Source organism: Meriones unguiculatus, chromosome 9, assembly GCF_030254825.1.
Source record: "Meriones unguiculatus strain TT.TT164.6M chromosome 9, Bangor_MerUng_6.1, whole genome shotgun sequence".
Classification (NCBI taxonomy): domain Eukaryota; kingdom Metazoa; phylum Chordata; class Mammalia; order Rodentia; family Muridae; genus Meriones; species Meriones unguiculatus.
This window is the reverse complement of record NC_083357.1, coordinates 38,415,479-38,487,399: the sequence shown is the minus strand read 5'-3', so window position 1 is coordinate 38,487,399 and position 71,921 is coordinate 38,415,479. Positions and strand designations below refer to the sequence as shown.

General features: G+C 42.3%; 1 protein-coding gene across 3 annotated transcripts; it reads left to right on the top strand.

Annotated features, from left to right (window-relative positions):
• Positions 1-36,246: 36,246 nt before the first annotated feature.
• Positions 36,247-71,506, top strand: LOC110561669 (SMU1 DNA replication regulator and spliceosomal factor). 3 transcript variants are annotated; one of them, XM_060391043.1, is made up of 12 exons: positions 36,247-36,384; positions 37,950-38,160; positions 40,497-40,649; positions 41,527-41,637; positions 43,140-43,268; positions 45,677-45,796; positions 50,464-50,580; positions 51,674-51,801; positions 52,448-52,574; positions 54,486-54,653; positions 55,658-55,810; positions 68,771-71,506. In XM_060391043.1, the coding sequence occupies exons 1-12, from the start codon at positions 36,359-36,361 to the stop codon at positions 68,795-68,797; spliced, it is 1,470 nt and encodes a 489-aa protein (XP_060247026.1). In that variant the 5' UTR covers positions 36,247-36,358; the 3' UTR covers positions 68,798-71,506. The 3 variants fall into 3 exon arrangements, with proteins under 3 accessions (XP_060247026.1, XP_060247025.1, XP_060247024.1); XM_060391042.1 differs by having other exon boundaries at positions 68,504-71,506; XM_060391041.1 differs by having other exon boundaries at positions 56,545-69,277.
• Positions 71,507-71,921: the final 415 nt, after the last annotated feature.

Sequence of the window (71,921 nt, the reverse complement as noted above, 5' to 3'; positions counted from 1 at the left end):
CCTGCCTCCTGACTGCTGGGCTTAAAGGTGTGTGCCACCATGCCTGGCTTAGTCTTTTATGGTCATTAAGGCCAGGCAGGGGGTGGACACCTTTGCTTGTAGGTTTCAGGCAGTGACAGCTTTCAAGCCATAGCTTCCAGTCCTTGTTTATGATACCATTAAATTATTTTGAAAAGACAAGAATATTCTGGACATAGAACCAGAAATAATTGTTTCTATTATCTCACAATTCCCCCAATCAGGCCTCAAATTTTAACCAAAATGTTGTTTCTATTTCCATTCCTTTACACCCTAATCTTTCCACCCCCAAATAATATACCAGCAAAGCCCAAACTTACACATATTCTACACTGTTAACACAGAGGCAGACACTATTCACACCAGCTCTCTGGAGCAAAGGCACTCGCATCTGCATGAATTCAGTGTCAGCGCCGGCCTGTTCTAACTAGTGGATTTAAGGCCAACCAAGGCTTATATAGTAAACCTTAACTAAAATAAATAAATAAATAATAGAGGTAACACAGTTAGGAAGAAAATCGGGACTCCCTGGACGTGTTCTTTGAAGAGCTATGTTTTGTTTGTTTGTTTGTTTGTTTTTCTTTTTACAGTCCCACATACCAAGTTTAGTCCTTCACAGAAGGCCCTTTGCTTTTCCCTGCAAAGTACAGCATGGATTGCTTTGGAAGCTTGTTTCCTTTTGTTTATAAACTACACAGTTTGAACATCTTGAGGGCGTTTGGGCTGTGTGCAGAAATGATTCTGGCTTCTCTTCTCCTCTATGCTCTCCTCTCCTCTTCTGCTCTTTGCTTTTCCTCAGTACTGGATATCAAACCTAGGGCTTTGTTCACCCGAAGCACACTAGCCAATACTCTCATTTTCCCACTTTATTTTGAGAAGCTCTCTCTCAGTTCCCAGGCTAGCCTTGAACTCACTCTGTAGCATACACAGACCTTAACTGTTTGTTTGGGTTTTTTTTGTTTGTTTGTTTTAATTTTTTGAGACAGGGTTTCTCTGCATGGCCTTGGCTATCCTGGACTCACTTTTGTAGAGCAGGCTGGCATCAAACACACAGAGAGCTGGCTGCCTCTGCCTCCCAGAGTGCTGGGGATCACAGGCATATGCCACCTCGCCCTGCTATATGCAGTCCTTAAACTTATGATATCTTTGCCTCATCCTCCCAAGTAACTGGTGTTACCAGCCTGCCTGTGCTACCAGGCCTGCCTATGCTGGCTTTTCAAAGAACATATCCTTAAGCTACATTTATGGGGTCAAGACAAATAGAACTTCTTTCCCCAGTTGGAATCCACAGTCAGAGGGCAGGGTATTCTGAAGGGGTGGGAATACCACATCAGCTTTCTTTTCTTTTCTTTTTGTTTTGGTTTTTCGAGACAGGGTTTCTTCATATAGCCTTGGCTATCCTGGACTTGCTTTGTAGACCAGGCTGGCCGTGAATTCACAGCAATCTGCCTGCCTCTGCCTCCCAGAGTGCTGGGCTCACAGGCGTGCACCTCCATGCCTGGCCACATCAGCTTTTCTGTATAAAGGAATGATAATCTGTGGACCCTTGATGTTGGCCTCCTTAGACGCGCCCAGGTGGACCTTCCAGGGCCTTGCCTGTTGTGATAGGAGCATGAGCTCTCCTCTGGAATCTGCACATTCAATAACTAGCTCTGGCTGCAATCTCAAGGGAGAGCCTGGCTTCTGGGTCCTTTCTCCTTGCCTTTGTTCTCCTCTTCCTCGTCTTCAGAATAAGGATCGGCATGGCACTTGCCTCCCCTAATCTCTGTCTCATGAGCTGCTGCCTGTGGCATGAAGGCACACCTGTGATATCAGGTAATCTCAGTTCTTTTCTGGCTTTCTCATGTATTGTCCTTACATGAGAAATGCTACTTTAGGAGGTACCCCTGCCCTTCCACTAATGACTCAAGGAAGACTTTGTCCATCACAAATTCTTCCTCCTCTCCAACTGTAGCATATTTTTACATAGTGCCAAGTGGCTTTTTAGTGTAAAGAGTGATGCTGCTCAGAGCAATACCCACAAGTCCTGGAGGTATTCTAGGTACTGTGTGGTACTGTGTGCTACATTGTTCAGACTGGCAAAGTCAGAGACCTCAGGTCTGGGAGCAGAGAAAGCCTGAGTGAATGCATGTGTTGACATGAGCCTGCCATGACAGGGACCTCAGAGCCTCAGTCAGACCCATGGAGAAACAGCAAATCCTTCCCTGGGAGAGAGGCTCAGAGGGAAACGGCAAAGCCCTCCCTTCTGGTCCATGTGTAAATGTTGACTGTGTGTGTGGTGTGTGTGGTAAAAGTGCACTGCAATGTTCTTCTCTCCAGATGTTTATAGCCTGAAGATTGCACCTACCTAAACTGGCTAAGCCTGCCCCCTTGATGCAGCTGCACATTGTGACCCTGGCTGCTTTTCATCTGTGCGTACTGGCCCTGCCCCCTTGCTCAGCTCTACACCCTGACCTTGCCTCTCTGGTTGACTCCATATAATAAACGTACTGAGCTTTTAAGGTGCTGTGGTTTCTCCAGACCATCCAACCCCAGCTTTCTGTCTGTGTGTCAGTCTGTGTTTGTTGTTTCTTTATTCCCTTGACACCCAGTATGTCGATCCCGCAGCTGTACTGGAGAAGGTGTCCAATAGAGCCCCTTAAAATCCTTTGGAGTTCCTCCTTCAGTCTATGGCTTGATGTCTGTGTGGTCATTTAGCCCTTCAGATATTCTTTCCCCCTCCCTTCCTCCCTTTTTCTCTCTTCCCCTCCCTCCATCTCTCTCTCCCTCTCATCTGCCTTAGTGGGGCTTGACCCACATGTGTGTAAGAACTAACCTCCACACCCTTTAGGAATCATCTCCTTTTTTTTATATTGCTCTCATTTTTGTCTTTCTGCACCAACTCTGGTTATTTTTAAAGTTATTTAATAATTCAGAAAGTCTCTCAAGCTTATCAAGTCAACTGTAAAACTACCAATGACTCACTATTAACTTGTATTTTTTTTAATTCTAGAATTTCTATTTCGACTGTTTTCTCTTGTACCCAAATCTTCACTGAAATGCTCAGTCTTTCTTTAACACAGTAAACACAGACTTCAAAGTCTGCTCACTGTAATTCCAACACACCGGATTTAGTTCTACTGCTGAGAGTTTTTGCTGGGTGTTGCTTATGTTGTTCACCTGAAGAGTTTAAGTTACCCTGGGTATAGTTAGCCTGAGTATAACTCCATTTTGAAATAAAGAGCCATCTTGACTGGAGGTGAATTCAGGTACCAGGAAATATCACAGAATGTGCACTTGGCAGAAAACAAAGTTAACTCTTCTAGCAACAGCCTCCAGGAAATATAACAGAATAAATGCTTCATAGAAAATAGAGACAAACTCCCTGGCAATAATCAATGAGAATCAGTTGGGAATTGGGTGGGAAAATCCTCCCCAATGTTTCAGATATAGTTTAGAAAAATAGACATTGTGATTATATGCTTTACCCATTGTGATTATATGCCTTAGCCATTGTGATTGTGTGTCTCAGAAAAGGTCACCACACTCCTTTAAACTCCTTTACCCAACCCTGTAACACCAAGGCTTGTGCCCCCTGCTTGCTGCCATGGAAACCCCTGCTCACAGATTTTCCCTTTAAAAATCCTGTTCGCTCAGAGCTCGGGGTCCCACTTCTCTACTCCTGCGTCGGTGAGACTTGGGTCCCAAGTTCGATAGCTCTCGTAATAAAGCTCTCTTGCTAATTCATCAAGTCGTCTCCTGGTGGTCTCTGAGGGTCCTGTGAACCTGGCATTACACATTTTCAGGGGTGTGACACTGCATTTACAAAACACCATCATTTCCATGGGGGTGGGGAGCAAAGGTTGTAGCAATAATTTGAGACCACTGATGTCTTCCTCCAGAAAGCTTCCAGACACTTTGAAATTGCTGCGTAACCAGAAATTTTACTCCAGGTTTAGGGGTTGAGCAGGGAGATGTGGCCCATAGCTGTGATCCCAAGACTTCAGGCAGCTAAGGCGAGCGGATCTTGGAGAGTAGAGTGAGCTTAGGCTACATTCCATGGTGCTGTCCCAAAGCAAAGAAAGTCACCTCAGAGACTGAGCTAAGCCTTGTCAGGGCTGTTGGCCTTTCATTCACTGCTGCCCCTCTCCTTTAATTTCTTTTTATTTTTGGAAACAATAATAAAGAGTCTTGAGGTGGATTAAAAGTCAGATAAAAGTGAGGAAACATGGGAAATTGAAGAGTCTCCCACTCTGAGAGTCTGGTTGCTATGTCAGCACCAAGAACCAGGAACTGCAGCCCAAATGTGCCATAACAAACTTTGCCATGAGGTGGCCTCCACAGAGAGTATTAGTTGATCTTGTGTCTAATAGATTGGTTGTTTGCCCACCTGCACGTCTGTTCACTACATGCATGGACAGCTGTGAGTTGCTATGTGGGTGCTGGGAATCAAGCTCAGGTTCTCTGGAAGAGCAGCCAGGGCTCTTAAACACTGAGCTACCTCTCCAGCTCAGTGATATTCTTTTTATATGGAGACATTCCAAATTAGAATGCCTAAAATCACCTGGAGTGGTGGTGCACTCCTTTGATCCTAGCACTTGGGAGGCAGAGGCAGGCAGATCTCTGAGTTTGAGGCCACCCAGGTCCACAGCCAGGGCTACACTGAGAAAGCCTGTTCAAATAAATAAATAAATAAATAAATAAATAAATAAATAAATAAAATTAAGAATCAGTGGCCCACACTTAAGGCCTTCAGTATGTGGCCAAGTTTGGCCTTTCTCCTGGAGGTGAGGGGGTGGGGAGATGACAGGGGGCTGCCTGGGGTTGTCCCTCAGCAACCTTTTAAACGGTGCAACTTCAGAAACTCCCAAAATTGTTTATATGGCTACTGCTAAGACATTCAACTTAAAGGTAACTTTCTAAAAATCCATCCGGTACTAAAAGATCTATAACCCCAAACAGAGTTCTAAGAAGCCATTTGAGAGGCATCAGGAGACATGGGGTGGGGTGGGGGAGGTGCAGGTACAAAATGAATGGTAAAGAAATCTCACAAAGCTATCAGTGCAGGCAAAACTAACCTCAGCACCACTGAAGCTGAGTGTGGTGGTTTGGATAGAAGTGGCCCCCACAGGCACGTATTGTTTGAGAAGATTAGGAGGTTGTGGCTTTACTGCCATAGGGGTGGCCTTGTTAGAGGACATGTTACTAGAAGTGGTCTTTGCAGTTTCCAAAGCCCATACCTAGCCCAGTGTCTCTCTCTGCCTGCTGATCGGGAGGTAAGTTCTTAGGTATTGCTCCAGCACTATGCCTGCCTGCCTGCCTGCCTGCCTGCTGCCATGCTCCCTGCCATGATGGTCATGGACTAATCCTCTGAAACTGTAAGCAAAGCTCCAAGTAAATGCTTTCTTTTGGCCTTGGTATCTCTTCACAGCAATAAACAGTAATTAATGTTGTAGTCCAAGATTAGCGGCACAAACCACTCAGACACCAATTGAAGTAAGATATTGATGGTGTATTGAATGCCTCTTCCAGGCTTCAATAAACACAGACCTTTCTGGGAGCTTAACTCTGACCCTGGTCTGCACCTAAGGCAGGCTTTTTGTTAAACAAACAAACAAACAAACAAACAAAACTGTAGCCAAATAATAACCAGGCAACAAGACTGGGGTAGGAAATAATCCACAATTAGGTAACAACCAGAGCGCAAGCGGAGGGCAACATTATATCAGTTTGACTAGCTAGACAAAGGTTTCTAACTGACCTTTAATTTTATTGGTTCTGCAGTTGGGGGACTTTACAGAGTGTCCTGGTAGCAAAGTATACAAAGTTTGAGAAATGAAACCACAGAGACATAATCATTGGAAGGCAGAGCCTGAAAACTTGAACTTAATTTCACCTAGATTTTTTTTTTTATATACTTATAGAATCTTTTTAAGGTTACAAAAGGAGACAAATTAGTTTGGGAAATAATTTAAAACTAATTAATGTTAAAGCTTTGAACAGTCTTAATACAATAGTGTCAGTTGTTACCACTGAACTTTTTATATTTTTTAACCTTTATAACTTGCATTTACCAATGTTAAAAAACCTTATTAGACCCCCAAACACACACACACACACACATATATACCCTTATACATACATTTTATTATTTACCATGAGACACAGGTGGTTGATTACCAGGAGCAATAAAGTGAGTTTCTTGTCAGATAAAGGAACAACAAATAGTTACTTCTTATATTAGTATAGTCCTCAAACTCATCAGAGACCTGAGAAGGAAAAATTATAGCAAGAAATAAAATTCAAATATCCTATGTATCAATTAAAATGACAGAGGCTTACCCATAACCCAGACAGCCATCCCATTAGGCCCCTGTGGTGTGATGACTTAGTTGGAGCACAAGTCCCAAGGCAAAATTAGTCTTCAGCTGCCAGGCCTGGCAAATCTAAAAGCTCTTTCTGTGTAGAAGGAACATGGTTGAAACCTGACCTCACCTTGTTTTAGGCAACATGGGAGAAATAACTCTCCAGGTGTCCTCTTTGTCCACAGTTCAGGCTGGGCCCTAGCAGCAGCAAGGCATTGGGGCAGTCTTGTCCAGTGTGTAGCATACCACAATCCAGGTGGAGTTGTCTGTGCTCCATCAAACTTCTTGGAGACCTTAGGGTCACTGCTAGGATCTGGGTCTCTGTCATAGCAAGGTTTTCCTAGGTCTCAACACTAACTGAGATAGCTTGGGCACTGTCATATTCAGGGTATCCGTAGGAGGGATGTGAAGACCATCATCTAGAATCTTCAGGTTATTTTTATATCTGATTTTAAATATTATTTCACATTAAACAAACTTTAAGTTTATTTCAAACTTGTGTTTAGTTACTTGCTTTAAGCCAGGTGTGGGGGTGCACATCTTTAATCCCAGCACTCAGGGAGACAGAGGCAGGTAGATCTCTGTGAGTTCAAGGCCAGCCTGGTCTACAAATTGAGTCCAAGACAGCCAAAGCTACACAGAGAAACCCTGTCTCAAACAAAACAATTAGTTACTTGCTTTAGGCTAACCTTGATAACAGATACAGAAGACTATATACTGAGAAGTATAAATTGATCTCTTCCTCCAAGCTTGTCCATGTAAATGAATTGCATTTGTACTTATCATGACTAGAAGCATAGTTCTGAGCACATTAAAGAATTTGACCATTTATAAAAGACTGACCCTTAATTTGCATGTCTTAATTATCTTTAATAATTTACAACAAGTTAGGGTTTTATAAATTTTTTGTTTTTTGAGACAGGGTTTCTCTGTGTAGCCGTGGCTATTCTGAACTCCCTAGACCAGGATGGTCTTGAATTCACAGAGATCTGCCTGCCGCTGTTTCCCAGAGTGCTGGGATTACAGGTGTGCACCACCAGGCCTGGCTGGATTTCATAATTTTATCCCTGTTAAGTTTGATCCTTAAAGTCTATAATTTTGAATTGAAAACCCTTTAGTATCGAAATAAACTTTAAACCAATAATACAGTCCACGGAGAGACTAGGAACCTTATTTTCCTAATCCTTTTATGGTGTACTTTAACAAAATATCAGTTTCTCTTTTATGGCTCAGTTTCTCCAAATAACCAAAGCTTAACAGAGTTACCAAATAAGTGGTTAGACATATGTCTTTAAGTTTCTCTTACCTTGAATAGACCATTATATTCTTAGGAACTCAAAATCTAATCAAACATATGTTGTTAGTGAGTTCTATTTTCCACAAACCTTGTAATGGTTTTTGTTCTCATGTTATTTTTCTGGTAGGACAAAAATCATCATACAAAATCTTTCCTCATTCAGACTATCTTAGAACCATGGTGCTGCCTTGTTAGTCTTCGGAAAATAAAGCAGTCTTAAAATACTTCTATTTGTCTAAATAAGAGTTGAATCCAAGTCACATATATGGAATGGTGTGGCAAATTAAGGTTATCTAGACATAGATTTTTAACTATTGACCCTTTTTTTTAAAAAAAGTATTAAGCTAATTTTTATGGCTAGGCAATTTACAGATTTTTTTTAAACCACACCCTAATGATTTTACAAATTGTGAAGTAAAGGAAGTTTACATTTAGCAAAAGCTTTAAAGATAGTTATCAATAGCTGGTCTTGGTGGGACACACCTTTAATCCCAGTACTCTGGAGGCAGAGGCAGGTGGATCTGAGTTTGAGGTCAGCCTGGTCTACAAAGCAAGTCCAGGTTTCTCTGTTACGCAGAGAACCCCTCTATTGAAAATAGTTTTTCTCTTAGCTGTTTTCAAGTATGTATATTCCCCCCCCCTTGGCTGTCTGTTTTATTCTCCTTTCTGTCACAGTCAGGTGGCCAGCCTGACCCAGGACAGAGGCTTTGGAATAAAGCTTTAAATAAATATGTGTGGGTCTAGAGCAGGCCAAATCTCATCTCCAGAGCCAGCTTTCTAGTAGAGTGAGAAAATGTAACAATTTCCCAATTTTATCTAATTCCAAAAGACCTTTGAATCTCAGTAAGATTTAACTCAGTGAGCAGAGGAAGGGGCTGAATGGGGAGAACAAAGAAGGCTTAGAGATAAAAGATTTTCGAGAGTAGAGAGTAGGGAAGACTTAGAGTTAAGAGGGCTTTCAAATCATTTGCTTCTATGGTGGTAGAATTTGTCATAATCTGTGAGAATTTGGGAAACTGAGTGCAATGTTCTTGTCTTTGAGACTAATTATCTGATTTATACTGAGGCTAAGCTGTTTGCCGTCAGACATCATGACTTAGTGGAACCTCTGAGTCTGAAGAGGAAAAGAGATTAGAGAAGGCAGGTGAGGAATTGACTAGTCTAATAGGAGCCCATGGGTTAGTTCAGGTTTCCAGTGAGACAGAGCGAACAAGAAGGAAGATGTCCAGGAGCAAGATAAGGAGTGTGTGGGAGAGACCTAGAAAAGGTTTGTAAATAGGAACCCTGCCAGAAGTAGGATTCCAATAGCACAGGAACATAGGCACAGGAAAGGTGACATGTGTAGGGATAAATCTCACGGGACAGTCTCTCTCTCTCTCCCTCTCTCTAGCTCTTTCATTTTTTGAGACAGGGTTTCTTTGTATAATCTTAACTGTCCTGGAACTTGCTCTGTGGACCAGGCTGGTCTTGTAGAGATCTGCCTGCCTTTCAAGTGCTGAGATCAAAGGCATTCACTACCAATGCCGGACTGGGACAGTCTCCATCCAAGGGTATTCCCAAATAAACTGAGACCTGTCAAAATGATTCCCAGATCAGTGGAAGGGGATCCCACCTCCACATGATGGGGCACGCAGAAGGATATAGAGAAGCAGCTTGATACACTTGGAAGAGTTCTAAAGCAGGCTCCAGTGAAAGACAGACAAACAGAGCAAGGCCACAGCAAGCCAACAACAGAGACAGAGACAGAGACAGAGCAGAGAGCGCAGAGAGGGCACTTACCTGAGTAGGGGAGGAGAGATGAGTGGATAGAGTAGACGGAGGAGAGAAACAAATGATCCATACCCATGAGGGCCAATTTCGGCAACTTGGTTCTGGTAGGAAGGACAAGGTGGGGTTTTTTTTTGGGGGGGGGGGGCGGGGGTAATATCTATTCTGGGTTTTGACACCAAATGTCAAATGTAATCAGGAACAGAGTGAAACTACAGAAGTGGACTGTTCCATAGATAGAAAGAAAGGTATATTGAGGATCAAACTGCCAAGGCTATTTCTCAGGGGGCCAAAGTAAAAAGAAAAGCAAATGGATTTATATGATGGTCAACAGGGTGGGGTCTTGGAGCTGATGCAAGCTGTTTGCATTGACTGGGAACTAGATGATTTTGCCCAAAATAGTCAACCTTTAGGGGCAGACTGAAAAAGGTTCCTGGTAAACAGAAACCCTTCTTACGAGAGATCTGCTTTTCTGTTAAACATAAATCCACCTTCAGATTTGTTTACACTGCCAGTGTCCTTCTGCTTAGGACATTGTCTCCAGCACTGCTGTTTTGAGGTGCTCTAAACAACCACCTTTCCTGTCTTCTTTTGCCTTTTGAAATTCAGACTTTTAAAGGGAGGTTCATCAGCATTTATTCTGGCAAGTCAAAACTTCAATCCGTGTTTTGTTTATTATAAAAACAAAAACATAAAACAAAAAATTTTATAGCTGTCTATTTTAGCTGGCATAGTTGGCAAATATCCATCATGAAAAAAGGAATCATAATATCCACTCCTTTATTTTTCTATGCCTTTGGGTAGATATTTTTATATTCTCCAATTGTCTTCATTGAGCCAAGCTGTAAGAAAGTAAACTCTCCTTAATCTTCTGAGGCTCACCTTTCTGTGGTTGAGGATTTACATGTGCTGATTGGTTTTGCTAGCATAGAAGTCATCAATGGCCTTGACATGACAAGGCTCTGGAAATATGGGGATGAAAGCCCTATATGGGTAGAGTGATTAGAGGGTAAAGAAAAAGAAAATAGTACTTAAGGACTCCAAAAGTTTGAGGATGAAAGAAAGCAGAGATGGGGTTGGAAATGTGAAATGGGGTGGTGAGATCCAGGGAGAGTTCCAAGAGGGAAAGGTTCCAGTTCATTTCTGTACATTGTTGGGCATTTTCCATCTCCGTAATAGCTGCATTTTTCCTCAGCTTTCTATGTCTGCCTCACAGTAGGTCCTTTAATTAGCATCAGTGAGAGTCCATGAACTCACACTAGCCAGCTTTTCTTATCACATTCTTAATACTTCCCTGCTTTCTCTTTTCATTCCTATAGCATGTTGATCCTAGAGCAAGCCCCTAACTCTTACCTTATCAGATGCTCCTGCTTGAATTTCCTACCCCGAGGGCCACTAGGGTCCAGCCCCTTCCACATTAAGCTTCCATATTTATTGGGTGTCAGGTACTACTCTCTGAGTTAGGAGCTTTAAAATGAGAATTTAAGCATGCTCTCTTGCCTCTTAGCAACACCATTGCCCATCACCAACTTCCACTGGCTGAAAGTTATTATTTTTATCTTTGGGTACGAGTGTTTTGTCTGCATATATGTGTGTGCATTTTGAGCCTCTGAGAACTGGAGTTACAGACATTTATGGGCCATGTAGATGCTAGGAACCGGATCCCTGGTCTTCTGCATGATCAGTAAGTGCTCTTATCCGTGGAGTCATCTCTCCAGCTCCTAAGAAGCTTTATTAGCCTTTACTTCCACTCTTACCCTTGTTCCCCTGTCCTGGCAGACTGCTTTGTGAGGTAAGGGTGCCTTGTTGAGCTAAAATATGATTGGGTAGAGGAAGGTGGAGGCTCTGGTTGTCCAAGATTGCTCTGTCCAGGCCACTAGCTGTCTTGCTGTGCTTGGGCTAAGGGAAGGCTGTTTCCTATGACTGGGAGCCCTAAGGTAGCATTGGAGCTGAAAGACGAATTCTGAAAAGACAAAAGCGGTATAATAGGTAAGTTCTACTGTGTACTTCATCCTGTCTGTGGATTTATGAATGTCATCCTGTGCTGTGGGCCTGTGCACATCTGCCTGTCTCTGTTCTGTCTGGGAGTAGCCCACATGTTGGTTTCTGTGCTTCCATGCTTGTGTGTAATTGCCCTTTATGTCCATAATTTCCTCCAGCCTAGAGCTTCCCCTTCACTTTAATCTCTCTTCAATCTCAACTACTGGTTAAGAATGGCTCCACCTTAATTTCAGAATCCAATGTTTTAGGTTAAAACACACATCAGTTCTCTCATACTCTGAGTCTCATCAAACCCATCTTCCACCTCACTGAGACCTCCAATCCCTTATAGCTGACAGGGCCTACTGGGTTCCCTTAATGTCCCAACCTGTTCCTTCTAAATACAGGTATGCCTAATGGATCACCTGTAGCCATTGCTGGGCAATTCCTTGACTTAATGCAAGCTGCTTCTCCTCCCTTGTTTACAGCAATTCCTTTTTCCAGCCACAGCATCTTTCCTCATCCCCAAATCTTGCTTTGAACTGCCTCACAGATAAAGCCATGAGGCTAAAGTGTGGGAACTTTCTCCATTCCCTGCCCCATCCCCCTCCAAATCTGTCTGTAGCCACTGCACACCTGATGTTCAGTGTGATCTTTCCTTACATCCAAGGCTAGATACAGGAGGAGGAGATGAGCTGTGGGGAACAGGGATACAGCTCAATGGCAGAACACTTACCTAGCACACAAGTAAGCCTTGAGTTCAGTACCCAGCATGTAGCCATACACACACACACAATCAACCTCAGACAGCACCCCCATCCCTGCACTGTTTTTAGAGATAGGGTTCCTCTGTGTAGCCCTGGCCGACCTGGAACTATCTCTGTAGACCAGGCTGGCCTCAAACTCAGAATTATACCTGTCTCTGCCTCCCAAGTGCTGTGATTAAAGGCATGTGCCACCAGCTAGTCAGCCCTTTCTTAATTAAAAAACAAACAAACAAACAACAAACCAAATTCATTCTTATAATTAGTTATAATAGAGAGGAAGCATGTGGATTGAACCCAGGCTTTGAGCAAACCTGACTAGTAGTGTTATATCTACCACTATGCTACATCCTCAGACCTCCAAAACTAGCTTATACAACTAGGGTACCCAAAGTTGTACCATTTCTAAGATTAGCTAGATCATCTGATGCCATTTAGGCAAACTGTCTCTTCTGTCTCACTTTCCACATCTGTAAAATAGGATATTAATATTTCCTCCTACCACGTCTTACTGAGGAAGAAGAGCAACCAGAAGTCCAGAAAGTGTTTTGGTAGCTCTGAGGTCCCTTGCTCTATAGAGTGAGTCTTATCTTGCTGCAGCTTCACTCTACTTCCCAGTCATGTTACAGAATGTGAAGCCTCAGGGCTGGAGAGATGGCTCAGAGGTTAAGAGCACTGGCTGCTCTTTCAAAGGTCCTGACTTCAATTCCCAGCACACTCATGTGGCTCATAACATCTAAGATGAGATCTGGTGCCCTCTTCTGGCCTACAGGTGTACAGGCAGGCAGAATACTTTATACATAATAAGTAAATCTTTAAAAACAAAATAAAAGCAAAATCTCACATCTCCTTTCAAGCGGGCTAGAAACAATACTTTGCTATTCCTTTTTAATAAAAAATTATTCTATTTTATGTTTATGAATGTGCACCACCTACCTGTATGCCTGGTATCTTCAGAGGTCCGAAGAGGGTTCAGATCCTCTGGAACCGGAGTTAGGGTGGTTGTGAGCCCCACATGGGTGCTGGGAACTGAACCCCAGTCTTGAGCAAGAACAACAGTCTGCTAGACTGCTGAGCCATTTCTCCAGCCTCTGTTGTCACATGAAAATCCAGTCAGGTTACCTTGAGCCAGTGTCTGCCCCTGGGCCATTTAAATACCTGGGATAAGAAATACCCGGTGAAAGGTGGTTTCCATGAACCATTTCCTGGGTATGGTTGGATGGGCACAGGAATAAAGTGTAATTGTGATGAGGCAGGATTTAAAAAGTAGGGACATTTAAGGAGGACCTTAGCTAGGGAAAGGAGTCCTTTACTCTATGACCTTGTTTGCACTTCAATGTGGGGAGTCAAGAACTTCCGTAAAGGTCAGGAACAGTTGCCTTTATGGAGACAATGCTCATTTTCCTTATGTATCTGAAAGTCTGAGAACAACAAATGAACTGTTTGCTTAGACGGCATTCCTCTCTTATCCCTATGCCAGAACAATGAAGAGGCCACCTTACAATTCCACCCAGGGAATTCTCCAGGATAAGAAACACAATCAAAAGAGCTCTTCCTTTTCTTTTTTTTAATTTTTGTTTGTTTGTTTTAATATTTGTTTATGCTAGACATAATGGTGCATGCCTTTAATTCCAGCACTTGGGAGGCAGAGGCAGGCAGATTTCTTTGTGTTAGAGGCTAGCCTGGTCTGCACAATGAGTTCCACAACTACATAGTGAGACCCTGTCTCAAAACAAAACCCAAATAAACAAACAAAAGATGTATTTGTTTTCTATGTATGAGTGTTCTGACTGCATGCATGTCTGTGCATTGTGTGTGTTGGTGACTGGTGCCTATGGAGGCTGGAAGAGGATCCCTGGGGACTATATTTAGAGCCACTGTGAGGATGGTAGGAATCAAACTCCTGAAACAGCAGTCAGTGCTTTTTCTTTTAACAGCTGAGCCATCTCTCCACTCTCCAGCTCTGTTTGTTTGGTGTTGTTTGGAGACAGGGGATCAAAGTGTAGCAAGGGCTAACCTTAGGCTTGCTGTAATCAATCCTTCTATCAACTTCCCAAATTTTGGCATTATAATCGAGAGCTACCATGCTCCATTTTATCCCGTGCTTATTTTTATGTACTTTTGGAATAAAAAAGCTTTTGGAATCATGGAAAAGCTGGATGCCATACTGATATCACATTCTACTGTTCTATCCAGTTCACGAACCCCAAAAGATCAGGAATAACTAGATTCTGCTGTAAGTACATGAGGTTCTTTTTATTGTAAATTACAAGCTGCAGCTTGGGCCCACACCCCCCACCGCCTAAGCAGTGAGAGCCAAGCGCCCCATGCTCAGGTTAGTTGGGTGGGTGATTTAAAGATTCTGGGCCCTCCCAGCATGCCCAAGGAAGGGGCGATTCCTGCCTGGCAAGCATCTATTGATCAAAATGCTACATTTTGAATTGATTGGCTATAGGAAGGTCCCCAGACCATTAATGACCTGGTGTCCCTCCCTGGGGGGGGGGGGAATGGTCCAGTTTCCTAGCAACTGTATCTCTAGTGAGTGGGGAAAGAATTCAGTAAGGTGGTTCTTCCCCTCAGGGCATTCCTGGACTTCTCTACCTAGCTTAAATAATAGCTGCTAATTTTTAATCTTTTGGTCTCTCATTACAAATTATTCAAAGAATATGCCAGATTCCTCTATTAATGTCTTTGTCTATGAGTGGCTCATTGGACCCAGCAGGAGCTCATCTGGACAAATTCTGTAATAGATGATAGTTCTTAGTGCACAGTAGGCAATAATGTCTGTGTCTAGTTTGTCTTATAGGTAGGAGGTCTGAATGGGCTGCATATGCCACATCTAAATGCCTGAATGGGTAAGAGCCACGGGGCACTTGGCTCTCACTGCTTAGGTGGTGGGGGGTGGGGGCCCAAGCTGCAGCTTGTAATTTACAATAAAAAGAACCTCATATATTTACAGCAGAGTCTGTTTATTCCTGGTCTTTTGGGGTTTGTGAACTGGGCAGAACATGTGCATGCACTCTCAGAGGCCAGAGGCCAACTCTCCAGAGCCTCTTCTCTCATTGAGTCAAAAGGATGAAACTCATGTTGTCAGGGTTATTGGCACTCATCTTTACCAGCTATGCCATCTGTTTGGTTCTTTGGCACTTAATTTAATTTTTAAGCTCTCCCTAATCTTTGAACCTCTGAGAAATGTAACTTCAAAAGCCATAAAATTGGACTGGGGATGTAGCTCAGTTGATAGACTGCTTGCCTGGGTTCAATCCCACTCACTACATAAACTAGGTGTGGTGGTGCATATCTGTAATTCTTAGGAGGTGAAGGCAGAAAAATGAGGAGTTAGTTTAAGGTCATCTGTGGTTACATAGCAATTTTGAGGCCAGCCTGAGATGCATAAGACCCTGTGTCAAATAAAGAAAAAAAGCCACATGACACTGATATAGCTCTTATTTGAGATACTTAAGTGCCCCCATCTCTTTTTCTGCCTGCACTTCAGATTTAAGGATACACTTTCTTAATTTTTTATCTCTTTTTAATAATCCCAACTTTGCATCATACTGACTCATTCTGAAAATCTCTATAGCAAGAAACCAAATCAACTAACTGTTGATATAATATTCTTGTGGAATGTATCCTTGTTCATTCAAATGCTGAATTCTCTACCCCACTATCTGGTTTCAATCCAGACGTTGAATTGTGATGCTTATTCTAAGCATTACCTGTCTCAAGTTTGTGTAGACATGTTACCATTTGTTCTCTACATTGTCAATTAAACATCCAGAAAGTTCTATTTTATACCCAGTTCGCGAGCCCCCAAAAGATCTACAGGAATCGACTCCGTTGCAAAACACATGAGGGTCTTTTTATTGAAAAATTACAAGCTGCAGCTTGGGCTACACAGCACCACCGCCAAAGCGGTGGGAACTGAGCACGTGGCCCCCAGGTTAGTTGGGTGATATATAGATTCTGGTCCCTCCCAGCATGCCCAAGGAAGGGGCAATTCCTGCCTGGCAAGCATCTATTGGTCAAAATGCTACATTTTGAATTGTTTGGCTATAGGAAGGTTCCCAGACCATTAATGACCTGGTGCCCCTCCCTAGGGGGGATGGTCCAGTTTCCTAGCAACTGTATCTCTAGTGGGTGGGGAAAGAATGCAGTGAGGTGGCCCTTCCCCTCAGGGCATTACTGTACTTCTTTACCTACCTAGTTCAGGCCTTAATAATAGCTGCTTAATTTATCTTTTGGCCACTCACTAGTACTTTTCAAGAAGGAAAAGGAGAAGTGGGTGAGTTGAGACAAGACCCACCCTGTTGCAAAGGAATGCCAAAGGTCTCCAATCAACTGCGGGAGGGGGGGGGAGGAATGTCCAGGTCTGCAGTATGAGATAAGGTTGCCTGGCAAGGGGTGGGGGGAGGAGACACGACTCACTGACTTGGCACCTAAAATAGACCAATCATTTTAAAAGTCAACTACCCTACCCAATCCAGTGTTGCCAAGCTTGCAACCCCCACCCTTCCCTCGATTTTTCTTTTAAAAATCCCAGGCTTCTGTCTCTTGGTGCTGTTCCTCGCTGGCTTGGGGGGCAGCCAGATCGTGATGGCTTGAATAAGCTTCTTGCATTTGCATCTATAAGGTCTCCGAGAGAGTTCCCTTCATCTTTCTCCATAGAAATTAAGCTCCTGCTGGGCCTAACAGAAACAACAGAGTAGAAGCAGAATTGGCAGGAGGATCTTTGAACCACCTGGAGAGATAAACCGGACCTAAGATATGACTAAAAGCAAGTATAATGGGTGAAATCTGAATGGTAGGAAACTATGTGGCTTGGAGGTTTAGGATGTAATTATGAAAGGTTAGAGTTAATTCCTGGGGCTGGGACAGAATCACAAGATCACATTCCTTTCAGATAATGGGCCAGCAGCAGTCCCCACCCAGATAAACCTCAGGGTATGACTGGAGTTACATGGTCCCTAAGAACTAGAGGTCAGATGTCTCCCAGGTAGCTAGGCCTGACCTTGAGAAGTCTTGGTGCCTAAAAATAGACCAATCATTTTAAAGATCAGCTTCCCTAGAGACCTTCCAGCTTGCGTTTTGTTCCTCTTACCCAATCCTGTAATGCCAAGGCTTGTACTACCCCACTGGTGTTTTTGTTCCTTTAAAAACCTTGATCTCCTGGAGCCGGGGTCACTTGCCCATATGTTTTGTAAAGGGCAGCCACCCTGCTTAAGCTTGTAATAAAAAGACCCTCGTGTGTTTTGCAACGGAGTCAATTTCTGTAGGTCTTTTGGGGGCTCACGAACTGGGTGTAACAATAACTATTGCCCAACATTGTGCTCTAGGTTAATTAAATAAATCCCAGTCTCTGTGTGGTGATTTGGTTATACAGCTGGTTTAAGAATAACTGCTATTAACTAAAAGATAAATAAATAGTAAATATTAATAACCCACAACAACTATCCAACAAAATAAAACAAAATCCAAACAAAACAACCCAGATTCATCTGTGTGAAGACCACGAACGAACTCCACAGGCTTGGGCTATGTGCACCCCGCTGCTTTTGACAGTGAGCTTGCTAGACAACCCCCCAAAACTTACCATTGCAACTGGAGAAACAGACTTGGTGTTGTTCTAGGGGCAGGATAATATGAGGAATAAGGGTAGACTCTCCCCTTCATCTAGCCAAAGGAAAGGGAGGAATTTTGGGTATGTAAGTTGAGAACTAATTTTGTGCCCTAGAGTTCCTTGAGGTTGTAAGAAAATAATTTGGGGAAGAAGGGCCGAAGATGCCATGTAAGAAACAACTCTGGGAAATCCCTGTAGCAAAAGTACTGGAAGCTGCTGGGGCTCCGTGTGACCTGGCCCTGTGGACTCCATTTGCTCTGATCCCAGATCAAAGGAGTGCAGAGCAAAACCAGAAACCAGAAGTGCCAGCAAGTCCTGGTAGGGTAACTGGCCTCGGATTCCTGTCCCAGCCTGTGGCAATTACCTTTTCTGGAGAAATAAAGATCCTGGCCACTTCCTTCTTGTGGCTTTGTGTCACAGAGTCTGAGTTGGCCAACAGGACACACATAGTGATTCTAGGGGCCAAAACAAAGTAGAGAACCATAGGAAGCCCGGTTAGCCACCACCTGCTGATGCATGAATAGGATGCAAGCTGTGTGTGAGAGCAGCAACTTATGAAATGTCTGCCTGCATGCCATCATGCTTCCCATCGTGATGATAATGGACTAAAACTCTGAACTGAAAGCCAGCTCCAATTAAATGTTTTCATTTATAAGAGTTGCTGTGGTCATGGTGTCTCTTCACAGCAATAAAACCCTGAGGTGCTATGTGTGTGTGTGTACGCATGTAGATATGTACAAGATATGTAGATATGCCCTCAGAGGTCAGATCCCCTTGAACTGGCTGGTTACAGATGGTGTGAGCTGCCATGTGGGTGCTGGGAATCACAGCTGGGTCCTCTGGAGGAGCAGCAGGTGCTGGTAAGTGTAGATCCTTGTCTGTAACTCCAGAGGTTTTCCTTCTCACCAAAGGAACACATACTTCTAGATATGTCAGATACAGTTCACATGTTTTATATGTAATAATTCATTTGATCCTCAGAAATTTAATTTTTGTTTTGAGACAGGGTTTCTCTCTGTATCCCTGGATGCCCTGGAACTCACTCTATAGACAAGGTTGGCTTCAAACTCACAGGTATCCACCTGCCTCTGCTCCCCAAATGCAGAGATTACAGGTGTGTGCCACCACCACTGGGTCCTCAGGAATTTTGAGAATTCCTAATGGCACACCCTGAAATTTCCAGTTAGGCCACTGTCTGTGCTGCCGCTCACAGGCAAGAGGTTTGTTAGGCTCTTTTGGTATTTAAAGCCTCCTATAAGATCATGGGAAAGAGAGTCATCAAAGGGTAGAAATAGAACTAAAAGAAAGAGGTAGAAGGTACTAAAATATAAGAATAGGTGGGTTGTTTTTTTTTTTTTTCAAGACAGGGTTTCTCTGTGTAGCCTTGGCTCCTGGACTCACTTTGTAGACCAGGTTGGCCTCAAACTTACAGCGATCTGCCTGCCTCTGCCTCCCTGAATGCTGGGATTACAGGTGCAAGCCATCTTGCCTAGCTGTTTTTTATTTTGTTTTTTGAAACAAGGTCTCACTATACAGCTCTGGCTGCCCTGGAATGCTCTATGTAGACCAGGCTGGCCTGGAACTCACAGAGATCCATGCAAGTGCTGGGATTAAAGGTGTGCCAACAGGGGAGCTCTTCCAGGCCTGGAAAGTGAAGTTCTCTGGAATTCAGTAAGCTCCACATTCCTGTCAGTGGAGAGACACCAAGGCTCCCCCTGTACTTGTCGCTATGGACACAGAGTAGTGTGTGTCCTCTCATGGGCCCTCACAGGCTTGATCCCCTTCAACTGCATCTTTTCTCTCAGCTAAAGCTGCCTTAGACTTCAGGGCCTGTTCCCAAGTCCCTTGGTGTCTCTACCCCCTGCCCCCCATCACAACTGTTCAGTTTTCAAAACCTGAAAAACTGAAGAGCTTGATTTGTGACTGTGAGCCAGTGCAGAAGGTGAGGTTCTGGTCAGCTCATGGCTCGTCTATTCTTAGGTTTGGTGTCCATACCACTCATCCAACATATCAGGACCACTGTGAGGTTTGAAACTATGAGGTGTAAAGCAGCATCACCAGTGATAAGACATAGACAATCCCTAGGCCTCGCACCACCTGATAGACATGCATATGAACTGTGCATGTCCATATGAACTATGCATGTCCTGTCCAAGCATCGTGTCCTCAGTTTCTCTGCCAATCCCATTTCTTTGTCTTCTGAGAGAGGCTTCTTGCCATCCTATTCTCCTCCTATGGGTCTAACTTCAAGGAGAGTAAAGAGTTTTGAGCTTGGGTGACTCCATTTTGAAATGAGAAGCCATCTTGATTGGGAGCTGAACTCAGGTACGAGGAAATATAACAGAATGTGCACTTGGCAGAAAACAAAGTTAACTCTCCTAGCAACAGCTTCCAGGAAATATCACAGAATAAATACTTGGTAGTAAACAGAAACAATCTCCCTGGCAACAATGAATGAGAATTGGTTGGGAAAATTCTCCCCAACGTTCCAGATGTAGTTTAGAAGAATGGCAATTGTGATTATGTGCCTCAGCTAGAGAGTCACCTCGCCCCTATGACTTTTACCCAATCCTGTAACACCATGGCATGAACCTCTCTGCCCCCTCTTGCCCCCCCCCCCTTGCTGTCATGGAAACCCCCTGCTTTTGGTTTTTCCCTTTAAAAACCCTGTTCACCCAGGGCTTGGGGTCCCACTTCTCTACTGTTGCATTAGTGAGACTTGGGTCCTGAGTTTGATTGCTCTCGTAATAAAGCTCTTTTGCTTTTGCATTGAGTCATCTCTTGGTAGTCTCTGAGGATCTCGTGATTCTGTAACAACAGTGAAGACAGAATATCCAGCCCCTGATCTGGATATTTCTGGAAGGAAGGAAGGACGTGCCCTGGGGCTGATGAGCAATGGTGGAGGACCCTGGCAAGCATGTGCAAGGCCCTGTAGTCAGCATCCTTAGCAGTGAGGTGTTCAAGGCTCCCAACTCCAAGGTGCCTTTGTCCAAACATTCTCATATATCATCTGTTCCCCACCAAAGAACAGTAACAACAAGTCCCAACCAGGTCCTACAGCTGCACTGGTTTTCTATGAGCTCAGAGTCCCTCACAGTGAGAGTTGAACAGGGCTTTTTAGTTCCTACTCTCTCCTGAGTTCAGAGGTGAGGTTCTTCAGTGCTCCCTACCATCCTCACAGGGCAGATCAGTACCACAATCCACAGGCTCTGGTTGCTCCTTGCCAGATGATCAGCTGTGTGGAGATGCTTAGGAAAGCGGTCCTCAGGGGGCATAGCCATGTGGCTTAGTCAAACACAGTAGTTCCATTCCCTTTGCCAGTGATGTCCTCAACTCGACAAAGAGCCTGGCCTTGGCCTGTGGATCAGCAGAAACGAGGTGAGAGAGAGATAGAGAGAGAGAGAGAGAGAGAGAGAGGGAGAGAGAGACTTTTGGGAAAAGGCTTTGCCTTGATAAAAACTGATCTGTGCAAAGAAACGCACAGAGGGAAAGAAACTTTCCCTCTGAGATAAGGACACCGTACAACTTCTGAAGGAAACAGGCCTAGTTTTTGAGAGTTACAGGAAAGCGAATTTTGTATCAAGTGACCCAACCTGTGGGCTAGTCGAACAAAGTCTACCTGGAAGAGAGTGTGAGGGCCAAGACAGGTTTCTGATCAAGGCCCCATTTACTAAGCATACAAGCAGCACTTATAAAGCAAAAGATCACAAGCAATTTTCTCATGGTAACAGCTCATCTTGGCAAAGCATCCAAGGATTCACTCAAAGTTACACAAAGTTTGCTATCTGGTTCCCAGGGTTGCATGGAGTTAATTACCTAGTTTTTAGGGACAGAACACCCCACTGCAAAGACTGCCAAGGTCAGCCTCCCAGAGCTGCCCAGGTCAGTCTCTGAGAAACTGAACTTCAGGTTAGATCCATGTCTGCCAAGGCCAGGAGGCAAACTCCATTTACCAGACTCCTTCAATCAAGTTAAAGCAGATAGCTTTTATCCATGGACATCTCAAAATAGATGAGGGTCCTTTGTCAAGGATTCCAGCCCTGGGCTGGGAAAAGAACATTAAAAGCAGGAGAAAGTCACGTTCTGCCATGAGCTGGTAGAACTGTGTGATGGCTTTTCTCTAGACTTGGCATCACGTTAGGACAAGCTGGCCTAGGTCAACTTGGCTTCATTTTTCCTTACTAACATTAAGACATCTGAAGGCCGGGTTCACAGCAGTGGTTTTAGTGTGGCTGTCCTGCCCTCTGCTGGATCAAGAAGAACGTTAGTTAAGTGGATTTCTGAAAAGGACAACTAACTGCCCAGAAACGGGCATGAGTAGGAAACAGGATTTCCTGGCTCTCTCGTTTGTCTTATACAAATCATGTTGAAGAGGCTCTAAATTAGTAGGCCAGGTCAGCCTCAAATTTGGAGTCATCATCCTGCCTCAACTGTTATGTGCTAGATTTGTAAGTCTGAGCTATTCCTGTCCTGCCTGTTTAAGTTTCTTTTCTTTTCCATTCTTTCTTTTTCTTTTCTAAGACAGATTTTTCTTTGTAGCAGCCCTGGCCATCCTAGAACTTGCTACATAAATCAAGAACTCACAGAGATTCACCTGTCTCTGCCTCCCCATGTACTGGATTAAAGGTGTACACCACCACACCTGGCTTATTTAGGTTTCTTTCTCTTTGTATGTATGGAGAGGTGTGAAAGGCATATACCACTCTATAGCTAAGCAAAATTTCCAGACAATCTGATCTTTAACAATTGATAAAGTTTATCATGCTGCTAGCAAGGGAACAAGAACTTATTCCTTAGGGAGTGGAAAGGACATAAAGTTGATGAATTATATGTAGTTGGGATACTTATATAAACAACTAGTAAAAGCCCCTTAACTGGGCAAAGATTACAATTTCTGGGCTGATGGATTAGCTCCATGGTGTATGTGTTTAGTATTCTTGAAGGACTCAGTCTTCTCCAGCACCACAGGATGGTTTGTGGTGGAGACCACAGTCGGTCTCAGTAAACATCACAGTTCTTTTTTCTGTCGTTAGAGGGAAACATGGATAAGGACAGTAGGGCTACTGATGTCAATGAGATTCAAAATCCAGTATTTCCTAGAAGCAAATGAGGTTTCATCTGTGACTGTTGATAATGATGTTCTCTCTCTCTCCCTCCCTCTCTCTCTTTCTTTCTCTCCTTCTCTCCCTCAAGATTAACGCCACAATAGGCTGATGTTATCTCATGTCTCCAGGGCGGAGTCTGATCTGATGGATGAGCATGTATAAACTTCAGGTACCGCTGAATAACACCCCCTGACTTGCAGCAGTTTGGTTCTCCCAGAGACTTTACCAAGTAGCAAACCCTGAAGCAGAGTACAATTACTGCTCCCCTTCCTTCTGTTTATTGGGAGTTTTTCACCTCTGAATTTAGAATCAGGAGGGGTTGGAATTTACCATAAATTTTCAGGTAACTGACACAACTTTTAGTACTATAATTTTTTGTTTGTTTGGGCTTTTTGCTTGTTTGTTTTTGGATTTCTTTTTTTGATACAGGTTTCTCTGTGTGGCCCTGGCTGTCCTGGAGCTCTCTCTCTGTAGACCAGGCTGGCCTCAAACCCAGAGATCCACTAGGTCTGCCTCCCAAGTCCTGGAGCTAAAGGTGTGCGCCACCACCACCTGGCCTAAGATTTTATTTTTACATGCTCATGATAAAACATTATAATGGCAGCCAGGTGTAGTGGCACATACCTGTAATCCCAGCACTCCTGGGAGGCAGAGGCAGGCAGATCTCTGTGTAGCCTTGGTTGTCCTGGACTCACTTTATTCACCAAAGCTACACAGAGAAACCCTGTCTCGAAAAACTAACAAACAAGCAAACAAAAAAACATTTTAATGATGCCAAAAAAAGAGGAGAATAAGTATTAGTTAAAATTCCATCATTTTCAGGGCTGGAGAGATGGCTCAGTGGTTCTTTTTCCAGAACCCACACCACATGGCAGTTTACAATTGTAACTCCACAATCCAACACCCTCACATAGACATACTGTAAGACCTGGGGTCTCACAGCTCAGGAGTTCAATCGCGCCCTTCCCAGAAACTCCCCCAGACCAAGACTCGTTGCAAAAGCAAGAGGTTTATTAACCATTGTACAACGGGGTCACCCCTGCCGGTCAGCAAAGAGTGGCACCGGGAGACAAAGGCCTTTAGGTTTTTAAAAGAAAAATTGCGGGAAATTTAAAGTTGCAGTTTTGGCAACTTAGGATTGGATGAGGAAGCTATAAAGTAAGATAATTGGTTAGTCTTAGGTGTTCAAGCTTGGCCAGTCCTGCCAAGTGTGGATGCAGCTGCAATTTAAGGTGGGGGTGGTTAGCTCATCCTTGAAGATTAGGGGCTACAGACTTTTGGCTGGAGGTCAAAAGCTACTCAGAAGAAGTCTAGGTTTGTTGCTAAGAAACGCTATCTCAAGGACAAGGGTCTGGTCCTTCTTTTGCTGAGTGAAGGTCATTGCTTGCTTGCCCTTTTTTTATATCTGTCCTCACAGATAGGGTCACATTCCTTCACTCTCTGGAAAGGTACTAAGAGGCTTTAGCTTAACCTGGACCTAAAACTCTAAACTATAGGCTTTAGAAGACATATAGGTTACAAAGTTAGTCTAGCCCTTTCATTTCCCCCTTCTCCTTGTAACTGCTTCAATCATGAAGCAGCTGCAGAGTGAGAATTTTATCTTAAGAATTTTTTTTCTTTTGACTCAACATTTCAGCCTGTAGAATGGGACAATGGGCCGATGATCTGTCTTCTGGAATTTCTTCATGCTGATGATTGGATCGTTGATATCTCAGTTTGAAAGAGGCTGAAATGCTGGTCAAAAGTTGGGGAGAGTACATGGGTAAAGATTACTAGGAGCCAGTCAAAGGCTGGTCAATGAGGCAGTCCTTAACAGTCTCTGGTTAGTTGATCCAATTGAAGAGACAGGGAGCAGTCATGTCAGCTTTCAACAAGTCCAGATTTCAGCTTGCAGCCCAGAGTCAACCAGGTGAAAATCTGCTGAGACAAATTCAGACTAGAGACAGAAGTTAAGATTTGTCTGTTAAATGGAAAAAGTGAGGAATCCCAACACAAGGGAAAAACTCTTCTGGGATCCATTTGAGCTATGCCAGATCTAGGTCTCATGACCTTTTGATTTTTATAAACTCATATGAATTTTTGGTACACAAAAAGAAATATATATATATATATATATATATATATATATATACTCAGAAAAGTAACATATCAGCAAATCTAATACAACAACATTTTGAGAGTAACAGGTAAAAACTATATCCAACAGAATGGGTACCAGTCAGCTGTTTGTTTTATATCTTTTATAAACAACTTAAGTGTGTCCATGTGGCAGCCTTTTTGGAGTTAACGGCATCTGAGCAGCGGAACTCAGCCCCTTGGCTATTTTCCAAAGTCCAGTCTCTCACAGACTGACCTTGGTGGTCTTACAGCAGACTGCTCTGACCCTGAGAAACTCTGTGCAACCATAGTAACCAGACAGCAGGCTCTGTGCAACCTTGAGTAAGCCCTCTTATATTTTGGCTAAGTAAAATTGCCTGCGTGAGAAACTTCTTGTACTTTTTTATTTTTATTTTTTTACTTAAATGTTAACCTGACGTCCATTAAATTGACACTTTGATCAGTATGTAGACTAACATTTTTTTAGATTTTTATAACCTGAACTCCTACATCCTCAGACCCTATATAAACTATAAACTTTATATTTTTTTTATTTAACTATTATTATAAGACATTGGTAACAGATGTAAAGCCTGTGAGCAAGGCAAACCTGTTTTTTTTTTTTTTTTACACAAAAGATATAGTACCTAGTAGTTTTAACTAACTAATGAACTGTCCAATGAGCTGATAGTGAACCTGTCTGCTCTTTTGCTGCCAAGTTACTGTTAACTAAGCCTAGCCTTTCAGCCTAGCTGTCAATGTGATCAGAGACCTGAGAAGGATAAATTATGAGCTAAGTAAATGTACCAATTAAAATGACAGGGATGACTAGTTAGTCCATCACCTAGGCAGTGTCCCTGGTTCCTGTGGTCTCCTGGCTTTCTGAGCAGAGGCAGTCCAGCCATCAGGCATAGAGAATGAGAAACTGCTGCTGTGGAAAGAGGAACAGGAGAGATTGACCTCACCTTGTTTTTTACAATGTGAGACAATAGCTCTTTAGGTGTCCCCGGCTTTGTCCACAGTTTAGGCTGGGCCCTAGCAGTGGGCCAGTTGGGGCAGTATTGCCCAGTGGTTAGCATACCACAATCCAGAGTTGCAGTCATCTGTCATTGTCCAAATCTTCTCGGAGACCTTGGGGAGCTACTGCCAGGATTTTGGGACTTTCTGCCACAATAAACTTATATATGTTAAAATGCCATATTCATCAGCTCTCTGATAAGCTTGAGGGCCAGCATATCTGAGTTACTCTTTGTTTTTATCATCTGTTTTAAACTGTGTCTTATAAAACAGAATACTATTTAATCTAGTTCTAGCATATTTCTGAGATGCATGTTTTAGAACTATATATTTTAAGACAAATAGGCAAACTTTATAGTTACCCATCCTAGGCTTAACCTTAAAAAAAAAACCTATACAAAGACACTAGGTAGAGCTCAACATCTTAACCAACTGCAGTCATTAGTGTAGCTTTAAGTCTGTTCTTTCTGAACTAAAATTAAAGCAAACATTTTAATCAGATATAGTTTATAGAGGGGCTAGCAAATCTTGCTGATCCTACCACTTTGTATTAAAATTGAACAGTAAAAAGCTTTGCATTTAACACTAATTAGAGGACTGAACATAACTGAGAAACCTAAACAAAATGGTGGTAAACTCATGTCTCCACCCTCTTTATCTCCGGACCAGCATGGCAGCTGTCCATGTATAACTGAACTCAGCTGAAAGCCCTAAACAAATACGGCAGCAAAACTACAGCTTCACGTGCTCTCTATCCCTGAACCATCATGGCAGCTAGCCATGTGTTAGCACAGGCTGTGACTGACAATACCAAACATAGCCATTAGGTGCTGTTGATGATACAGCAAACACTGTGGAGCATCCATAATCCCCCACAACCAAAAGTTTTAACATAGTGATCAAATAAGTTTTAGAACCAACTGCATAACAGAACAGTACAGAACACTTTTAAACTGTATGAATTATTTTAGCCATACCAAACCTATCAGCCAGAATTTTTTCCCCTTAAAAGAGCATAAAAAAACATTTTTCAATGAAGAATCACCAGCCTTTTAAATGAATTATAACATATTTAAATACAGTTTTTTTCTCAAATCATATTAACTCTCTGGCTTTTTATAATACATCCACTAACCTTCTGCAACATCCTATATACCTTTAGGTTCCTAGCTTTCTTTTTCTGGCTTAACTGACATTTTTGCTTTAGACAAGCTATTTTTTTTAAATATCTCTTGCTCACTCTTTCTTTTCAGACAACAGAAAAACTCATTAATTTTTTTTTTTAATTTTCCCAAGGGTGGGGAAACTGTTTTAAGTTCGTTGTTAGACTGCCCAAGAGTTATTGCTTAAAAAATCTGATAAACTGTAGATGTTTTATCCTCTTAAACATCTAAAGAATTTTTAAAACTCGTCCCTGCAATATCAAAGCAAAGTATCTTCTATAGGAGTGAATTTACAAAGCATAACCATAATTTTAAAAGTCGAAACCAGATTTTAAGACCAAAATTTATCAGTGAAAACAACCCAATCTTCAGAACCAATATCAATTTAGAATAAGACTTTTTTCTTATCCTAAAAGGAAATAAAATCATTTTGACTCAGAGATTTTGCAACCTTTGTTCTTTTCCTAAGCCACACCATATGGCAATTTACATTGTTGTTATTTAAACATATGCATTTATAGACCTTACAAACACATAGGCACATATACGTGTTTAAAACAAGAATTTGAATTTAACCTTAAAACATACCCAATTATTTTTTTATCATATCAACCATTTAAGACCAGTTGAAAACAATTGTATAATGGCCATATATTTAAACAGACAGACTCAGCTGTAATTCTAAACATTACAGCAAGTGCAGTTTTTTTCCTAAATTACTGTTTGATCTGTAAGTTGCAAGCTCCCTAGGTGGGAGGAGGAGGGAAGAGAGGAGCAAGAGGGCGTGGTGAGCTCTTGCTGCTCACTTCCCTGCTGAGCTGGCATGAAGGCAAGGGGGAGGAGTTTTTCCTCACTCTCGGCAGCCAGAGCAGCTCCTGTCGTGGAGCAGCTGTGGAGCAGCTACGGTGCCAATCCCCGCCTAGCCATGTCTAAGGACTTCCACCTAGCAAGCCCATGAGCCTTGCCTGCTCCCTTGGCTCCCTTGTGAGCTTTACTCTAGCTTACCTCCCCCGCAGGTCCTGAACCTGCTTCCTGGCTGGGCCTCTCCCCTCCCCCGTGCTCTTTGGCTATCCATCACAACAAGGGGCCGCATCAAGCCCATGCCCTGCTGGGTGTGCATTGTCATTCCACAGATGCTCAAGTGCCTGAGCACCGCCTGCCCAAGCTCCAGCCCCAGCTCCACATGTCTCCCCAGCCACCCGAAAGCATTCCCTCCTTGGCTCCCTCGGGAGGGAGAGCACACTGCTTGGTGTCCTGCCATGCAGCCATGTGCACTCCCGGGCCGAGAACTAGTTCTAATTTTAACTATCCTCTGTCCGAATTTTCATCAGTCCAAGTCTACAAAGAAACAGACACAGAAAAATACATACATACATGAGAAACACAGGATTTAAATTGCTGGGGGAGCAGAATCTCTCTGCTCCTCCCTGTTCATAGAAAGGGGCAAGCTGAATGTCCTACAGGATGTCCCATGGACTTGGCATTAATGACATGTCTGTCTGCCTTAATGAAACCGTTCCAGGAGAGTGGCCTTGAACCACTCAGGGGACTCGAACCCCTTCTACAGATGCTCTCGAGCTAGACCATCTCCCTGTCAAAAGAGTCAGAGAGGCAACAACAAGAGAAACACAAAGAATCAGGCAAGTAATCAAACAAGGATGCCCTTGCGAGTGGTACCACAGTGCTCTGATAGAACGGCTGCCTGGTGGTTGTTCTCTACGAAAATTAGACGGGAGGAGGACCGTCTCAGATCCAACCTCCCAAATGGAAACTGGGGCGTCCCCCAGTTCCCAGTCAATTGATATTCTGACATGTCTGTCAATTGCAATGACTGATCAGATGACCAAAAAGGTCCAGATAGGTGCCTAAACTGAAACAAATTGGTACTGTTATACCCAGTTCGCGAGCCCCCAAAAGATCTCCAGGAATCGACTCCGTTGCAAAACACATGAGGGTCTTTTTATTGAAAAATTACAAGCTGCAGCTTGGGCTACACAGCACCACCGCCAAAGCGGTGGGAACTGAGCACGCCGCACCCAGGTTAGTTGGGTGATATATAGATTTTAGTTCCTCCCAGCATGCCCAAGGCAGGGGCGATTCCTGCCTGGCAAGCATCTATTGGTCAAAATGCTACATTTTGAATTGATTGGCTATAGGAAGGTCCCCAGACCATAATGACCTGGTGTCCCTCCCTAGGGGGATGGGCCAGTTTCCTAGAAACTGTTATCTTTAGTAGGTGGGGAAAGAATACAGTAAGGTCGTCCTTCCCCTCAGGGCATTACTAGACTTCTCCACCCAAATAGTTTAGGCCTTAATCTGCTAATTTTTAATCTTTTTGGTCTCTCAGTACCACAGAAATCTAATTGAGAGGCTGCCTCATGGCAGCCGTCTCTGACAAGAAACAGATTGGTAAGACAGAAACAGACTAACCTGTTTTGAGCTCGACCTCCGAGTTCAGTCTGATGAGGGTTGGGGAAGGGGCACGCCCTTTCCTGGCCAAACGCACCAAAAATGTAAGACCTAGGGTCTCACAGCTCAGGAGTTCAATCGCGCCCTTCCCAGAAACTCCCCCAGACCAAGACTCGTTGCAAAAGCAAGAGGTTTATTAACCATTGTACAACGGGGTCACCCCTGCCGGTCAGCAAAGAGTGGCACCGGGAGACAAAGGCCTTTAGGTTTTTAAAAGAAAAATTGCGGGAAATTTAAAGTTGCAGTTTTGGCAACTTAGGATTGGATGAGGAAGCTATAAAGTAAGATAATTGGTTAGTCTTAGGTGTTCAAGCTTGGCCAGTCCTGCCAAGTGTGGATGCAGCTGCAATTTAAGGTGGGGGTGGTTAGCTCATCCTTGAAGATTAGGGGCTACAGACTTTTGGCTGGAGGTCAAAAGCTACTCAGAAGAAGTCTAGGTTTGTTGCTAAGAAACGCTATCTCAAGGACAAGGGTCTGGTCCTTCTTTTGCTGAGTGAAGGTCATTGCTTGCTTGCCCTTTTTTTATATCTGTCCTCACAGATAGGGTCACATTCCTTCACTCTCTGGAAAGGTACTAAGAGGCTTTAGCTTAACCTGGACCTAAGACTCTAAACTTTAGAAGACATATAGGTTACAAAGTTAGTCTAAGCCTTTCAATACATGCAGGCAAAACACTAATGCACATAAAATAATAATAATAATAATAATCCCATCGTCCTAGGGGCTGGAAAGATGGATCAGTGGTTAAGCTGTTTGCTGTTTTTCCAGAGGACCCGGGTTTCATTCTCAGCACTCACATGGTGGCTCACAACCATCTGTAACTACAGTACCAGGGTGACCTGAAGCCCTCGTCTAGTCTCCAGGCACACATGAGGTGCACAAACATACATGCAGGCAAAATACCCATACACATCAAATATAGATTTTTTTTTTAATTGAAAAATTTCATTACTGACATGATATTATTAGGTGAACATCAAATAGCCCATTTGGATACATACAAACAGAAATTGGAGGGATAGATGTGTGGCCAATAAACAAACGCAATCAAAGCTCTTATGATGGCTAATTTCTTTTTCTTTTTTCTTTTCTTTTTTTTTTTTTTTTGAGACAGGGTTTCTCTTGTAACCCTGGCTGTCCCAGACTGGCTGTGGCCTGGAATTCACAGAGATCCACCTTCCTCTGCCTTCCAGAGTGCTGGGATTACAGGCCTGTGCCACTGTGCCTGGCTGGCTAATCTCAGTTATTAAGTTGAGGGATCTCAATTACTTACCGGACACCCTGGTCTGTGCGGGCATTTCCAGAAAGGATTTGCTTTGGTGTAGTGAAGATGGTTCTGTGAGTGTACAATACCTACCATTGGAAGGCCAGGTATAAAGAGGTCTAAGGGAAAATATTGTTTGCCCACATTCACTTCCTGCTTTGAGTGAGGCTGATGCTGCTACTGCTGCCCTCCTCTACCTTGGTAGTTCTCGAAAGGCTTCGGGCCATTGGTGAACACATCTCCTCTCTTCTGCTCCCAATGGTGCTGGAGAACTTCCAGAGAGATGTCCGAAATGTTTCTGGAGTCCATCCCTCCCACATGGAGATATCCTTCATCATGGCCCCTTGTGGGATTCAGAATACCCTTCCAGTGGCCAAGAGAACCGTGAGAACCAGGACCAGAGTCTTTGTGTAGAAGAGGAGACTAGACTTGATATCCACAGCAGGTAAGAAACCCAGGGGAGATAGGCAGGAAGGGAGCTTGATCACCCCACAGGGGGTTGCATCTAAAGTCTGAAGGGATAACCAAAGGTAGATTGGTCTCCCTAAAAATAGACAGACAAGGAATTTAAATGGGAATGTATAACTCTTGAATGGATGGTGAATGAGTGTGTAAATGCTTGTCATGGTCCCACAGCCATGTGGCTATGGTATCTCACTGGGTCCCAAACTGTGGTTCTGATGAACCAGCCTGCCTCCATCTTAGGCTTAACAAGCCATCTTACAGTAAAGACAAACTAGGGTCATTCCAGTTTATGATTAAGCCTCTGTTTCTCAAAGACTGGGCTAGGCCCCACCTGTAACCTTAACTACAACCTTAACTACCACAACCTTAACAACTGCAACCTCAACTATTGCCTGTTCCAGGAAATGGCAACCACGACTTTATCTCAGAAGGTTATTAGACTACCTGTTGTTATGGCTACTTTATGACCACTTTGCAACCATGCCTTTGTTTCAGGTTGTTATGACCAACTTGTTATGCTTATGTTCTGCTTCTGTAACAGTACCTACTTGCCTGCCAAATCCCCCATTTGGAAACCCCTACTTCCTGAACTGTAAAAGCCCTTATTTTCCCATGTCCAGTAATGACCTCTTGAACCCCATCTTAGGGAAAGCCAGCAGCCCATGCACACAAATTTTTAAAAACTTGCTTTAATTAATTTGGCCATGACAATTTGGGTCAGAAGTCTTTCTCTTCCAATCCTTGGGATTAACAGTGTTGTGGATATAAATATGTCTTTGTTTGGTCTCAAGTTTGGGATGTGGAACTGATTCAGACAGTCCACAGCAGCAGACTATTTGCCTCATGCCGTCTCTGAGAGAGCTCTTTGCCAGCTGCAGATAGTTTAAATCTGAGGTCTCCGGAGAGAGAGTAAATGCCAGAGCCCAGAGAGTGTGGAGAGTTCTGAGAAAGAACAAGGCTGGTCCTGCTTCCCCTTGCTGTTCCTGGTTGCTGTTGTGAGGCAAGAAGTTGGAGATCTCCTGAAAGAAGGATTGGATTGGCTCCGAGGAACCTGACAACCCTAACCACCAGGAAGCAGCTAAGAGAACTGTGGACCCTCTCTCACTAGCCCTTTCTCTATTCTACCTGGTGCTGGGGTGTTAGTAGGGAGAAAAAGATGAAGTGTAAAGAAAAGTTTAAAAAGTATGCCAACAGTGTTAAGACACCAAGGGCACACCACATTAGCTTTGCCAGAGGATGACATTTTGCCCATGTTCGTGGATTCTGATAGGCTCCAATTGCCAGTGCCACACAGCACTGAGGTGGTTGCAAGATCCTGTCCCTCCAAAGGCATCTGCCCTTCTCAGTGCCCTTCCCTCACCCAACAAGATGGCAGCTAGGTTACCTGGTCATCTACTTGTCTGAAGAAAGAAAGCTCCTCCATGATTTCAGAGAAGGTATAAAAGATTTTTCTCCTCAAGGCCAGAATTAAGGGAGGAGCTGCTCCCTAAATCACATATGGAACTTTTTACTGATGGGAGCTGAAACACACACTTGGTAAATAGCCCCTCACATTTAGAGACTCAATGCAACAAACAACACACAGGGAAAGGAACTGCTTTACCTGAGAGGGCAACAAAAAATATAAAAACAGACCAAACCTTTCAGCTCCTAGAAGCTGTCTGGGCCCTGACTGTGGCATTGGTGCACTGCTACACAAAGAGTCAAATTTGAATGAGTTAGGAAAGCCAACTGGTAGACCAGGCAGCCAAAGAGGCTGCCCTCCATGAAGACAGGGCCTTGCAGTCCCTCCTATTAGCCCTGAGAAGGTACGTTTACACTCCCACTGCTCCCCGAGCTGCCCTCATATAAACCAGAAAAAGAGCAACAAATGGGGCTACTGAAAATCAGCAGGGATTGCTGATTACCACAGACAAAAAATAACAATTCCAGAGATGACAGTTCCCAGTCTAGCAATCCACCTAGAAAGAAAGTGCCCACAAGAGATGTTGCAAAGATACTTGGTGGTCCCAAGGTTGCCAACACTGACCCACAGGGTAGACAAGGCTGTCAGCAGTGGGTTCAGAACAATCTCAAGCGGTGACCCAAGGTCTCATGCTGACACAAAAATAGGAGTCCTGAGAATCTGCGCATCTAACAATGGACTTTATTGACATTTAGCCAGCATAGGTACTGATGCTTGCTGGTTATGGCGTGCATTTTTCAGCTTGGGCAGAAACTTTTCCTATCTGCAAAGAGAAGGCCCAAGGAGTGTCCCACCTTCTGTCCAGATAAGTTATCCTACACTTTGGGGTCCCAGTGAGTTACAGCATCAGAATGGACTGGCCTTTGTCAGTAAGGTGGTACAACAGGTGGCCCAGGCAATAAGATTAACTTGGAACTTGCACACAAGGTGCAACCCCACATCTTCAGGCTCAGTTGAGAGAATGAATAAGACTTTAAAAACTGCCCCAACACTGCCAAGAAACAGAACTCCTGTGCATTAGTTTAAAGGTGTCAGATCCCATGGAACTGGAGTTACAGATAGATGTTTGTTGCCATGATCTTCCCTCAGACCTTATCATGCAGCAATGGAACTGCCCACACAGCAGGTGGTGATTCCTTTTGGAGGGCTCTGGACTGCTTATTCCAGAAAGACTCCTGCAATGTTATCAGAGATTTTATTTTCTAAAATAGCTTCCTTAGGTTATAGAAAATGAAAAGTTAAGAGATATGATTATTTGCTTGGAACTACTTTTATGTAGTACTGGGCCTGAACCTAGGACCTTGCACAAAGTTAATTATATGCAAGCTCTACCACTCAGCTACATCCCCAGACCTCTTTTCACCTTTTATATTTACATAAGTATTCACTAGGTTGTCCTTGAATTCCTTGTAGCCTGAGAAGTCTTTGAGATTCTAATCTTCCAACCCCACTTTCTGAGTACCTGGGATTACAGGCCTACATCACCAGGCCTGAATGTTGGAACAATTTCTCATAGGAATTTCTGCAGCATGTTCTCAGGAGTATTTGGTTCAAGGACCTCCAAATATTTTGTAACTTTCCTTTCAATATTCTTCCACAAGGTGGAAGTAGAGAATCAACTCATTCCAGGATTGCCAGGGCTACACAAAGAAACCCTGTCTCAAAAAAACAAAACAACAAAAAGAAGGAGGATGAGGAGAAAAAGGAGAAGAAAGAGAAGAAAAAAGAAAAGAAAGAAAAAGTCATTATCCTTATTATTGAGACAGAATTTTTCTGTGTAGCCCGTGCTGTCTTGCAACTCATTCTTCAATCAGGCTAGCCTTGAACTCAGAGATCCTGCCTCTGTCTCCAGAGTACTAAATATTAAAGGCATATGCCACCACTGCCTGGCTGAGACTGTGTTCTTTAGAGTTGATGGGAAATAGGTGATTTGAAAACTGAAAGAGCTGAGCATGGTGGTGCACCACTTTAACACAAGCACCAATGGAAGACGATCCAGTCCATTGTAACAGCAGCATTTTCTAGTCGTTTTCTCTACCTAGTGCCACATTTCTCTTTTCAAAAATTTTGGAGGACATGATGGTGCACACCTTTAACCTCAGCACCCAAGAGACAGAGACAGGCTCAGGCCAGCCTGGTCTACAGGACAGCCAGAGCTACACAGAGAAATCCTGTGTCAAACAAAACAAAACCAAATAAATAAAAAAACAAATAAATAAAACATGAACAGTATATGAGAGGCTACACTGAAAGGCTCTGGTTTTGATGACCAGCACTGGTGAAAAAAAATATAAGGAGGCTGTAAAGAAGTTATGTGGTAAGCTGGGTGGGGTGGCCCACACCTGTGAGTCCAGCACTTGGGAAGACAGAGGCAGGTGGATCGGTGTGAGTTCGAGGACAGCCTGGTCTCCAAAGGGAGTCCAGGACAGCCAAGGCTACAAAGAAAAACTCTGTCTTGAAAAAAAAAATTATAAGATAGATATGTGTAACAGACAAGGGAGCCATTAAAAAACCTTAAATATCTCAATATGTAATTTCACAAGATAGGTTTCTCACTGTCTTGTAAATATACATATACGTGGGTGTTTGTTTTTCGCTTGTTTTTTTTTTTTGTCCAAGACAGGGTTTCTCTGTGTAGCCTTGGGAAGTCCTGGACTCGCTTTGTAGACCAGGCTGCCCTCGAATTCACAGTGATCCACCTGCTTCTGCCTCTCAAGAGTGCTGGGATTACAGGCGTGTGCCACTGCACCCGGCTTGTAAATATATTTAAATGTGTATTTCTTTGTCAATAAAGTTTTAAAATCGCTTTTGGAACTAGGCACGGTGATGTACAACTGTAATCCCAGCAATTGGAAAGTAGAAGCATCCTCAACGACATAATTAGTTTGAATCCAGCCCTGGGCTGCATGTCGGTCCTACCGTCTCTCTAGCCTTCATTTATAAAATTCATCAACGTTTATGTATCTTTTTTTAGTAAGTGGGGATTGAACGAGGGCTTCTCACTTGCTAGGTAAGCACTCCATCACTGAGCCCTGTAACTGCTTAACGTATGATCTGTTATGCTATGCTAGGTATGATTTAAAGTTTACACTGAAAGGAGTCGCAGATCTGTTATACCTTTGCATTGGTTGCATTTCTTTTCCCGTAACCGCAGCTGTATCAACTGAATACTGGCTACAGCGGGGCGTGACGGCACACACCTTTAATTCCATCGCTAGGGGGGCAGAGAAAGGCGGACCTGAGTTCCGGGACAGGCAAGGCTGCCACAGCTCAGGCCGGAAGAATAATCGCCTCCACTTCCGGTGGGCACCTTCAGCTCCAAGCACCTTTAACTTCTCTTGCAACCCCCTTCCCGCTCCAGACTGGCTGTTGACAAGCACACGAGGCTCCACCCCTCCGCACCGCCCCTTTGCCCTTTGACCCTGAAGAGCGGAAGTGACGCCAGGAGGCCGCCGGAGGTGTCGCAAAGTGCCGTGCGACCGGCTCTGTGTTGAGTAGGGTCTGGACCGGGATCGGTACCGCTATGTCGATCGAAATCGAGTCTTCAGAGTGAGTCCTGCTCTGGCGTCTTCGCGGCGTGGGGTGGCGGAGGATACGCGGGAGGGTGTCCGCGGAGGCTGGCTGCGCGCCGGAAGCTGCGGCCTCGGGGGCGGGAAGGCCGGCACCGCCAGACCCGGCGTGGGTGTGTGCACAGGCACACTGAGCCGACCTGACGGCTGTGTTTTCCTCTACCCAGCTGCTCCCCACTCATTGTTGTCGCCAGCCCCCCGGCCCGCCTGTGCGGCAGCTTTTCCTCCTCATCAGAGCTCTAGTTACCGTAAAGGCTCAGTTGTTTCTGCTGTTTGATTAGACAGACCCAGGGTGGCGCCTTTGTGTTTCGGTTTGCAACTTGTAGATTGAGAACCTCTATGTGGAGAGACAATTTGAGTATTGGGTCAGAAGAATGAGCTTTAGCGCAGACGGGGCGGCGAAGAGACAGATAGGCGGGGAGTTTCTGACTGAAGAGATTTCCTGGACTTCGCCAGGACCCATCCACCGCCTTTTCTTGCTGACAAGTAAAAATTAAGTTAGCAAACATTTGTGTTCTGAGTGTTAGGGAGGTAGGTCTCTTCTGAAGAGCTGCAGAAAAGGGAGGTTTATTAATCGGCTGAGACTGAAACCTGCTATGTATTAAGAAGTCACAGCAGTAAAAAGAGACGGGTAGGAAGGTCTGAAGCCCAGTATGTGGCTCTTCATAGCGAGATATATGTTTCTAATTCGCAGTTAGATGTAAATCATTTTTCTGCTTTTGTTTGTTTGTTCGTTTTGTTTTGAGACAGGGTTTCTCTGTATAGCCCTAGTCTGCCTCCAGGTGCTGGGACTAAAGGCATGCGCCACCACCACCCTGCTTGTTGTCATTTTTTAAATGGACCAAAATTTCCTACAGAAATTTAGATGACTTTATTTTTTCCTTTAAAAAAATTATTTATTTATTTATTTAGTGTATGTAAGTGGTGTTTTCATGAACACCAGAAAAGGGAATCAGATTCCATTACAGATGGTTGTGAGCCACCATATGGTTGCAGAGAATTGAACTAGGGACTTCTGGAGCGGCAGTCAGTGCTCTTAACCGTTGAGCCATCTCTCCAGCCCAGTTTTTTCTTTTCAAGGCATGGTTTCTCTGTGTAGCCGTGGCTGTCCTGAAATTCTTTCTGTAGACCAGGCTGGCGTCAAACTCAGAGATCCACCTGCCTCAACCTCCTGAGTGCCGAGATTCAGGGCATGAGCCAGATGTTTTAAAAGAAAAAAAAAAAAGTGACTATTGTAGGTTTAAATTATCTTAAACAAATATCCAGTAAATCCAGTGATCAGAATAATAATGGCTACCAACTTCCTTTCGGGGGGCGGGGGGCGTTGGACAAATGATTTCACCTCTCCGAACTCCAGTTCTCCTATCTTTAGATGGAAGTCCTTTGGAACCTTGATTCTGTGATTTTTTTGGAAAGTTTTACTCTCATGCTAAAATGGAAAGTGGACTTAGTCCTTAGTAAAAGGACTAATCAGGAGAATTAACCTCAAATGTTTTCCTTTGGGTTCCTGACTGAAGATCTCTGAACTGAATGACTTTCTTTCAGTGTGATTCGTCTTATCATGCAATACTTGAAGGAGAACAGTTTACATCGGGCGTTGGCCACCTTACAGGAAGAAACTACTGTCTCTCTAAATACTGTGGATAGCATTGAAAGTTTCGTGGCTGACATTAATAGTGGCCATTGGGACACTGTTTTACAGGCTATACAGTCTCTGAAATTGCCAGACAAAACCCTTATTGATCTCTATGAACAGGTAAGATTGAAATGTTCCTGGGGTTTTTGGTTGGTCACTTGATTAGGATGTATCAGTGAGCCTTCCTTCAAGCACTTAACTGACTGGAAAGTATACATTGTCAAGACTCAACAGTGTATTTTCTTCCTTTTTGGAAGATTCAAGATTTTCCCGAACTGAAATTATATCTTGCTATGGTTTTGAGGATCAAACCCAGGGAAACTGAAATTACTTTTAGGTGGTCATTAAATGAAATATTCTAAAGCTGAGCTTGGAGGTTTGAGGCCAGGTGGTTTATATAGTGAGTTCTAGGCAAGCCAGGGATCTATTGCAAGACCCTGTCTCAAAGGAAATTAAAGAGAGAAAAATATTCTAGTATCAAAAATTATAATGTGATTCAGTTCAGGCACTGACTGCCTGGAATTAGCACACACCACTAAGTCTGACATAGATTTCCCTCACTTCAGATATTTCCTGCACTGTCTTTGGGTGGTGGGTTGGGGTGGGCCATATTTAGGCCACTTATGCTGTTATTTTGTGTGTGTGTGTGTGTGTTTGTTTTTGAGACAGTTTCTTTATGTCGCCCTGGCTGTCCTGGAACTTGCTCTGTAGACCAGGCTGGCTTTGAACTCAAGAGTTCACCTGCCTCTGCCTCCTGAGTGTTGGGATTGGAGGCATGCTTTACCCCTGCCCAGCTTTAGGACACTTATGCTTTTGCCCAACTAACTTTTGGGCCTCACATGACATGCTCAGATTTGATAATTTACTAGAATGATCCATAGAACTCATAAAAGCTCTATACTTAGCTGATTAGTGTTTTATTCTCAAGGACACAGATTGGAACTAGTCAGAGGAAAAGACAGAAAGAGCAGAGTCTCAGAGAGACCTGAATTTAGAATTTTGGTTCTGTCTCTGTGGAATTGGGTTGTACCTCCCACCTGGCAGATCCCCAGCCAGAGGGTTCTGTTGAGGTTTTATTATATAACTCTGATCATACAGTTTCCAGCCTTGGTCTTCATCCCCCATCTCCCCATTGGCCCTTATCCTCAGAGGTGGGACTGGCTCAAAACCTTAACCTAATGACATGGCTTTTCTGGTAACCAATTCTGTTTCTTTTTTGTTTCAAGACAGGGTTTCTCTGTGTACCCTTGGCTGTCCTGGACTCAGTTTGTAGACCAGGCTGTCTTCTAACTCACAGATATTCCTGCCTCTGCCTCCCCAAGTGCTGGGATTACAGGTGTGTACCACTGCACCCAGCCTTTCCCCCCCCATCCCTGTGTGAAGGTGTCAGGTGTCATTTTGGCACAAACTTGGGTGTTATTCAAGTGGTTCTTTAGTAACATAATTTTGTCATAGTATAATTCTAAGGATTTTATTACCCTAAAACAAGACCCTAGAACAAACATCAACTTAGTTATGATAAAACAACATATTAAAAACTCCACAAACAAACAACCCCCCCCCAAAAAACAAAAAACAAAAAATAATCAGGTGTGATGTTTCAAACCTTTAGTTTCAGCACTTGGGAGGCAGAGGGTGGCCTGGTATACAGTGAGTTCCAGGCCAGCCAGGGCGGTATAGTAGTGAGACCCTGTTTCAGAACAAAACAAACAAAGCGAAACCAAAAATAAAAAGAGAAGTGGAATTTTTATTGATTTGTGAGACAAATGGGCTGACTGCTGTGCTATTGTTATACCTATTTATTATTGCTTTAACCACTTGAAATTGCTAGTGATGAAGAAAAGTGCTATTTCCTAGTTTTGGAAATTACTTTTGACAGGCCATATCTGTATCAAATGTTACTGAAAAAGAAATTTTAATTTCTTTTTCTAAAAGAAATTAGTAAATCATGAAGTGGTGCATGATGGTACACCCTTTTAGGCCAGAACTTGGGAGGTAGAGGCATGGTGGGTCTCTGAGTTCCTGGCCAACCTGGGGTCTACACAGCAAGTTCCAGGCCAGCCAGGGCCATGTGAAGGAAAAAAAGAGAAAGAATGTCCTATCTGGGGGAAAAAGAGAAAGAAAGACCCTTTTCCTTTTTGGCTGCCTGAGGGCAAGCTGGGTCACCAGCAGCTCTCCTGGAGTTGTCCACAGAAGTTTGGCCAGGGTTCTTACTCCTACTGCGTTTGTTCTCACCGTCAGTACTCAAAGGACATGGGCTTCATTAAGTTGGTCTAAGTGATAATGAATGGATTATTGAAGGCTCTCTACCAGGTGAAACTGATCATGCTTGTCTTTGTACATAAAGAATAAAAAAGTGAAGACCTTCAAGAGAGATAGAAAGTTTGAGAAAGATTGATAAAGAGGATGTGCTGAAAATTTGTATGCTGAAATTTTGTTTTCTTTCCGTTGTCCAGGTTGTTCTGGAATTGATAGAGCTTCGAGAATTAGGTGCTGCCAGGTCACTTCTGAGACAGACAGACCCCATGATTATGTTAAAGCAAACACAACCAGAGCGATATATTCATCTGGAAAACCTCTTAGCCAGGTCTTACTTTGATCCTCGTGAGGTATGACTGTAGTAGTTAAAAGAATCTTTGTTAATCGTGAAAAGCAAATCTGATCCTGCAAAAATTTTTCTTAATTTTTGTTTGTTTGTGTATATCTGTTTGGAAGGACATACATGTGTGGAAGTCAGAGGATAGTTTACAGGAGTTGGTTCTTCTACCATGGGATTCAAAGTCATCATTGTACTTGGTGGCAAACACCTTTTCCTAAAGAGCTGTCTCATCCACCAAGAAAAGCACCATTTTAGAGACACACAGTTTCTTTCACACATGAGGTTCCACTGGAGGGCTATCAAAATAAAAGAAAGGAGAGTGTAGTAGGATCTGGTTAATAGATAATTAAAAAGATTTCTGAAGATTATGAGTCTTTGGCCCTGTAAATATTTAAGAAACTAGAATCACACCTCTGTCTTTGTGGCTTAGGTGGGCTCTTCAGGAATATAAATATGGATTGACTTGTGATATGTATACCAGTTCTCTCTCATACTTCTGAAATGCAGAATTGGAAATTTATTTTAAAACACTAGTTGGGTTTAATTCATCACCTGTTTAACTGGATATTTTGTTTTCATATTTTTCCAATTTGAATTTCTTGTTTCCGTTGCTTTTGAAAAAATTAAAAAACAATTATTTTACTTAAGAGTGTGTGTGTATCCATCCATGCATGTATGTATGTGTGTGCACATGCCTTAGGAAGCCTGAGGCATTGAATTCCTCCTGAAGCTGGAGTTACAAGAAGTTGTGAGCTGACCCATGTGGGTACTGGGAATCAACCTTGTCTCTACTCTCAGGTAGAGTAGTACCTGCTCTTAAGTGCTTTAAGTACATACATTCATGCCATGCTTCTCCTTGGAAATGATACCGCCTCTTTTCTTCCCAGGCTTATCCAGATGGAAGTAGCAAAGAGAAAAGGAGAGCAGCAATTGCCCAGGCGTTAGCTGGGGAAGTCAGTGTGGTGCCGCCTTCTCGTCTCATGGCATTGCTGGGACAGGTAATTAAATGCTGCCTCGGATACCTGTATAGCTGATTGCTTAGCAGCTGTGCTGTGCACTCTTCCTCTTTTCTTGGAGTAGCAGTGTAGACTAAGCATCCAGGATATAAGCTCTAGCATCTTTTAGAATTATGTTAGAACTGTGCTGGGGAACTTCTATGTTCATGCCCCATAAATCCATACTTTTTTTTAAAGGTTTGTTTATTATTTATACAGTTTTCTGCCTTCATGCCAGAAGAGGGCACCAGATCTCCTTATAGATGGTTATGAGTCACCATGTGGTTGCTGGGACTTGATCTCAGGACCTTTGGAAGAACAGTCAGTGCTCTTAACCTCTGAGCCATCTCTCTAGTGCGAATCCATACTCTTACCAGCTCTGTGGTCTTGTCAGGCTGGGGCTGTAGCTCTGTCAGTAGGACAGAGTGCTTACTCCTTGTGCGTGAGATTGTAGATTTGCTCCCAGTGAAATCCTACAGTGATTTATTTTCTGACACAAAAATATGGTATTACTGTGAGGATTTGCATGTGTGTAAATACTAATACTTGGGAGATGGAGACAACTTAGGGAGGAAAGTATTTTTTTCCTTATACGCTCTACTGTCATCTAGGAAAGCCAGGGTAAGATCTCAAAGCAGGAACATGAAGTCAGGAACTGAGGCAGAAGCCAGTTAGTTGTGCTGCTTGCTGTCTTGCCTTTCATGTCTTACTCGTCTTGCTTTCTTATACAACCTCGGCCATCTTCCCAGGGGTGGTACTGCCCACAGTGGGCTGGGCCTACATCAGTTATTAATCCAGAAAGTGCCCTCAGCTGTGCCCACAGGCCAGTCTGATGGAGCCACTTCCTCACATGGGGTTTCCTCTTGCCTAGTAGGCACAAGCTGGGATTACAAAGCACCCCTGTCTGGAGATGTTCAAGGTAGCATTCATTAGATAAGTTGACAAGTTGGAAGCAGTTCAAGTGTTCACTAATATAGTGATTAGCTAAATGGAAACATCCAGTAAACAGTATATTTTACGGCCATTAAAATGATAGTTTTGCCATTCTTAATACATATGAATGGGTATATTAAGGTATGTTATAGTATGATATTAGGTGAAGGCAGATTATAGTGAATAGTGTAGTTGCTGATAGAGCAATTTAATTCATCATATGAGAGGAAAATGACTAGAAGGAATTACGTAAAATGTTGTTAGTGGTTGGCTTTGAGTATTGGGACTCTGGGAAATTCCTGCTTTCCACATTTTTTGTTTATAATAAAGGGAAATGATAATAATAATAATGGTATGTGATAATGTTTGCCTGTCCTGTCAGTGCCTGCCGTGAGTAGCCCATGCTCTTGCACACACTGTACCCTAGACTGTGTTTGCATGGTCAGAGATGGTGGTGACCGGAAAGCTTAGTTCTCTGAACCTCATTCTTTCAGGCTTGGATTTGCCTGAGTAAGCAGTAATTACTGGCTCTTCAAAGCTTCTGAGCAGATTGATTATTTCTCTTTTCACAGGCTTTGAAGTGGCAGCAGCACCAGGGATTACTTCCTCCCGGTATGACCATAGATCTGTTTCGAGGCAAAGCAGCTGTCAAAGATGTGGAAGAAGAAAAGTTTCCAACACAACTGAGCAGGCATATTAAGGTAGGATCTGATATCTTAGACACTGGTATCTTAAACAGTTGGTAGTCAGTCATTGAGTGCTCATAATGGACAGAGCCTGCTGCAGGAGCTAGGTACCAGGGAGGAGAGCTCTGACAGTACTCGGGGCTCTTGGTGTCCATTGGGTACTGCTGTGGCCTGGCAGTGCTGCACGTCACTTGTCTACACAATTATATACATATGTGAAGTCCAGCCCATAATCCTTTATTTGGAGAAATAGTCCACTCTGGTTAAACCTGGGACTATATTGGCTTCTACATGCATGTCCTGTTAAACATTTGTGCTTAGTCGGCTGCGTGTCAGGCAGAGGACTAGGCATGGGTTGTAAGGTTGACTTGTGATGTTAAGGGATAATTTACCTTCGGGCTCACTTAGTTACTGTGTGAGTGCATGCTGAGGGTTAGACCTCAGCACACCAGTAGCTACATCCCCAGATCTTGATTGTATTTGGAGACTTTTGTTTTTGTTGTTTCTTTCCAAGAAGGGTTTCTGTATGTAGCCCTGGCTGTCCTGGAACTCACTCTGTAGACCAGGCTGGCCTCCAACTCAGAGATCAGCTAGTGTCTATCTCCCAAGTGCTGGGATTAAAGGCATACTTCATCACCACCTGCCTGTTTGTATACTTTTAGGAAAAGGCACAGTCAAGTAGTTCAGTTTCCAGTCAGGTATGTTTGCTAATGTTAGCATCTCTTTTATCTTACAGTTTCTCCATAATTTTGTGCTTTAATTGAGTTCATAGATGTAAAAATGCTACATGTTTATGGGGCTAGGGAGATGGGTCAGTGGATAAATGCTTGCTGTGCAAAGATGAGAACCTGAGTTTGGGTTTCCATTACCCACATAAAACTGAGTGTGAGCGTGCATATGTAAGCACAGTGCTGGGGGCAGAGACAGGCAGATGTTGGGGGCTTGGTAGCCAGCCATTCTAGCAGAATAAGGGGAGCTTCAGATTCAGCGAGAGCCTGTGCCTTGAAGAATAAAGTAGACAGAGGTAGAAGATAACTGATAGTGACCTCTAACCTCCAGTGTCCATGCGTGGGTGAGTGTACCAGCATAAACGTGTACATATGCATACACTGTACTACACATAAATGCACACAGATGTTGCATATTATTTGACTTTTTGACTTTGGTTTAGTATTTCACATTTGTCTTTTCTGCGCTGTGTTCTAACTTGCATGGGATAATATTTTTGAGTAGTAACTTTATTTACCTTGGTTGAAGACTTCATTCAACCAGAATTTATTTTATTGGTGCCACTGGGCTAGAAGTTTTCTGACATGAACATGTAGTAATTTTTTGCATTGAAAATATAGCTAGACATGATGGTGCACTCCAGTAATTTCTGCAGCCTAAGGCAGGAAGACATCGTGGCCTGCCTTAGTTCTAGACTCCGTTCAAGGCCAGTGTGAGCAACTTATGAGACCCTGTCTTCTCCAAATAAAAAAGAGGGCTGGGGATATTTTTCAATAGTAGAGCACTTGCCTTGTATATGTGGACCCTGGGTGTGCACCGCAGCACTAAAGAAGGAGTGAAATCACTAATGGTGATCCAGTAGTCTTCTCTTGCCATCTGTCCACTGTCCTGAGGCACATACCAAGTGGGTAGCTTGTCAGATTATTATTATTTGTTGTTGTTGTTGTTTCCCTAAAGATTTATTCACTTTTATTTTCTATGTATTGGTGTTTTGTGTGCATGTTTATCTGTGCACTACAGGTGTGCCTGGTGCCCACAGAGGCCAGAAAGGGGCACTGGATCCTTTGGAATTGTAGTTACAGATGGTTGTGAGTTGTTTGCCTTGTGGGTTCTGGGATCTGAATCCAGGTCCTACACAAGAGCAGCCAGTGCTCTTAACTGCTGACCTGTGCAGATACACAACAGAAACCTGTTAAGCCATGTTAATTTGTGAGTGGAATGCCATTCTGATAGCTGATTCTGGCAGAAAGTTATTGTTTCAGCTAACTGAATTATTTGTTCTACATCTCATGGTAAAACAAGGAATTTTTTTTTTCCAGCTAAGTGTGGTGATGTCTGCTTGTAGTCCCAGCACTTGGGGGTACTGAAGTAGAAAGATCTCCAGTTTGAGGACGGTGTGGGCTGTATATCCAGTTCTTGTCCAGCTTAGGCCACATAGTGAAAACATCTTTGAAAGAACAAAACAAAGTGGTCTTTCTCATTTTCTTTGGAAATAATTTTATTAAAACAACATTTAGATGTAAGCATTCAGAGACAGCATCTACCAGGATTCAGGTTTAGAAATGCCCTCTTGTACTCCATAGTACAGGCCATCTGTGATTATATGCAAGGGCAGGATTGCTCAAAAGGTTAAATGGGTATTATTTTAAGACCATTACATAAAACTTTCGTCTTCATTGTCTCACTTGGAACAGTTTGGTCAGAAATCCCATGTGGAGTGTGCTCGGTTCTCTCCAGATGGTCAGTATCTGGTCACTGGCTCTGTTGATGGATTTATTGAAGTGTGGAACTTCACTACTGGAAAAATCAGGAAGGTAAAGTATTTTAAATGCATTAACTTTTTTCCTTTAGAAAGAATTGCTAATTTTTCATTAATTAGCTGTCTTATTTCTGAGTTAGACTTGAAGAAGGACCTTTCTGAAATGAACATTCATTTTATAATTTAAAATATCATTTTAAGTTAAATTCTGAGTTTTTAAATTTTTATTTTTATTAATTACAGTTTATTCCCCCCCTGTACCTCCTTCCTCCTCCCCTCCCAATCCCACCCTCCCTCTTCCCCACTCATGTCCCTCTCCCAGTGCACTGATAAGGGAGGTCCTCCTCCCCTCCCCTCTGATCCTAGCATATCAGGTCTCATCAGGAGTGGCTGCATTGTCTTTCTCTGTGGCCTAGTAAGGCTGCTCCCCCCTCTGGGGGAGGTGATCAAAGAGGCAGTCCCTTTCCCCATTATTATGGAGGCCACTTGGACACAGAACTGCCATTGGCTACCTCCGTGCAGGGGTTCCAGGCCATTTCCATGAATGGTCCTTGGCTATAGTATCAGTTTCAGAAAAGACCCCTGTGCCCAGAATTTTTAGATCTATTGCTGTCCTTGTGGAGCTCCTGTCCTCTCCAGGAGGACTTACTATCTCCCACTTCTTTCATAAGATTCCCTGCATTCTGCCCAAAGTTTGGCTATGAATATCAATCATCTGTCTCGATATCCTGCAGGGTAGAGCCTTTCAGAGGCCCTCTTTGGTAGGTTCCTGTCCTGTTCCCTGTTTTCTCCCTCCTCTGATGTCCATCCTGTTTGCCTTTCTGAATGGGGATTGAGCATCTTAGCCAGAGTCCTCCTTCCTGATTAGCTTCCTTAGTATGATTATCCTATATTATATGTCTGATACCCACTTATGAGTGAGTATATACCCTGTGTGTCTCTCTGCTTCTGGGATACTTCACTCAGGATGATCTTTTCCAGTTCCCACCTGCAAATTTCATGATTTCCTTGTTTTTATTGCTGAGTAATATTCCATTGTATAGATGTACCACAATTTCTGTATCCATTCCTCAACTGAGGGGCATCTGGGCTGTTTCCACCTTCTGGCTATTACAAATAAAGCTGCTACAAACATGGTTGAGCAGATGTCGTTGTTGTATACTTGAGTGTCTTTTGGATATATGCCTAGGAGTTTGATAGCTGGATCTTGAGGAAGCACGATTGCTAATTGTCTGAGAAAGCGCTAGATTGATTTTCAAAGTGGTTGTATAAGTTTACATTCCCACCAGCAGTGGAGGAGGGTTCCCCTTTCTCCACATCCTTTCCAGCATGTGATTTTTGTTTGTTTGTTTTGTTTGTTTCTCTGTGTAGCCTTGGCTATCCTGGACTCACTGTGTAAACCAGGCTGGCCTCAAACTCACAAAGAAATGCCTGCCACTGCTTCCTGAGTTTTGGAATTAAAGGTTTGTGTCACCACCACCGGTGTTGCAAGTTTAAAATCTCAGTTTAGGTTAAATTCTGAGTTTTTTTATTTTATTTCTCAAGACAGGGCTTCTCTGTTGTGTGCTAGCAGTTTCTTACATGTCTTTTTAGTAATGTTCTCAGGTGACAGCATACATGCCGTGTAGTGTATTGTACCCTTCACTTTCCTCTTGTAGTGCTTTTGAAATAATTGCTGAATTGCTTTGCGTTGTATGGAATGAATCATGATCGTGTAATGAGTTTCTTTAAGATTGTTGCCAGTCTCACATAATTGTGGTACTAATTGTTTTTGTGTGTGTGTGTGTGCGCGCGAATGAAATTTATATGTTAGTAGCCCCCAAAACTTTCTAGGTAGCACACTCCCCATGTGTGTATGCTTATATGAGAGTGTCAGGTATCTGTGCATGTGTGTGTGGAGGCCAGAGGACAGCCTTTCGTGTTGTTACTCAGGTGCTGTCCCCTTTTTTTTGACATAAGGTTTCTTTCTGGTGTGGAACTCCTCGAGTAGGCTGGCCTTCGTTGGTGTCAGACCCATGTCTGCTTTCCTAGCTGTGGGAGAACAAATATAGACCATGCTATTTTTTTTTCCACATGAGTTTTAGGGATTGAGTTTAGATCTTCCTGCTTGTAAGACAACAACTCCCCAGCCCCTTTGTCCATTTTCTGTTGTTTTTTTAAATATTGGGTTTCTAGGAGCTTTCTGTCATAGGGAATTCAGATTAGGTATTCCTGGGGCTGAAGAAATGACTGTTAGGTAAAGCGCTTGCTCTGCAAGTGTGAGAACCAGTGTTCAGGGTTCCAGAGTCCATGTACATGTTGGATGGTTGGTTTGGCAGCCTGCCTGAAATTCCAGTGTTTTGTTCTGGTTTTTGGTTTTTTGAGACAGGGTTTCTCTGTGTAGTCATGGCAGTTCTGTAACTAGATCTGTAGACCAGGCTGGCCTTGAACTCAGAGAGATCTGCCTGTCTCTGCCTCTTGAGTGCTGGGATTAAAGGAATGTGCCACCACCACTTGGCCTTGCTTTAGTTTTTGATTCACTCCTGGAATTTGTATAGATGGGTAAGTGTAGATCCAACTTATTTTACCTTCAGATTACTGTTTATTGACTCATCCATTCCAGTGTGATTTTCATTACACTAAATTTCAATCCATATATAATGATTTTCTTTAATATTTAATATTTTTAATTTATTTAATATTTAATTTATCAATAAATTTATTGTATTATTTAATGTTTAAATTTAAATATTAAATAATTTTCAATATTAAATATATTTTTTTGTTTATGGATGCTTGTGTTCTAATGTGCTTGTGTTGAGTTCAGAGGGCAACTTGTGGGAGTTGGTTCTCTACTGATCCTATATGGGCCTCAGGGATCAAACTTTAGTAATAGCAGATATCGGTGCTAGCTAGTTTTTGTCAAATTAACAGTAGTCGTTAGGGCTATTTGAAGGGAAGGAATCTTTTTTTTTTCTTTTTGTTCTTTTATTCATTCTATTTATTTATTTATTTATTTATTTATTTATTTTTGAGGCAGGGTTTCTGTGTGTATCCTTGGCTGTTCTGGACTTACTTTGTAGACCAGGCTGGCCTCAAACTCACAGAGACCCTCCTGCCTCTGCCTCCCAGAGTGCTGAGATTACAGGTGTGTGCCACCGTACTCAGTGAATCTTTTTCTTTCATGATTTATTTGTTTTTATATTATGTGCATTACCATTCTGCCTGCTTGCATGTGAGTGATGGTGTCAGAGCCCATGGAACTGGAATTAGAGACTGTTGTGACCAATGCTCTTAACTGCTGTGCCATCTCTCCAGCCAGAGAGGAATAGATCATAATGGAGAAAATGCTTTCCTAAGATAGGTTTGTAGGCAAGCTTGTAGGATATTTTCTTAATTAGTAATTGATGTGAGAGGGTCTAGGCCTTTGTGGGTGGTGCTACCCCTACCTTCCAGTCCAAACCCTTCATTCCTGGGCTGGTGGTCCTGGGTGCCATAAAAAAGCAGGCTGAGCAAGCCTTGGGAAGGAAGCCAATAAGCAGTGTTTGTCCATGGCCTCTGCATCAGCTCCTGCCTCCAGGCTCTTGGCCTGCCTGAGTTTTTGCCCTGACTTCCATCAGTGAAGGATTGTTACCTTGGTGTAAAAGATGAAATAAATCCTCTCTTCTCCAAGCTGCTTTGGCCGTGGTGTTTTATCACAGCAGTAAAAACCTCTTTACCCATTGAGCCTATCTTGCCAGCTGGGATAGTGGATTTTATGGGCGATTTTCACTTTTTTGTATGTTTGGTTTAAAAAAGTACTGAATACAACTGGATGTGGTGGCACATGCTTGTAATCCCAGCACTGGGGGAAGGAAAGGGAGGCAGGTAGATCTCTGTGAGTTCAAGGCCAGCCTGGTTTCCAAAGTGAGTCCAGGACAGCCAAGGCTACACAGGGAAATCCTATCTCAGAAAGAAAAAGAGAAAGAGAGAGAACGAAAGAAAGAAAGAGAAAGAAAGAAAAAGAAAAGCACCAACTTCTGAAAGACAAATAATGGAAACATAATACTTTGTGGAGTTGATTTTCTTCTTCCCACCTTTACATGAGTTCCAGAGATGAAATTCAGGTGGCCAGGCCTTTGTGGCAAAGACCTAAGTCATCTTTCTGGCCCATTTGTTTAAATCATTAAACAATCTCACTTTATAATAAAAAACAAAAACCAATCTCATTTTCTGTGTGTGATAGTATATGCCTCTAATCTCAAAACTTCCCTGCCTGAAAAATAGAAAATGAGAACAACAACAACAAAACCCTTTCATTTGAGTAGTGATAGATGATAAATGAAACATCATACATAGATATTCCAGTAGATGATTTTAGGAAAGGTAGCTGACAGGTTGAGACAATGTTTGCTTACTTTCCCATGTCATCCCCCAAATAAGTAAATTGAGATTCCTTAAAGACAGAAAATGTGAGACTGGAGAGACATTTTGCCTAGAGAAGTTCGGTGAGCTGCCAGAGGCATTGCCATGTCCACCTTACATTGGTACTTCCTGTAGTGTAATTTGAGTTGTGTAAATTTATTTATCCCTAATTTTACCAGTTGTTCATGAGGAACTTTTACATGGCACTGCTATTTGCTTTGGAGGTTTAAAGTAGACCCACTCCATCGTCCTGCTTCTAGTCAGTTTCAGCAGTTCTGGATGGGGCCACTGGTATGATTTTGTGTTATTTTAATAACTGTTAATCGTTGCTTACTTTAGGATCTTAAGTACCAGGCCCAGGATAACTTCATGATGATGGATGATGCTGTCCTCTGCATGTGTTTCAGCAGAGATACTGAAATGTTAGCAACTGGGGCCCAAGATGGGAAGATCAAGGTATGATCAGTGCCAAGAGTGCTTGTATTTAAACATTTTCAGGTTTCTTGTTTTGTTGTTGGTTTATCTTGAGATGGGGTTTCTCTGTGTAGCCTTGGCTGTCCTGTAACACTCTCTGTAAAACTGGCTGGCCTTGAACTCAGCTGCCTGCTTCTGCCCTTCTGTTACAGAGTTTAAGGGTGTGTACCACCATTGCCCAGCCATTTTCAAGCTTTTTAATGGTGTGGTACACATGACTTTCATTATCAAAATAGCTCTTTTTGTACGCATCAACTTGATGCTAATTCTTTTTTCTTGTTAAATTTTACTAATAATTCTGTGTGGGATGGTCTATTAACATGTTTAAGGTCACACCGCTGATAAATTACAGATCTGGCACTTCAGTTCAAATCTGTCCTTGTCTGTTTTGGTTGTAGTTCACTGTATGTAATGTATTAAGGGAATGGTATACAGCCCATTAGCTGTACTTTGTTTTTAATTGCTTATGGTGGACCTGGGGCTAGGTAAAATATGGAAATGGTCACTGCTTAATGGACATAGCTATTGTTTTATTGTTTTTCTTTTTGTGTGCATGTGAGGTGTTGGGGATTGAACTCGGGGCCTTGTGAATGTTAGACAAATACTCTTACCTGTGGCTTGTTTTTTGTTTGTTTTAAAGGTTTAATTGTCCTTGTTTTAAGATTTATTTATTTTACGTGTATGAATGTTTTGCCTGCATGTATGTATGTGCACAGTGTTTGGGCCTAGTGCCTGGGCAGTCAGAAGTAGTCATCAGAATCCCCTGGAACTGAATTTACAGGCAGTTCTGAGCCACCATATAAGTGTTGGGAATTGAACCTGGGTCCACTACAAAAGCAGTAAGTGCTCTTAACTTCTGAGCCATTTCTCCAGCCCCTAGTCTTGAATCTTTATCTTAATAATTTATAAGAAAAGAGTTTTAAGTTTCAACGGATCTCACATCATTATACTACTACAGTAGACATGCCAGATGGAAACGTTAACATGCAGCTTTCATGCCGTCTTGGTGTAATAGCACTGTGTTGTGAGCTGTATCTGCTAACACTTTATTCACACTTTTATTTTCTTAATAAAGGTGTGGAAGATTCAAAGTGGACAGTGCTTGAGAAGATTTGAAAGGGCACATAGTAAAGGGGTCACCTGCTTAAGCTTTTCTAAGGACAGCAGTCAGATCCTTAGTGCATCTTTTGACCAGACAATAAGGTAAGAGGGATCCCTGAACTCGTGAAGATTTGATAAATAAAACAGGACCCCAGATGGAGAAGTTACTCCATGAGCCTTTATGCTGTTTCCAGGATGGGGTGATGTGATTGCAAGGGTATATAGGCCTCATTTCCTCAAGTTCGGGTGGCATAGCACTGTTCTGTGCATTTGAGTTTTTATCCAGAAGAGACCTGCAAGGATGAAATAACGGTGTTCCACGTCTCAGTGCATGGTCTGTGGAGCTGGAAGCTTGCACTCCCAGTGCTTGGAAAGCAGAGACAGGTGGACCAAGTTTAAGCCAGCTTGGACTTCCCAGTGAAACTCTGTCTTGAAAAAGGAAACACGTGGTCTGTGGAGCCACCTGTGTTCTTAGTGCTTTGGAGGACCCAGATTCCTGGGACATAGCTAAGACCCACTAATTACTAATCTCTTACTGGTCTGGACAGAAGCCTGTGGTTACTGGTATTTCTCTCAGTCTCTTGCTGTGCAGTTTGCATTATCCTGTTTCATTGTTTGACATAATGATTTTATACTGTGTATATTTAATTTAATAGTGTCATACTTTTGCAGTTCACTTAAAATGCATTCAACACTTTGCTCCCCAGAATGACATACTGAATATTATTCTTTTAATTTTATTTGATAGAATTCATGGTTTGAAATCTGGAAAAACACTGAAGGAATTTCGGGGCCATTCCTCCTTTGTTAACGAGGCAACGTTCACACAAGATGGGCATTACATCATCAGTGCATCTTCTGATGGCACTGTGAAGGTGAAGTATCAGCACCGACTCATTCTGGGATGTCTGCTTCACTATTGCTTTTTATGAAGGTAGTGTTGGTCAGGATGGTGATGATCTAGCATGTGATCTGAGACAAAAGTTTCCTGTTGTGTATGGTACACACTCATGTAACCTCAGACTCATACAGGCCAAGCTTTATCGTGTATAGAAAGAGGGTTCTTCTAAACCTAGTGAGGCTTCCTTCATTCATAGATACATGCAGTAGTTCAGTGTCCCTTCCCATAACTAGAGGCCACTACTTAACCACTCCTTAAAATCAGTTCAGAAGTCTCAGTGACCAAGTCCTCCTTTCTTGTGCTTCTCTTCCAGTTTAGAACTTTCCTTGTTTGAAGAGGAGTAAGGGAGAGAAAGGTTAGGAATAAGAGCCTCCCTGCATTTGGGAATCGAAGGCACTCCTCTTGCCACAAGTTCAGTGCCAGTCTCTGCTGTTTACGACCTTTTCTTTAAAGACAAACAAGGGGCCAGGAGTTGGTGGCAGGTGTGCTGGTGGTGGTGACTGTTCACGGATGTTTAGAAGACATCTGTGTTGTGCAGAGCTCCGTTAATCACATAGGAAAAGCATCGGGGGCATGTTGTAGAGGCTCTCCCACCTCCTTAGTGAGGGTATCTGAACAGTACCAGGCAATCCTTGGTCCATCTCTTCTACGCATATCACAGGCTTTTCAGGGTGTCTGACTAGAACAAGGTGAAAACTGAGATAATGGGATTGGGAGGGAAAGTGGGAAGGGTCTACATCTGGGATACAAAGTGAATAAACTGTAATTAATATAAAAAAGTACACCAAGATAAGTAGTTCTAGGGTCTGAATGGCTTCAGCCTCTTAGATTCCCATGTATGTGCCAATGATGTGGCTTCTTTTTGACCATATTCAGTAAGCTGTACATTGGAGTCATTTGTGGAACTTCAAGAAAATTCCCATGCTTCTGTCTTACACCTTGGCCTCACCAAATCAGTTTTGAAGATAGGGCGCTAAGCTAACCTCTCCTTTGGTTTTAATGCCATTTGAGTAGTTTGTTTGTATATGTGGGTGTGTGATGTCTCCTTATGCACTTAGAGCCCAGAGGTCAACTTTGGGTGGTGTTCCTCAGTTGCTTCTTCATGTTGTTCAGGGGTTCTTGCAGGGTCGGGGACACTTCAGGCATGTACAGCCACTCTCAGCTTCCAACTTACTGAGACAGGATTTCTCACTGAACTTGAAATTCAAAGATTCAGATAAGCTGGTTGGTGGTCCTGGTTCCTTCCCAGTACTGGGATTATTGGCATCCAGTTTTTATGTGGGCGCTGGGAATCAAACTTAAGTCTTCATGTTTGTCTAGCAAGTACTTTACTGAGCCATGTCCTCAGTTCCTGGGTAATTTTTCCCTCCCTTCTTACCCGAGCTGTTGTAGAATATACTTTCTCAAAGTAAGGATCCTTCTGCCTCAGCTTCCTGATGGCTGAAATTACAGGTCTGTACCATCATGCTTGGTATTTTGTTTGATTTGAGACAATATACAGCAGCCCAGGCTGGTCTTGAACTTTCAGCTCCCCAAGTTCTGGGATTACAGGTATGTGCCACTGTGCTAGCTTCTCGTTGTTTATGAAGATAGCAGTGACACGTAGCTAATTTCAAGGTATGTGGTTCTGTTGGCTAAGGAAGAATGTATAAGGAAAGATCCTGGATCATATTGTTTAGCTTGTAGTTTTCATTTTATTATGCTAGTTAAATGCTGAAGAGTGCTTACATGTGGCAGTATTGGTTATTTGATTTTCTTAAGATCAAGCAGCTTTGTTTGAGTCCATTTTTACTCATTTTTATTAACCTAATTGTTAACTTTTAAGCCTTAAACTTCAGAGATTCTCATATTCAAAATATTTATATTTTATGTTTTTGTATGGTAGATCTGGAATATGAAGACCACAGAATGTTCCAATACCTTTAAGTCCCTAGGCAGTACTGCAGGGACAGATATTACCGTCAATAGTGTGATTCTGCTTCCTAAAAACCCAGAGCACTTTGTTGTATGCAACCGGTCCAACACAGTGGTCATCATGAACATGCAAGGGCAGGTGAGTTCTCAGAAAGTGCTTTTGCACTGGCCTTGATCTGGCCTATACTGTGACCAAACGAGGTTCCTGCTTCTAAGCTGTGTTAGCTTAGAACTATATTTGTAGATACCCATGTGGAAGTGCATCCTTTCTGCAGAGTGTATATGATGCTTTTTCTCCTTCATCTAGTCTGTCTTGTTTCTGAGACAGAGTCTTGCTGGTCTACCCTCAAACTCAGTGACCCTCCTCTCTCAGGCTTCTCAGTCTGGGTTTATGGGTGTACTGTGCCCAGCTCCGGCCTGTCTTCAGCCTCCTTTAGATAGCAGCATTTCCTTTTAGGGAGGCCTGTTGTGGTGTGGGTTACTCTCTCGGGACATGTAACTACCACACAGCCTAACAAGGGAAGAAAGCATCAGTGTCTCACTGTGTGGCCTAGGCTGGCCTTGAATTGGGTGTCCTTTCCCCAGCCCCCAAGTGCTGGGACTTCAGCTGAACACTACCAAGATGAGTTTAATGTTATATACCATAAAGCAAAGTCCTACTTGGTCCATCCTGGGTGGGGGATGGGCATTGCATCTGTTTGGACTGGTATTTTAAGTCCAGGTAGTACTGAAAACTAGAGGTATATTGATTTAGAAAATGGTTATATGTAAGGTACCGAATTTGCCTCAGGAGAACATAGTCAGTAAACTAGAGGATGGGGTGGTGACTTGGAAGCACAACTCAAAATTTCTGTTAGCTCTTTAATTTTAGGTAGCTTATTTGTTGAATGTTTTCAGGTGGAAGCCTGAACACACTCAGGTCCCAGCTCTTGGGAGGCTGGAGGCAGAAGGATCAGGAATTCAAAGTCAACCTTGACTGCATAGCAAGCAAGCTTGAGACCAGCCTGGATATGCGAGACTAGGTCTCAAAACAGACAGTCCTTATTAAGTGCTAGGTCAGCTGCAGGGGTAGTTTAGCATGCTGCCTGCAGTTGACCTGCTGTAAATCTTGTTCTGCTTTTCTTTGGATGTGGTGCCTTCCAGATTGTCAGAAGTTTCAGTTCTGGTAAAAGAGAGGGTGGTGACTTTGTTTGCTGTGCCCTGTCACCCCGTGGTGAGTGGATCTACTGTGTTGGGGAAGACTTTGTGCTCTACTGCTTCAGCACAGTCACTGGCAAGCTGGAGAGAACTCTGACGGTGAGTAGTAACTGGGGATGCATGCCCTGAAGGACAAGCCATCTGCAGGCTGACCACTGTCAGTGTGAACCTCTTTAGGGGGTATGCAGTGGACGTGCTTGCCAATGCACAGTTAGGTAACTGTATCACATGTTAGAATTCAGATAATGCAGTTCGGCTTCAGGGAAGAGGATGACTGTACAGAAAGCAGAGGGACATACTGTCTAGCTAACTAGGCAGATCTTCCAGGCAGAGGAGTTGGAGACAGGCTTTCTCTGATACCTTTAGAAGGTAAATGACTTGCCTATTATCCTTCCAGATTGATTGCTTTTGAAACTTTCAGCTTTCCGCTATTAAGTTTCAACTAAATTGGAGATATGAGGAGTATTTTTTCTTTTTCATGACAGGGTTTCTCTGTGTAGCCCTGGCTGTCCTGGAACTTGCTCTGTAAAACAGGTTGGCCTCAAACTCAGTGATCCACCTGCCTCTGCCTCCTTCTGGGATTGAAAGTGTGCGCCACCTCCCAGCTTATGAGGAATGATGCATGCCAGTTCCTTTAATAAGCAGTCCCCAAATCTCAGTGATTTAACAAAATAAAAACTGATTATCAGTACTTGGAGAGCCCTCTTCAAGCAGTGGCATTTGGAGTATGTGACCTCTTAGGGTCCCTTCTTCATCCCCACTCAACTCTGGAGGCCTCTTGGAGTGCTTTGTTAAGTAAGGTCTGTGCACCCTGACTGCTTTCCACGGTCCAGGTTCACGAGAAGGATGTGATCGGAATTGCCCACCACCCGCACCAGAACTTGATTGCCACCTACAGTGAAGATGGACTCCTGAAGCTCTGGAAACCCTAAGGCAGCCTTGCACTGCAGCCTTGTGGTATTCTTCTCTCTCATTCAGACAGTTTTCTTTGCAGCCAGGGAGCAAGCACTTACGTGGAGGCATGTTTACCATCACAGCACTTTGGAGACCTGCGGAGGATCTACTTGTGAGCTAGCCATCCAAGCAGGCCTTGCCTTGAGCAACCCTGCCTGCCCTGACCTCTGTGACCGTGACCTCCCTCTCTCTTTGTACATACTTTGACACAGGTTTCCCATATACATGCACATACACACCCAGACACACATAGAGGACTCTGGAGCCAGAGTGGAACAGCCTTGGCTGCTTGTTCCTTCTGAACTTGGGAACCATTCCTCTTTTGGCTCTGTTTCCTGGGTGGGCTGGAGAGTAGCAGCTCCTGAGATCTATCTCCTGGACTACAAATACCAGACTGAAGCACATGTAATATAGACTATGTATATTTACAGTGTTGGGTATAAGTGGGACACTTTGCCCTCTACCACCTCCAAAAAAAAAAAAAAAGATTTTAATAAATTTATACCATTCTGTAGACTTTACCATAAATGTTCATATGTGGGAGAGGGAATCCTTATTCTTGAACCTCCAGTCTGGTAGTCAGTTCCTCGAACAGTATAAGGTAGGCTAACATGAAAAAGCCCTGGTGACACATGACCTTATTTGGTTGTCAGCCTTTCATTCTGAGTTCTACCTTTTATGTTCAGGCCCACTTCAGGGAATTTAGTCTTTTATTTCAGTTGGAACTAGTTACAGGGTTGTTTATGGGATTTGAAGTTTGGGCACCTCTCTCTTCTATATAGAGGATGATATAGCACTTGCAAATGGACTTTTGTGAAGAAAAATTAGAAAGGAACCCACGATTTAGCTCTTATAATGTATAAACTTCTCAGTTAGCTACAGAAAAACTTTTCACAGTAAACAAAACTTACAAATGTGTTCCATGTTGATGTCCTTCACATTTAAACCAAAGACAGAACATTTATAATGTATAAAGATAACTGCTAAATTGTATCAAGAAAGTGAGGCCTTCTTCTCCTAGGCTTTTTATTGAGAAAGTTGTTACCAAGTTTCACATTTGATGCTGGGGCTCTAGTTCATTGTCTAGAATGCATGTCTTGGTTTGATTCCCCAGTACCACATACATGTGCACGCCTGTAATCCCAGCAGTTGGGAGGTGGAGGCAGGAAGATCAGAAGTTCAAGTTAGTTCTAAAGTAAGCTCAAGACAAGCCTGGTCCTACAGATTGAGTTCCAGGACAGCCAGGCTGTTAAACAGAGACCCTGTCTTGAAAGAGAAAGAAAGAAAAAAATTTAAGGTCAACCTAGGTTAATAGGAGACCTTGTACTTGTCTGACTCAAAGAGGGGGGAAAAACCCCAGAGTAAATAGGAATTTGGCAAGTACCCAGTACCCACAAACCAGAATCACAACCAGTTTTAGGACCAGCTGGGGCTGCACTATAAGATCCTGTCTCAAAACAGGAACTGCAGTATGGTATTATCAGTAAGCTAAATATGGGAGAAACTGGTAATTTTAGTTGCTGGGAGTATAGATATAAAGTTTTAACAGACCACCTTTGTTCATCCTTCAGCTACATTTGGAAGGAACGTTTAAGACTGACCTTTGTTTTTGAGACAGGGTTTCTCTGTGTAGCCCTGGCTGTCGTAGAACTCACTTTGTAGACCAGGCTGGAACTTAGAGATCTGCCTGTCTCTGCCTCCCAATTTCTGGGACTAAAGGCATGTGCCAGCATGCCCACTGCCCTTTCTTAAGCTCCACGTAGCCAGTTTTCTCCAAGGCTGAAGGTAGGGACCCTCCCCTAATAGCCCTGTGCTGAGGCAGCGTTGAGGCTAATGCCTAGCCCTGGCACTCATTTCCCATTGAGGTGGCCAAGTTGTGGGAATCTCCTTAGATGTGGGACTTGCTGTAAGGCTGTTGGCACTATTGCTTTTTAACTTGGCTGCCCACCTAACCAAAGATTAAGGGCCCTGTAGTAGGGGCTAAGAGAAGCTTAGTGCCTGGGACTTCCATATGAAGTCTGATTCCACAGAGGTAGTAGTCTTTATGTGGCTCACCAGACAATCCTGGCGGTAAAAAATGTGTCCTGTCCCAACTCATGATGAATCATGTTTCAGGGCAATGTTTTCTAGAAATGCCACCAGTGTAAATAATTCTCAGGTGTAGTATTCTTCCTTCACTGCTAGTTTTTCAGTCTTGCAGTTTTCTTCTAGGTTCAAGCTGACTCAGAATTTATGTATTTTCTGTTAAACATTGACTTCATGTGACTGACCACAAAGCAGCTAGATTCCAGTCTGCTTTCATGATTTACCAGTCCAGTAGCTTGTTTGAAAGACATTTTTAGGTTCCACCCCAGACCTACACAAACTACTACACTGAGACCAATTAGCAAGCATGTTCATATACAGCATTTTATGTCATCTTTTAGGTAGGTGATTTCATTTTTACGCTTCCCAAAGGTCCCATCTTAAATGCTAAAGGTACAGTAACAGCATTTCTGTTATATACAGCATGTTAGCATCCTATATTTAAAAAGCTTAAACTACAGTATGTTCAAGGTAACATTGCTTCCTGGTTTGAGTTTAAAACGCTCAACAGCCAGCCAAATGTTGTGGTGCATGTCTTTGATTCCAGCATTTGGGAAGCAGATCTGAGCTCAAAGTCAGCCTGGTTTACATAATGCGTTTTAGAACAGTCTAATGAGTCTCCATCTTGAAGAAAAAGAAAACAAACAAACAAACAAACAAAAAAAAAAACAGACAAAAACTCAACAGCAAAGCCTGACATTATTTTAACCAGGTTTATGCTTTTACCAGCTCAGTCACCTACCTGCCAAATCTGTTCTGTTGAGTGCTGAAGATGTAACTAAGCTGCCATACCAACTGAACTATAATCTCCAACCATGGTGGATGTCTAAGATTGGAACACCATCAGCAGTGATCATATGACTTGACAGCACAGACTGGGTTTGAACCCAATACAAATCTCATGCATTATCCTGCCCTCAGCCACCTAAATGCTGAGACTACAGGCTTGTACCACCATGATGATGGCTGGCTGTCCCAGGTGACTTATGGTTCTCCCCCCACATTGGTAGTCTTCAACCTCAGCTACACAATCACCTTCATGTTCAGGCTACTGAACACAGACTAGCTGAAGGCAAATCCCCAACAGAATGAGACCTGATCAGTGTTCCTAGGCTGAGCTAGAGAGATGGCTTAGTGGTTAAGAGCAGTAGCTGCTCTTCCTGAGTATCCAGGTTCAATTCACAGTACCCACATGGCAGCTCACAACTAACTATAGTTCCAAGGAATTTGACACCTTCATGTGAAAGCACATAAAGAAACATCTCCACTCACAGCCAAAATTGCAAACCATTGACAGTGAAGGCCTGGAACCCTTTTCTCTGGCAAGTTTTAATTTTTTTGTCTGCATGAATGCCTATACATGTCTGTGCCTAATGCCTAGAGTGAGTTTCTGATGCCCTGGAGAGGAGTTTGAGGACATGTGAACTGCTCTGTTGGTGCTTGGAACTGAACCTGCAGTCTCAAAAACACAGTGCTAATTAACCATAGAGCTGTCTCTTGAGCTCTGATCTTTTTCCAAACCAGTGTTTCTTTGTAGCTCTGGTTGTCCACTCTTTGTAGGCCAGGCTGGCCTCAAATTTAGAGATCCTCCTGCTCTGCCTCCTGAGTGCTGGCATCAAAGGTATGTGCCCCCATGCCCGGCCTCTTGGTGTTTAACTCAAATGTTCTCATGAAGGAAGCTTCAGTCTTTCAGGCTGGAAATGTTTTTAAATTGTGATTACATACGATATGGCAGAGCCAGGTACAGACTGTGCTGATTGGCAAAAAGCTCACATATTCTCACCATGAAGGTTGAAGTTCCCTTTTCTGACCTGGGCTCACATTTATCTTTTATTTCCTACCCATATATTCTACTACTTGAACATTTTGGGAACAAAGTAACAAGTTTCATCATCTTCATAATGCTCTGATGAATTGAGAAAGAAAGGCCTGCAGTGACACATTGTAAACACTTGCAATCAGTATATTAGGAGACAGTCATACATTTCAATAACTGCTTAAATTCTGATATTCAGACTTAAGCGTGTGAACATGTGACTTTAAAACATAAAACAAAGCTATCAGTTTGCTGTACTACCAACATTAAATTGTAGTTACATTGGAACCTAAGCAAGCCTGTAGCAGACCTAAGGAACACCTTTCCTGGATTATACATTATTACACATTCTCCACATACAAGTCTTGTCACTTTAATCTGTAGATTACTTGGGCTTTGGAAGTCACTACCAAGGTTTGAGAAGGGGAAAAAAATGACCATGTTTTCTGTGTGTTTAGTTTTAAAGATGGCACAGCAGAAGGGAACGCAATCTAAAAGAGCAAGCCCTTATGTTAAACTTCTTTAGGAATGTATCATTTCCATCACAAATAACAGAGAAATTATATATTAAACCACCTTCTAGGATTGGCTGTTGCAATACAATGCAGAGGCATCACAATTAGTTCACTTCATACAACTAGACAGACCAACATGTCACTATAATCATTTTCTTTTTCTGATTACCAGTTAAATACAGAATTTTAATTTCATAGCTTAACGTACAACACATAACTAGCATGTCAGTCTAATGTACACAGCTATTATCAGTTACACAAGATATAGCCTAACATATGCTAGGGAACTTTTAAAGCAATTTTTACAATATTAAACTTTCATCTTGCACATTGAAGTCATTATACATACAGGGCAAAGTCAGAGCTTTTATATTTGTGTTTATTCTTCATTTAACTTTTAAAACACTACTATAGTTGAATATTAAAACAAAAACAATAGCCAAGTAGTGAGCGTATTACAATTACAGTCCTTCCCACATTCACTACTGCATATAGAATGTCAGAGAGTGACTGGCACACTAAGAGGTCTGACACTGAACGCCACCTCTGGGGTGATGTTCATCATCCTCATATGCTTCTCCATTATAATGACGCCGTCTTTCCTGATTTGGATCAAAGTTTTCAGGGAAGTTTGCCTGAAAAAAAAATTGCAGTTAAAAAAAAGAAATTGCAGTTAAATTTGATTCGAACATCGGATCTCTTAAATACATTAGAATTATTTTCCCCAAAAAACATTTCTTTAGATGTACCCTTGCAACTCTGACTTAGAACCATCTTGAATGCAGCCAAAGATGACATTTTGTTTGTTTGTTGAGACAGGGTTTCTCTGTATAGCCCTAGCTGTTCTGGAACTTGCTCAGTGACCAGACTGGCCTCAAACTCACAGAGATCCACCAGCCTCTGCCTCCTGAGTGCCTAGATTAAATCGGTGTCACTGTGCCCAACCAGATAACTGTTTACCTTTCCAACTTGTAACTCTCAAGTGCTAGATTACAGGCACTTACAGCTAGGCCAGGTGCTAACAGAAGTTAACTGTCACAGTACCACTTGTAACCATACTTTAAGAATAATCACAAGTAGGAATTTCTAATCCTAACCCTGACCAAGGGGAAAAAAGTCATCTGGTCTTCCAACTCCTGGATCAAGGGAGTAAATACAGTTGCTTGGTCTGTATTAGATTTTTAATAAGCTCAAATGTCCCTGAGTTTTAGAGCTTAACTTAAACTCAATGATGGGACGTCCTTTTTCATATGGCCAATGATATTTTGGCATACCTTCATTTAGCACACATTTTATATCTCTGTGCTTGACAATCTGACCTAAAGACATTGAAGCTAAATTCTTCCTTAGGTATGGTCAAAGAAAAAACAAAAAATCTCTGAGCTTTGGTCCAAAAACCCTGTTGCCCTCATTTATGGCTATTCCAATATAACCAACATTCATCCAAATCTCAGCTCTAGAAAGGACATATAGCCAAGGAATTTATCAGTATCTACTATTAATTACTTCTTAGTTTTCAGGAGACAAGGAGAATGCCAAGTAGGGAAACAGGCTCATCTAGTTACCATACCTGGATGAGAGGTGATGACTATGGTTCGGTTGTCAAGAGTGGATATTGGCTTTTGGAAGCCACACAATGCTTCAACCAGCTGTATATCCATACACATGAAAAGGTCTTCTCCTCGTCTACAGCAGTACAAGGCACAGTTACATCTTTCCAATCACAGAATGACTACACACACAACAGTGGGCACTTTTCTTTCACCATTCTGAAAACCAAGCAACTGCTGAGATTAGCAAATTATTTTGGATCCCTCTAGCTGTTCGTTGAACAAGGCTTCAAAATCTTACCACACAGCCAGCACAGTGGTGTAGGCCTATACTGTCAGGACTTGGGAGGTAAAAGTAAAGGCAGAGAAGATCAAGGCCTGCCATGGTCTTAAAAGAACAGTGTTCTTTCATACATTCTAAGCAATGTAATCTTCCCATGTTGTTGCCTGATTTTAAATCTGGCTTCTTAAGAAGGGAGAAAAGCAAAAACAAAAATACAGTCTAGACTAAAGAAAGCCAAACACACATTTGGAACATAAGAATCAGTATAAATCAAAACAGACTTGGGCTGGATTTTCAATTACTTAGGCCAATTATGACGGTTTTCAAGGGACACTGGAGATTTCTTTGATACATGTATTTAGCATTGTGCCTAGTGTAGCATTTTTGTTTGTTTTTCCAGATAAGGTTTCTGTGTAATGGCCTTGGCTGTCCTGGAACTTGCTTTGTAGATCAGGCTGGCCTCAAACTCAAGAGACCCACCTGCCTCTGTCTCCCAAGAGGTGGGTTTAAAGGTGTGTGCCACCACTGCCCAGCTCTCCTGATAGCATTTTTTTAATAGTTAACATTCCCTCAAGTTTATACTTCTTTTCTAACACAAACACCTGGGAAGTATCCTTTCCTAAACAAATTTCCTTCCACACGCTGACCCCCAACATACATTTAAAGTTCAATTTGGAAATAGATCTTAACAGAGTCCCAAATTTTACTTTCTTATTAAGAAAGTTTATGTATTTACACATAAAACAACTCAGTATGAATCAAGAACGGGGAACTGGTAAAAGGCTATTGAACTGACTATTCTGAGACAGAAGGGGAGCAAGATTCTCTATGGCTTTCTACGCCTGCCTGCTATCCATTTATGCTCATAGAAAATCCAGTCAACAATTTATTTGTAAGACAAGCTAAAGTCTTGATTCCACTTACAGCCATTTACAACCGAAACAGAGCTAATACGCTTTTACAGAACACACTGCAGCCTGTTTTATATACCCGTGTTCTAAGTGAAGAAAAGCTCACTTAAGCCAGAATTCAATCACATATGCAAGAAGTCTGTGACTAAGGCTTTACCAGGTAAAAACAGCATGGTCCTTCTGGTCTAATACAATGATAATGTCTCCTGGTTGCAGTCCTGGTTCTTGGACTTCTTCACCATGGAACGTTATCTTCTGACCATCTTTCATGCCTAAACAGATCAATTTTGTATTTTACTGATACCAGATCAGATACTAAGGTCAGGATAAAAGCTACTAGAACACAGATATGGTCTGGGGATGTAGTTTAGTGGTACAGCACATGCAGAGAGGCTTGGGTTCAACCCTCAGTGCAATTCCTGCAAGATGTCCTTCTGACCTTTACATACATATCTTCCATCATGTCCATGTCTTTGTGGATGACAAATACCACAGAAATGGGGGGGAATCTTTAATGGAGTCCAGTTTGGCACTGAAGCAGGCTATCACACAGTAGATGACAAAACTCTACAAAGAGTCAGGCTTCTAGTCTCAGAAATGCTACCTACTTTGCTACATATCAACCTCAATTTTAAGCCTCAACTTTCTCGAGACTTACTCCACTCAAGAAGCTGAGGATTTAAAGGGCTGGAGAGATGGCTCAGAGGTTAAGAGTACTGGCTGTTCTCCCGAGCAACCATATGGTGGCGCTCAACCATCTATAATGAAATCTGTTGCCCTCTTCTGGCCTAGCTCATATGCAGGCAGAACATTGTAAAACAAACAAACAAATAAATAAATAAAAACATAAATCTTCAAAAAACAAATCAAAAAAACAAAACAATGCTGGAACCCACTTGGAAAATGGCAAATGCTATAACCACTAACTGTTAACCATTTTGATTGTTAACAATCTGTAATTAATACCATTAAACTAAGCAGCAGTGTCAACTGACTTTTCTGTTGTATCAACAGTATTTCTAGTAAGAACACTAGGCTTATTTAGATATCCACAATATCTTGAAGCTTCCTCCACTCTCAGTTCTCATTTTCCCCATATCTATGTTCATACTGCTCAAAACTAAATTAAAAACTCACAACCTTGTGCAATAGGCAGACCCAGTACATGTTAAAGCCCTTGGTTTGGTTTGTACTACCCTGGACTCATTTAAGAAAGGAAGGAAAGAAGGAAGAGAGGAAGGAAGGAAGGAAGGAAGGAAGGAAGAAAGAAAAACAAAGCGAGAAACAAAGAAAGAAGAAAGTTGTTAGCAGGGCAGTGGTGACTGCAGGCCTTTAGCCTTTAATCCCAGTGCTCTGTCGGGAGTCAGAGGCACAAATTCTGAGTTCAAAGCCAGCCTGGTATACAGATGGAGTTCCATGACAGCCAGTTTTGAAACTGCACCTCCAACAAAAAGAATGTTTACTATTAGATACTATCTTAGCCCATGTGGCCCATATAGAAAATACTGAATACTTTCCAATACAGCAAATATTTTTTAAAAGTATGTTTTTGCTGAGATTCCTACTGGCTTCTAATTCTGGCTCACATACTTTTAGTTTAATGTGTTGTAACCATGCATATCTGTTTATGGAGGCCAGATGTCCTTCTGTCTCACTGACCCTGGTATCCTGTCCACAAGCCCCAGTGTTGCTGTCTGCACCCCCAGATCTCCAAAGCAGACTGACATTTTTTTTCCCTTTCCTGCTGAGGATCTGCACTCAGGTCCTCATGCATGTAAAATTGATGTTATCCACTGAGACCACGGCCCAATTTTAGAGAATAGGCCTCCGAGCTCAGCACCAGGGAGGCAGAAGCAGTCTGGGCTACATACTAAAACCCTGTTGAAAATGTTAAAAACTTAAAAAGCAAACAGCCTTCCCCGTCTTGGTGTTTTGAGACAGGGCTTCTCTGTGTAGCCCTGGCTGTCATGGAATTCCCTCTGTTGATGAGGCTGGTCTCAAACTCAGAGAACCACCTGCCTTTGCCTCCCAAGTGCTGAGATTAAAGGTGTGCACCATCTCCACCTGACTCAAAACCCCATTTTTATTGTACTCTTAACTTGAATGTTAAACTATATTAACTATACTATCTTGATCTTAAGTCCACTATCCATCTGTAACCTCAACATTTAGGAGGTTGAGGCAGGAGGACCAGGAGTTCATGGCCACGCTTATTTGCAGAGTCCCACCCTCCTCAAAAAAATAAGTTATCTGGTCGAAAAGGACAGGGCTTGAGGCCAGCCTTGGCAACACAGAAAAATCCCCATTTCAGTAAGAGAAAACAAAAATTTAGTAAGCTGAAGAACAAACTTAAGAAAGGACCGACATTCATACATTCTTTAAAAATGTGTTATATTAAGTATTTTTATACAGATCTGTAATCCCTGATAGCAGTCTAAGTTCTCATGAACTTATTCTTCAGGTAGCCTACATCCTTTTATTATACTAGTCTTCAATTCCTAAGAATGTGCATAGTGTAACGTCTTTAAAAGACAGAATAATTATACTTCAGAGATAACAGATTTTGGTTAAAATGTTTTTTAGTTATTGCCAACTAGTCAAAACACAATTCTTACATAAAATGGTTAAGTGTCCTGCTTTTCCAAGCCTTAGTTGAGTACTGAGCCCAAGTGCTTGTCTCTGCTCTCAGCTCTCTGGACCATTTTGCCTGATGCTCTAGAGTTTCTCTCCAGTGCCTCCCCTGACCCTTGGGTTCTGAAAAGATGATGACATTCAAGGGTTGTATTCATTTTTTGATCTCAATTTGTAAGACTTTTTCGTGACTTACGAAAGGGTTGATTTTCTAGCTCTCTGTTCTGGAATTGTGCACATTTTTGCAGTAAGACTGAAGGAACTCGTGTTGGTTCCAGTACTCAGAGGGACATTTTAAATTTTTTTAATTTAAATAATTTTTTTATTTTATGTGCATTTGTGTTCTGCCTCCATGTATGACTGTGTTAGTTTGTCAGATCCTGAAGTTAGAGACAGTTGTGACTGCTGCCAGGTGAGTGCTGGGAATTGAACCCTGGTCCCTTGGAAGAGCAGTCAGTGCTTTAAACTGAGCCATCTTTCCAGCCCCAAGAGACATTTAAAAAATTTTGTTCTATATTTTAGCTGATTTGCTTTCTTTGGGATTTTATGGTTCTTACTGTTTCTGCTTGTTCCTGTCTTTTGTTTGCACTGCTTTCTCTGTTAACAGAGTTAATTTCACTAATTCCTTAGTTTCATTTTTTTGAATTACCAATTAATCCACTTAGGCTGTAAGTTTCCCTCTGTTTAGAGGCTTAGCTGTTATCTTAAGTGTGTAATATGTGACTTGATTGGTAGCTTTAAAAGTGGCCAGAATTGTTTTGATTTTTCTTTTGGTTAAGAGTTATTTAAACCTGAAGTGGTAGTGCACACCTGTAATCCCAGCACTCAGGGAGGCAGAGGCAGGGGGATCTCTGTGAGTTCCAGGCCAGCCTGGTCTACAAAGCGAGTCCAGAACAGCCAAAACTACACAGAGAAACCCTGTCTTGAAAAAATAAAAATAAAAAAAGAGAAAATTTAAAAAGTTATTTAAGTGTGCTATTTTATTATTACTCTTCTGAGAGACAGAGACAGAGAAAGTGAGAGAGAGATGTGTGTGTGGTAGATGTGTGTGACCAGAGAACAACCCGCAAGAATTGGTTCTAAGTAAATTTTTAAAGTTTCATGATTAATTCTGGGGACATAGAATACCTGTCAATAATTAGTGTCATGGACTTTTTTTTTTCTTAAAATCCCCAGACATAATTATTATTTCCATCATATAGATGTAGAAACTGAAAAAGAGTTAAAACATTTTTCTGGAGTCTTGAGCCTGAAAATTAAAGAATAAATTTATATAAGCTATGCTTTAGAACATTTGCTAAGGATTTATGTAGTATAGTATTTGAGAATGCTTACAGATGAGAGGAGATTGATACACTTTTTTTGTTTGTTGTGTGTTTTTTTGGGGGGGGTTGTTTGGGTTTTTTGTTTTTGTTTTGTATTTTTGAGACAGGGTTTCTCTGTGGATCCCTGGCTGTTCTGGAACTCACTTTGTAGACAAGTCTGGCTTCAACTGCAGAGATCAGATTGCCTCTGCCTCCCAAGTGCTGGGATTAAAAGGCATGCACCACCACTGCTAGGCAATATACTCTCATTTTATAGGGTACAAACTTGCATATGTGACCTCTCAGTGACTCTTATTACATTACATAGTATCTATATCTTTACTAATATTAATGAACTAATTAAATAATATCGATAAAATGCCTGGTAACACCCCAGTGTTCTTGAGTTTTAAAATGTCTTGTCATGCTGGGTGCAGTGGCCCACGCCTGTAATCCCAGCACTTTGGGAGGTAGAGGCAGGCAGATCACTGTGAGTTTGGGGCCAGCCTGGTCTGCAAAGTGAGTCCATGACAGCCAAGGCTACACAGAGAAACACTGTCTAAAAAAAAAAAAAAAAAAAAGGAAAAGAAAAAAGGTCACATTTATTACCCAACAGTGCTGCACTGTGAATTAGTTATCCTTTGAAATCTTAAGCTTTGTGTTTGTGCAATATGTTTTAGTATTAAAATTGGGTCTCTTGCTTTCTCATCTGTCTCATTTCTATTTTTTACCTTTTTCCTTAGTCTGTCTTAGTCACTGTTTTGTTGCTGTGAAGAGGCAGCATGACCAAGGCAACTCTTACAGAAGAAAGCATTTATATGGTACTGGTTCACAGTTTCCGAGGTTTAGTCCATGATCATCATGGCAGGGAGCATGGCAGCACGAATGGTGCAGGAGCAGTTGCTACAACCTGTTCTGCAGACTGAGTAAGATGGCACAGGGCCTGGCTTGGGCTTTTGAAACTCAAAGTCCTTTGTTTTCTTTTCTTTTCTTTTTTTTTTTCTGTGTAGTTTTGGCTGTCCTGGAACTCACTTTGAAGACCAGGGTGGCCACCAGATCACAAAGATCCACCTGCTTCTGCCTCCCAAGTGCTGGGATTAAAGGTGTGCACCACTGCTGCCTGGTTCTTTTACTGGCAAACTATCAATTTTTCAAAATGGCCATAGCAGTTTGTCGCCTCACTCCTGGAATTAAAGAACTAAAGAAGATGTGCATCTATTGGGTACTCAGATGGTGTTTTCTTTCTTTTTTAACTTTGGAGAAAAATGATAATTATTGTCGTTTTAATTTCTCATATAATTAATGATTCTGAACACATATGCAGTGTTTAGCTACCATGTAAAATCTTTATGAAACTGCTATCATAACTGATTGTGTGTGTGTACAAGATAAAAAAAGATACTATATGTATTCCAAATATCTTCCTTCTGATTTGTGGCTTACCACTTTAGTTTCCTCAAAGGTGTCTTTTGATGAGCATTACATTTATTAATAAAATATAATTTTCAGTCCCCCCATCCCATTTATTAATTTTTATTTCCTCTAATAAAAATTACTTGTCCCCATGTGTCTTAGCTAGGGTTTCCACTGCTGTGATGAAACACCATGACCAAGAAAAAAAGAAATTGACAAAATTGACTTCATGTGTGTAGATCCACTTCTGATTCTATTCCATCTTGTTCTATTTCCTGACATTTATAACACTTTCTCTGGGTTACTGTAGATTTCAAATGTATCTTGAAATCAAGTAGTATTGAGTCCTCTAAACTTGTTTCTCATTACAAAGAATGTATTGGCTATGCCATTTTTTTTAACGTTTCCATATTCAATACAAACCAACATGACAAATGAAAAACAAAAAACTTATAATTGAAATTTTATCTAGACCACATTGAGACTGAAGATAAAATCAGAGGACTGAGTCTTCTACTCCATGAACATGGTATTTTAAAAATTTATTTAGGTCTCTGGTTTCTATCAGCAACATATAAATCTGATGTTATATTAAATTTATTCTAGTTTATGTTCTTTAATACTAATGTAGATAGAATTGTTCTTGAATTTTCATTTTCAAATTGTTGCTACCATACAGAAATACAGGTAGATTTTGTTTGTTGACCTTATATCATGGAACATTGCTAAATTCACTTAGTAGCTAAAGTAACTTCTGCAGATGTCTTAAGCTGTTCTGGTAGGCAATCATGTCATTTGTGAACAGTCTTCTCCCTGCCATGACTTTATAGATGACTTTTATTCATTTCCATTCCTTATAGTTTTCCCAGTCTTTATGCCCTAACACCTCTAATAGAAAACTGAATGAAAGTTGATGAGAATTGAGGAGCTATCACTAATCTTGGTGGAAAGTGATCAGTGTTTCACTTGAACTGGGATCTCAGGTGTGGGTAGTTGCCTTTCTGTTTCTGTGATAGAATGACTAAATGGATTTATTTGGCTTCTAGTTTTCAAGTGCTTCATCAGGGGAAAGCAAGGTGGGAACTAAAGGCTTTAGAAACTAGGAGGGTGTAACCGAAGCAGAAACTATGGATGAATGCAACTTACTGGCCTGTTTGTTCTGGCTGTGTCAGACCTGAGGAAAAAAACCATCTCATAACTGTCTGACTAGAGCAAGCTATATTTAGATTTTGCTGCTTGTTGTACCTGATTTTATTCTTCTGCATCTCATTTCTTTGATTTAGATGATTCAAATATAATTTTACTTTTCACCTTTTAGACATATATTCTTTCCCATGCATGCATGTATGTATGTATGTGTGTCTACATATATATTTGTCTTATATAGGGGTTGTTCCAGAGATTATAATACTTAATCTTTAACTCACTTCAATTTACTTGGAATTGACACTGTACCTTGTCAGGTAAGAGATCTTATAACCACAAAATCCCATCTTTCCCTCATCTCCCCTGCGCTAATAGCAGAAACCTCCCAATGGACAGTTAAAAAGCTTTGTTCTGAGTAGCCTGCTGTCGTTAAGTTGGAAAACAGACTGCCATCTTTCCTACATTGCATTCTGCTTCTCCTCCAGTGCAGGCATTCACTCCTGGAGGTACTGGTTTCCTCTGTCATTTCTTCCTCTGTGTCATTTCTTCTGCTTCTCCAATATGTTGTCAAGGGTCGTTTCACTTTTCATTTCCTTCAGACATTTTTTAACAGTTCTAGAATTTCAATTGGGTTTCCTCTCTCCCCTATGTTTCATTTCCCATGACTCACCTTAAAACTTCTACCTGCTCATTCACTACAACATTTTTCTTGAGTCTACATACATACATATATATATATATTATACATATATATACATATATAAATGTACATTAGTGCAGGGAATGATGGTTCAAGACAGGGTCTCACTATGTAGTCCTGGCTGTCCTGGAACTCACTATGTAGACCAGGCTGACTCACAGAGATCCATCTGTCTCTGCCTCCCAAGTGCTGGGATTAAAGGTGTGTGCCACTATGCCCAATGTATGTTTCTAATAACATCTTTAAAGTCCAAACCAGGCCTAGTGGGGAAGGCCTGTACTTTGGCCCACTTGGAAGGCTGAGGCCAGAAAATACTAAGATCAGTCTGAATAATTTAGTGACTTCTCTCTCAAAAGTAAACAGAGGGCTAGGGATGTGACTTCGTAGTAGAACCTTTGCCTAGCATGCACAAAGCCCTAGATTCATCTGATCCCCAGTACTAAATAAATAAATAAATAAATAAATAAATCCTTGTTTGTAAATTTCATCATTGGTTACTGTTTTTTTCTCTTGACTCTGTGTTCCCCACACATTTAATAATTTTTAAATTTATACTGGGCCTTGTAGATAAATTATAGAATTTTTAGATTCTATTCCCTTAATCTTGGGAATGTCACTTTTTGTTCTAACATACCTCTAAATTATCATTTCACTTTGAACTCCCAGAAGCTTCATTTTATATTGTGAGAGCTCTGTTGTGGTTTTGCCCTTAATGTGAATTCAACCTTTAGTGTGGCTCCTGGTCCTTCAAGAAAAGGCTTAAATGTTATCCAGCTTTTCCAGACGAGTATGATTCAGTCTCTAGAATGTCTTCTCTGTGATGGTAGCTCAGACATGTTAGGCTCTTTGACCCTTCCATCTCTTTTTCTTTATTTTTTTTTTCGAGTCAGGGTTTCTGTGTG

Coding starts and splice junctions, on each gene's coding strand:
- LOC110561669 (XM_060391041.1), top strand. CDS start 36,359: ATGTCGATCGAAATCGAGTCTTCAGA. Junction 40,650..41,526: donor CTTACTTTGATCCTCGTGAG/GTATGACTGTAG, acceptor TTTTCTTCCCAG/GCTTATCCAGATGGAAGTAG. Junction 54,654..55,657: donor TCATGAACATGCAAGGGCAG/GTGAGTTCTCAG, acceptor GGTGCCTTCCAG/ATTGTCAGAAGTTTCAGTTC.